Source organism: Ostrea edulis, chromosome 6 (genome assembly GCF_947568905.1).
Source record: "Ostrea edulis chromosome 6, xbOstEdul1.1, whole genome shotgun sequence".
Lineage (NCBI taxonomy): Eukaryota > Metazoa > Mollusca > Bivalvia > Ostreida > Ostreidae > Ostrea > Ostrea edulis.
The window spans coordinates 33453676-33525764 of record NC_079169.1 but is presented as its reverse complement, the minus strand read 5'-3'; the positions used below and the strand labels follow the sequence as shown (position 1 = coordinate 33525764).

The window sequence follows — 72089 nt, the reverse complement described above, 5'->3', positions numbered from 1 at the left end:
GTTAGGGGAGATGACATTTAAAAGCATGAAACTTGAAAGTTTCCTCCATACATGCAACGTCTAGTTTACTTTTCATTTGGAACTCTCCCGTCACTATAACCTAGAGACATGGGTTCGATTTCCTGTTCTGGCTCCTTGTCAAACCTAAAACGTTAAACATAAGTAGTCACTGTACCTTCGCTAAGCGCCAGGCATTAGAAGTGACGGTCACGGGTGTTTCGGTTAGGACCATAAAACGGAAAAAATATGGTCTTGAACACCGCACGCAGATGGCTCATATTTCTCTCTGAAATTAAGATGATGTCTATAGTATTCTTACTTAAAATTTCGGAGAGTTTCATTACTTTCTTTATTTTGCCATTACGAGGCCGTATCCACATGTAACTCCCCTGGATGTACCAGAATTGTCTCGGTTGAACTTCTGACCAAATATAGAACATGACCATTGATTTATATATAAGACCACTGTAGTTTCAGTTTTGGTTTCTTAAAAACAAAAACAAAACTTTATGATTCTGGAAAAGCAATCTTAAAATAAATTCTAATGCGACTGTAGATTTATCAATATATTTAAATACATAGGATCATTTTCAATTTTACCCTTTTGAGGTCAATGAATATGACTGTCTTGTTTCCCGCATTATGATTAAAGACAAATCCGTTTTCAATTAATTGATTCTGAAAAATCCGTTCCATATTGCAACTATCGCATGGGTACATATTTTGATACATACATCTTTGGGTAAAAAAAAAAATATTAGCAGCGCCTTAAAATAATCAACCAATGCGCGCTCGTTTAAAAGCCCAAATTTGATGTGACAATTCCCTGAAAAAAAGGTTGTTCCTCATTTTCCAAAACACCGTATTATTGGAGGAGTTACGCGCCACTTCCTCGTACAATGAAACTATCTTTAGAATCATCAACCACACTCAACCGTCGAGTTGTCTGTACATTGAAATCAAGAAAATGTGGTATTTAGCACTGTTTTACAGAATCCACAACCTTAATCTAATGGATAACACGTGTAGAGTTATAATCAGTAAAACATTCCAGTATAAATCTGATTCAAAATATCATTAAAGTACTGTAATGTGTTGCATGTAAGCACAAGCCGAGGATATATGAAATTCTATTTTTTCATTATGAACTATTCTCTATGTTGGCATACATCCGCCCCTAAAGAATTATTGTCTGTAGATTATGTCGACATACAAAATAGTAATGTTGGTATGCAACATAAGTATGTCAACATGCAACTTAATTACATTGTGTGTTGACATACAACTTTGTACATAATTAATTAAGTTGCATGTCGACTTTTTGGAAGTAAATGTATTGTTTATTTGTTAAAGATCTATGCAAGATAAAGGACCTTTTCATTTCCTCAAATATTCTTGTGCAATTTTCGAGATTTGAAAATCGTTTTATCAAGCTTATATTTTATTTAACCTGATCCCACCTCTGGTGTGTCCAGGGGTCCGTGTTTGCCCAACTATCTATTTTGTATTGCTTAAAGGAGTTATGAGATTGATCACTCTTCGTTATCTTCACCTTTCATTCGTGTGTTACAATACTATGTTATTAATTACGGGTGCCCCATGCACGATTAATTGTGCGCCTTTTTTATATACGTGGATTTGAATAGAGCTATTCAAGATTTTTTTTTTTTATAATTTCTCACTGAATAGCTACATCAAGATTTTTTCATTTTTGGTTTCTTGTCCTGAAAACGATCCTGCAAAAATGTAGAGTTTTGGAAAAACGACAAAGAAGTCCGTCTTGGATTAAAGAAAGATATATTACGCGGCTTCAAGCTTGTCAATAGATTTATATATTTGGATTGTTGGTAACAATTTGATATTTCATTGCACTTCAATGTTTGTTGTCTTAATGCTTGAACAACACCAACAAAATCAAGCATTCAACGAGACAACAAAATCAAGCTATCGACAAAACAACCAAATCAAGCAATTAAGGAAGTAATTTTTTTTCAATTAAGATTTTGACGAATTTTAGTATCAATGATATTATATTATGAGGCAATAGTCATCCCTTTCTGTAGAACATTATTGAAACTGATAAGGAACATATATTGTGCAACATATATGTTTAGTTATGTATTTTCATAATGACTGTTTTTATGATGAATTCATTATAAACGGTTCACAATCTCTCCTAAAACGATTAAAAGTAGGGATAATTGTAAAATTAATGCATGTGAACGTCCAAGGTCATTTTCAGAAAGCAATTATTCCCCATATCTCAAAGGCGGACGTCGTGTTAGTTCCTAGTACAGTGAATTTTGCTGATCCGAAACACGATCATTCAATGTTTTAGTCCTCCATGCAGAGATTATCTTAGAAATACATATATTACATTAATGATGAATCAGATAACATCTATACAGAGATTATCTTAGAAATACATATATTACATTAATGATGAATCAGATGACATCTATACAAATACGAATATTTGAGAACAAAAAGAAAGGAAAGAACATAATTACATGTGAATGAATAAATAAGAAACAAAATATTATGCACACTGTACTGTGAAAGAACTCAGTGTAGTTACTAATTTTTAGTTTCAATTACACATGCTTCTTATGTATATGACTTAGCTATCGTGCATCCAATTGGTAATTGGATTCTGGCCTTTGGTTGGTAGTTACCCACCCTTTTTAGGGTAGGCAGCAATTTTTGTGGCAGTTTTACATATTTTGATTCCTATTATCAATATTTTGTATCTTCCTGGAATAAGTCAGCTTGCATAATATGATGTAAAATTCATATGTTAAAAGTTTTCTAGTCTCCTGGTCCCTATTAAATATATATATATATATATATTACGAAATGAACATCACTTTTGAGCTGTTCATGGTCAATATGAACGGATTTGGATTTGAGGCAAATTCTGTGAATCGTTAGCGCGATTCACATAGAATTTGCCTCAAATCCACATTCGTTCATATTGACCATGAACAGCTCAAAAGTGATGTTCATTTCTTATATCTATAGAGGACGAAGCCCTCTCACGGCCCGAAGGGCCGTGAGAACGGAACTCTCCCTATAGGTAACACGTATATACATGTTTAAAAGGAAAATATAGGAAAATAATGAAAAATTAAACCATACCTATGGAACTTGAAAATTTTGGTACTAATGGCGTCGATTCGAATACTATCGCGTGGACATGTATTTCTCCATTTTGAATCTCGTCTACCCTAGTTCACGTCGTTCTGAGATGTAACATAATATTCGTAAAAGCATGTAAATCTTATTTTCTTAATCATATATAATCACTCCACCATTAACGACATGTTTGTTGTTGTGGTTCAAACACTATGTTCGTAAATTTGCTAAATAACGACGCTGAATATGACGTCACAATGTACTGTTTACATCAATTGCGTTATATTTCCCGCGTTCAATATATAGGTGGATCAAATATCCAAAATTAGGATGCTAGCTTTGATACAGCTCCGTCCTCGTGCTAACTTCGGGTTGTTTTTGTTCTGTTTTGGATATAGATACTAATGCCAAAATTTGTTTGCTTCGCCCTCAAACACGGTCACGCCGTAAAACATATTCATTTACTAAAATACCGTTTGTTTATATTGCTTAAAGTAGTATTGTGACGTACGTCAACACATAGACATGACGTCAAACTTCGTCGCACCCAGCCTTTTATCAACATTGCACGGTGCACTGTATTTTGGAGCTAGGAGACCGCAAGATTGGGATGATAATCCGCGCAAGTTCACAATCTTAATCCGAGGTGTGACTTGCGAGATCTTTGTAACACATGTTGTATTTTTTCAAATCATTACGCTCTCTCAGTCGCGTGCTTTAAGCTAGTTCATAATCCGTCCATAGTCAATATGAACGGATTGTGTCGCGTGCTGAAATTGGTTGGTTCATAGAGGAAAATGTGATTTGTAATATATATATATATATATATATATAAGCACTGAAAAGGCCACGACACTGTTGGTTATTTAAAACTCAAATTTTCGACGCAACCCGCGTCTTTATCAAGAGACATATATTACATAAACAAATATCACGAATAAAACGACAAGTATCAATAATCTACAGTGGTAACAAGAGTGATACACTGTTGTACTGAGTGATAAAAATGGTGGTTTCGTTGTAAAGCGTGTTTACTGACAATGGTGTAGAGAGTTTGCACCATGGTCGGGTCGGGATGAAAATAGAATTATTTTTGAAAATTACAGAAATCCGATAAATTTAGATGAAAACTTCCAAAACAATGTGATTATGGAATAAAATGGTGGGAAGATAATGCTATGGAGTGATTAAGTTCAAAACAATATTTGGTAGTCCGTACCATTGATGATTCGGATATGGTAAACAGTGCTGACAACGAAAATTCATGTGATTGCCAGAAGAACACGATTAAACATCAAACAATGTCAATCAAAAGACACAGATCTAGCATTAAAATCAACAATCCAAGAGGTGAATGGGAGAGAAGTCTAAGGAAAAAGATACAGTATTATATTTCAAGCTAATATATTTTTCAAGGTGAGACAAATTAAGGCCGCATTCTAGAAAATCTGATATCGCAACATAAAGATCTATGCGAATCCGAACTTATGTTAATTTAGAATAATGTTTTACCATAGTTTAGAGGTCTCAAGATGATATATTAATGATATGCTAGTCTTCAAGGTCAATACATATTTTCTTATTATCATCCCCCCCCCCCCTTATTTAAAAAAAAAGATAATAAAAGCCGCAATGTCAAGACTAGAATATGAGAGAGAGAGAGAGAGAGAGAGAGAGAGAGAGAGCTATATAAGTTCATAATTGTAATGATTTCTTATGATGTTCTAATATAATTAGGAAGTATTGAAGGTCAAACAATAATCACAATTGTGGGAATCCTCGTTGTGGCTACATTAAGGAACTCAAAGTCAGAGCCTTGAAACGAGGGAAGCGAATTGTATTTATATTAATCATACAAAATAAGATATATTATCGGATGAATTTTGGCGATTAGGCTGTGGAAACTGATTTTAACTAAGGATTTATCCTGGATTCATGAATGCGCGTGAAATCATTCAAATTATTCATTCCACCTGGACGGAATGATTTTAAACGATGCATCCAGGATTTTTCTGTGCTCTTTCTCTCTGCATCGGTCCATAATGGGTTATGATCAATAACAACCACTTGCATGTCTTGCCAAATGTGACCTTCTTTGTTGACGTGTTTCCCTACGGGTTCGGTCATGCGTTTGGTTTTGATGGTTGATCGGTGGTTGTTGGTCCTACATGTAAGTCTGATGTTTGTAGTTTCCCCAACATCTTGTTGTCCACATTGTCTACAATTGATGAGGTATATGCAGTTGTTGGTTTTACAGGAGAGTTGACCCAATATTTTATACGCTTTGCCTGTAGTGAAGCTTTCGAACGTTTCTGAATCATGGCTAAATTTGCAAAGCAAACAGCGCTTGTCAGAGCAAGTTGAAAAGCCTCCATTGGATAGGGGGTTGTCTAATCTGGCCCTTACCACCAAATCCTTGATATTCCTGGGTCGTCTGAAGGACACCATTGGTGGCTCACCATATTCTCTTGCCAATCTAGGATTATCCAAGAGTTTCGGGAAGTTATCCTTTAGGATTTTGTTTAGGTTCTTCAATGTAGGGTGGTAAGTGGTGACCAGATATATTCTACAGCATTTCGTTTTCTCCCTATACTGCAACAGTGAAGACCTGTCAATTGTTTTAACCTCATCAATGGCCTTGGTGACAGATAGCGGCTTGCATAGTATGATGTAAACTTCATATGTCCAAAGTTTGCTAGACTATTGACCATATATATATATATATATATATATATATATATATATATATATGCTGGTGGACTGGTAATCCCCGAGGTTCTCTACTGCCTAGTAGCCCTCGTGCATAACTCTGATCCTTGGACGTATTTGGCTTCAGTTTTTGGCACTCAAGTTTGTTACAAGTTTATTGTTATTTCGAATTTCCAAAATTTTGGCTTGAGCATCACTGAAGAGACATTATTTGTCGAAATGCGCCTTTGGTGCATAAAAATTGGTACCTCATAAGTTTTACATATATATGAATGATATATCTTACACATATATATATTTAATATGTTGTATATACAACTGCATATTTCTAATGCATCGTTTACATAATAAATGACAAGATTCAATTCAGTCGATGTTGAGTTTTGCCTGCCTCAAACAAAAATAATTAAATCAAAGTGTCCTTGGCAATGTTTCTAGCGTGGGAACATAAACACTTATATTAAATAATTTCCACATATTTTAGATAGTAGCTGTTTTTTCCTTCCGTTCTGATAGTAGATAGACTGGGGCTTTAGAAAGCACAAAATTACACATGTATATCAATCTTCATCAAGAGCCCAACTAGTTTGTTAACCTCTCTACATCTCTCTCTCTCTCTCTCTCTCTCTCTCTCTCTCTCTCTCTCTCTCTCGTTATTTCCTGTCAAACTGCGTTTTCACGCTATTCTGATTGAAAAATTTGATTATATGCATTTCGATTTCACGGATTGGTGTGAAACTAAAAAGGAAGTTAAACCAAATTTGCATGGAGGTCTTATAGATTAATGTTAGAATGTTCAGTACATATGATCACTGTTCGTTATCTTCATTATCTATATGAATATTCTTATTTAAGTTTTTGAAATCTGTTTTATTTTTTTCTATTTTCAAATTGTTTGTCATCATAGATATATATCTACGGTCACTATCTGCTAACCGATGCATCTATTGCTTATTGCTATATATATATATATATATATATATATATATATATATATAAGATAAGATCATTTACTGCTAGCGCTATATATATCTATTATATATATATATATATATATATATATATATATATATATATATATGTAATTGGATTATCCTAGTTGTAATTACTGTAGAACAAATTATGAAATATCAAATTCCCAAATATCAAGGAACTTGTAAAATATCTATCCTACTCAAAAATTGAAACGTATTACCCCTCCCTTTATAACTCCACCAAAATTTCACCCAATTTATTAAACAGAGTTGAGAGATGAAGGACAAAATTAAGATTGTAGGTAAAAGGTATTCATTTTGTCCATTTTCATCATTTCTGGAGAGAGAAAACCCTTTGTAGCAAGTGTCGTAAAACGCACTTACTTTATCATATTCACGTGAAAATTCAGGAAGTTATACATGTATACACAGCCCCTGCGATACTTTGTTGCGCACCTTTTGAATGACATACATGTGTGCAGTAGACTGGGCTTTTAGTGATTTCCAAAATTTTACTTTTGTTTGCTCTCTGTTTCTCTCGTTTATTTATTTTTTTAATTGCTCCTACGCCTCTATATTGGATATGTACTCACGCCTGACACTTTTCCAATACGGTTCTTGAGAAGATAAGGGCTAGATGGGTCACAATGAAGACGGGATAAAAATAAAACAAAACAAATCATTAAACCCATAAAAACGCATGACCAAGCAAAAAAATTCCCGACATGTTCGTATACTTAAACACTATCGACCAATAACTGACAATTCTGCTGCCTGATGGATTTTGAAAATCCTTCTGAACCAGATCTAGAATGAAGGCTAAATACACATTAAAATTTTATAGATTGCGACTTTACGTTCCCAGAAAATAAATTAGAGTGTTCTATTTGCAGAAACATTATAAAATGAGGACATTACGAATACTTAAACACAGTAGAAAATTCGACCTTTATACACAAACATCGAAAACACATGAATATCATTCATCTTATTTTGATATAATTTTTTAAAACTTAATCTCAATGAAGTGTTGAGCAAAGTAAGAAATCTGAGTTGATGTATAAAACTGGCAATAATGTAAAAATGAAAAGATATTCATCCATGTTCCTTGTAACCATTTAGAAAGCTATGTTTATGTTGCAGGTATCATTCTCTCTCTGTCTACCGTCAATCCTTTGTTACCAATGAGGAACAAGTTTTTTCTAAGAAAAACCGCGCGGAAGGAGTTATAAAGGATCTCTATTCTGTGGGTAAGAATGTTTATAAAATTTACAGTCGTAGGGGGCATTCCTTCTTTAAAAGTTTTATGTCGACGGTTAGTATCTAAGAAGACTGATGAAGAAGTTTATCCTTAGACAATTGAACTCAGGAAAAGCTTATATATGATTACAGATTTTACTTGCGTTAAACTAAAAACAGGGGATGCTTACTCCTCCTAGGCACATGATCCCACCTCTGGTGTGTCCAGGGGCCTGTGTTTGCCCAACTATCTATTTTGTATTGCTTGTAGGAGTTATGAGATTGATTACTGTTCGTTATCTTCACCTTTCTTTTATATCTTTATTACGTTCGGCTTCCAGGTTTCTTGCTGGTACTCATTTCCCCCAAAAGACTTTAAATTATACAAGTATAAAAAGATCATCAATGTTTTCTGAAAACTAGTAATTTTGTTTGTTAGTTTCATCACAAGTGTATATTTTTTAAGGGGGGTGGGGTGGTGGTAGTTGCAAACGTTATATAGCATAAATAAACATATTTTGATTTGAAATTAGACATGTTATATGGAATATTTCTTCCTCAAATGGGTTGTAAACTGAACTAAGTACATGTACCAATGACCAGTGGACAGTTTAAATAGAATAATTAAGGGTTTACTTTCTTGGAAAAAAAATCTCAAACTTAAGGTTGGGTTTCCTTTTATTTGAGCTGTCGAGATTTGAGTAAACTCTCATATTTTACTCCAAGATTCGAGAAATCCAGGCCGGGATTACTGGAAAAACTGACGCGTCATTCTGTCAACAATTCATTCAGTCTCTTGTCCTAATTCAGGCAAATTGCATGTTATATCGCTTAGGTTCAAAACTATTACAATATTCTTTAAACTTTTAAGAACAAAATTGAGAAGATAATTTTCTCCCTCTTATATCCGACACTCATACTGTATTTTGTGTGGGGGTGGGTGGGTTGGTGCGTGTGCGCGCGAAAGAATGTACCTATCCTATAGTTTTACATATAAAATATCACATCTTAAGGCGTCCAATGATAACGAGGAGAGTGTTCATGAACATGCGCAAACAGACAACTATTGCACGACTCAAGGACGTAAACTACTGTGACGATTCTGATAATCACAAAGAGGTCAATGCTTCTAACGACAGTGAACATGTGCGCGACACTTCTTTATTTCTACTTCACTTTATTTCCGTGATGCACAATTCCTAGTAATCAGTCAACTCCTAGTTTTCTATTTGTGAATGAAGTGACGTATGCGTAGAAAATCTAGACTCATTTCAAGATAAAAGCCCCCCAAAACAAACAAAATACGGATATCAGATCTAACGTGTGTCTTTCGGAAATTTTTATACGCGTACAAATGTACTATGAATGTAAACTCATGAGAGGTTTGGCGTTTTCTAGTAGTTGAGACCTGTGTAGAAATGCAAACATATACAAACATTTCTGCTGATATTTGAATAGTACTTATAAGGGATCAGGCATTGAACAAAATTTATCAGTACAGGTATATTAGGGCAACCACGACAACATGCACGATTGACTTATTTTTCTTAACATCATTAAATACGAATGTTTTTACGAATTAATTTTGGAGAAGGCTTATATAGGCTGCAAGCCTGCTGCCTAATCTATTTATGTTTCATACATAATAAAATATTGTTTAAATTAAATACGAATGGATGAAAATACTTTAGAATTAATTGATAATTGTTACTTTTATCAAGAAATTCCTTGGACGTCCCTAAACAAGATATGTCAATAGGTTCAAGGTTACAACAATATCAATAGGTTCAAGGTTATAAAGATATTTGAACAGGTTCTTAGATTTTAAATATATGTCAGTAGGTCCTAGATTACAAAGATATGTCAGTAGGTCCTAGATTACAAGGATATGTCAGTAGGTCCTAGATTACAAAGATATGTCAGCAGGTCCTAGATTACAAAGATATGTCAGCAGGTCCTAGATTACAAAGATATGTCAGTAGGTCCTAGATTACAAAGATATGTCAGTAGGTCCTAGATTACAAAGATATGTCAGTAGGTCCTAAATTACAAAGATTTGCCAGGAGGTCCTAGATTACAAAGATATGTCAGTAGGTCCTAGATTACAAAGATATGTCAGTAGGTCCTAGATTACAAAGATATGTAAGTAGGTCCTAGATTACAAAGATATGTAAGTAGGTCCTAGATTATAAAGATATGTCAGCAGGTCTTAGATTACAAGGATATGTCAGTAGGTCCTAGATTACAAAGATATGTCAGTAGGTCCTAGATTACAAAGATATGTCAGTAGGTCCTAAATTACAAAGATTTGTCAGTAGGTCCTAGATTACAAAGATATGTCAGTAGGTCCTAGATTACAAAGATATGTAAGTAGGTCCTAGATTACAAAGATATGTAAGTAGGTCCTAGATTATAAAGATATGTCAGCAGGTCTTAGATTACAAGGATATGTCAGTAGGTCCTAGATTACAAAGATACGTCAGTAGGTCTAAGATTACAAAGATATGTCAACAGGTCCTAAATTACAAAGATATGTCAGCAGATCCTAGATTATAAAGATATGTCAACAGCTCCTAAATTACAAAGATATGTCAGTAGGTCCTAGATTACAAAGATATGTCAGTAGGTCCTAAATTACAAAGATACGTCCGTTAATTCAAGGTTACAAGATGTAAGAATAGGCTCAGGGTTACAAAGATCTGTCAACAGGTTTTAGGTTACAATTAAAGATGTCAGTATGTATAAGGTTATAAATGTATGTCAGCACGACTCAACAAGTTCAAGATCACAAAGACATATCAGAGTTTCGCCCAAAAATGCGTGTTCATTCTTTGCAGGATAGCCAAGATTTGAGGCAATATATTTTCTTATTAACGTCAATTTGTGGTCGAAGTTGTCAAAGTTTTAGTTTGTGAATTCAATTTGGGAGCAATCATCGTTAGAGTTGCATGTATGTATACTAGCATAATTTGAGAGCAAGCATTATTAGAGTTAATTGTATACATACTAGTATAATTTGAGCATTCATTATACTAGTATAAAAGACTATTGTAAAACAAACCATGATACTTAAAATACAAACTATTTATTAATTTTTATTAATTGTTTAAACTATATATTTGTAGTTTGAAATCATTCCTGGTTTGTACTGAATTTATAAATCATTTGTCCTCAAAACGTCAATGTCACAAGAGGATCAATTTACGTTTATTGGCCAGTAACGGAAACAGAGACACAAATGCGTGAACCGCACATTTTGGATGACGATATACACATGTAGAATGGCCACCAATACACCCTAACCAGGAGTGAAGAATTGACCCATGTACCCTAAAATTTTACATGTATAGTGTATTTAGCACTATATCGTTCTTTCAAAGATCTCTGCGTCAAGGTTATTACAGTTTATTGTCATTCGGTAGTAATTTGAATTGTCATGCTATTTGCAAAAAATTTGCTTTCGTTGATTATCAATCCTCCTTCCCTCTGCAGTAGAGAGACGATACTCATATGTAGTAGTTTTAGATTTATTTCAACTGTACTCGGCAAATTGGTTATGAATTTGTCACAGCTATATGTTTTGTCTTACGTATATAAATTCATCTTTCATTTTGGTATCCCTGACGTCAGCCCAAGTTACATTCTCAAACGACCGTTAATTAGTAAGGTTTACACTATCCCAACTGTACACTACCTACCATTCAAATTGTGAATAAGATAATGTCGTACATAGTGGGGAAATATTTACAAATCTTTGAATTGTTTCCTTTTGATTAGTATGTTTTCATAAAATCTGCTTTGTCATCTGGCAATAATGATTTCCTGGAGAATTTGGGGGCATAGTCCCATCATTCTCTACCCATATAGACGTTCCTTGTCTAATCTGAGAATTCTCAACCTGCTATTCTCATTACAGCGAGGTTCCCGATCCTTGTCTAATCTGAGAATTCTCAAGCTGCTATTCTCATTACAGCGAGGTTCCCGATCCTTGTCTAATCTCAGAATTCTCAACACAACAAGACTCTGGATCCGTGTTGTAATGGACTCTGGATCCGTGTTGTAATGGACTCTGGATCCTTGTTGTAATGAGAATACCACGTCACAAATTCTGAGACTAGACGAGGAACGTCGATGAGTAAAAAAAATGCTGGGATTATCATTTCCCGTGTCCCCAAATTTTCTAAATTATCTACGTAGTATCCTAATCACAGCAATGTTCCGGATCTTTGTCTTCGCTCAGAATTCTCAAGATATCGAGATGTCGGATCTTCTTTCGTTTCGGTCTTGAGTTTTCCCATTATTGTATTGTTCTAGATTCTTTCATGTAAATTTGTCTTCCACAATAGTGTTTCTACGTGTAACTCAGTTTACTTCGTTTTGGCCTAAAGTATCGACCTTGTGTTTTAAATCGTACCATTGTTGAATCTTTTCACGTATTTCTGTCTTTTAAAACAGCAATTCAAGCACATACTCATCTAACTTCGTTTCGACCTTAAGTTTTCAAATCATATCATTATTGTATTATTACGGATTCTTGCATGTAATTTTTGTATTCCTGGGCAGTGATTCATTCCAATCTAAATTATTGGTAAATTTAATTAAAAGTACGACTTATCGGGCTCACGGCGGATGTGACCGGTCGGAAGGAATGCTTACTCCCCTTAGGCACCGGATCAACCTCTGGTGTATAAATCCAGAGGTTCGTATTTGCCCAACTCTTTATTTTGCATTCCTTATAGGAGTTATGAGATTGATCACTGTTCGTTATTTTCACCTTTCATCCCTGTCAAATCTCAGAATTCTCAAAGCAGCGAGGTTCCGAATCATTGTCGAATATCATAATTCTCAACACGACAAGGTTCTGGACCTTCATCCAATCTCAGAATTCTCATCATAGCAAGATTCCGGATCCTTTTCCAATCCCAGAATTTACAACACAGTGAGGTTCCGAACCCTTGTGTAATCCCAGAATTATCATCACAACGAGGTTCCAAATAATCCCAGACCTCTTAACACATCGTCCTACCTAACCTGGAATTGTAGGACTATTCCATATGTAGGATAGTAATATAGATTCCTTGTCTGGAGTATAAAAAATCCCAATCATGGATACACCTGTATAAATGGATTCGAGATTAGGCTGGCTGCAATAAAGGAAATAACTTTACCTAACACTGTACATTAAAGATATCCTAGATGATTTTAAAAATCTCAATATATGTCCGTTACATTTTTGCAACTGTAAAATCTGAAAAGGTCATAAAATCATTAGGGTTAGTATTCAGCAATTATTCTGCCAAGTGCCAAGCACCCCGGGCATTGTTATTCCTGTGTCTATTTTTCCTTCCTATCGCATTTAAAAAAAAAAAAAACTTGTCGCTCTGAATTTCATTTGATACAGACATTCTTTAGTCATTACTATTAGATTTATTATTTACTGTTAGGGTTACTAATTTCTATCAAAATTACTAATTACTATTGGAATTACAAATTACTCCTAGAATTACGAATTATAAGAATAACAGTGATCTACAAGAATAATGGTTTCTAATTACACTCACAACTACAAATTACAATTAGAATTACAAACTACTATTAGAATCACGGTGTTCTACTATAATTACTATTTACTTTAAAGGTTACTGATTACAATCACAATTACAAATTACTATTAGAATTACAGTGTATTACTACTTTTACTATTGCAGTAAGAAAAAATAATTGAAATACTTTTGTACTCTGGTAGTGGAAATACAAAGTCTTTTTCCATGTCTTAAATTGCGAATGGCGATCGATTGAAGTAATAATCGAAGATGAGTTTGTTTCCAAATTTTGTTATGATGATGCAATACTACAAAATGTGATGTTAGAATGGGAGTGTCACGTGATACCACTGCTAAAAAAAATAATGGAGGCAAAATCGATAATACAGACATTGATGTTAGAATAGCTGTGTTCAGACGTACGTACTAAATTGTTATTTCAATGATTAGATAGTTATCACATCATTTACATATTGATCAAGGAAGGTTTGCAAATATTTCTTGGTAACACATATTGTACATCTGTTTAAACTGATTTATAGGACTTTTAATTTTAAATGCCCCGTTTTTAATGGTCTACGTATACATGTAGTGATCAAAACGAAAACTTATGTATTCGAGCTCATCGAAATCGGAGTGTCATTATACTATAAATATCTCAAATACACAAAGGTCACGGGAGAAGAGTTTTAAAAGTAGAAAACTTGAAAGTTTCCTCCAAATATACAACGTCTAGTTTATCTCTTGTTAAGTTCTTCACTTTTCATTTGGAATTTTCCCGTCACTATAACCTTGTGGATAAGGCGTTTGCTTTGCAATCGGGAGACATAGGTTCGATTTCCTGTTCTGGCTCCTTGTCAAACCTAAAACGTTTAAGCACTTACTGTACCTTCGCCAAGCACCAGGCAGTAGAAATGAAAGTCACGGATGTTTTGGTAAGGACATAAAATAGGCCTTGAATGCCAAATTACAGGACCTAGCGGGTAGGAGAGTCGTTCAGAAAACCACGGCGATATTCATCTTTGTACCATTACAGAAAATGACGTTCGACTTAAACGAAGTCTCTCTCATTCTAACTGTGCGATGAAAGTCAAACTTTAATTCCAAATTATCGTTATTATTACGAGGCAGTGTCTATTTCCCCTATATATAACGGAATCGTTTCGATTGAACCTCTGACCAAATATAGAACATGACCTTTGATTTATATATAAAACCACTGTAGTTTCACTTTTGGTTTCTTGAAAACGAAAACAAAACATAAATCAAAGCAATCTTAAAACAAAATTATAATACAACTTTAGATTTATCAGTAGACTTATAGATGGAGGCAGGATCATTTTTACTGTTACCCTTTTAAGTTAAGTGAATATGACTGCCCTGTTTCCCGCATTATCATCAGAGGAAAGCCCGTTCCATATTGAAAATATCGCATGGATACACATTTGGATACATACATGTTTGGGTAAAGAATTGTGAAAATTTTAGCAGCTCCTTAAAATAATCAACCAATGCGCGTTTGTTTAGATGTCCAAGGTCGATGTGACAATTCCCTGAAAAAGCTTGTTCCTCATTTTCCAAAACACCGTATTATTGGAGGGGCTAAGTACCACTTCCTCGTACAAGGACACTCTCTCTAGAATAATCAAATACATCTAACTGTGTAGTTGTCTTTACACTGAAAGCAAGAAATTGTGGTATTTAGCACTGTTTTACAGATGCCACAACCCGAGAATGTGGCTTACACGTCACAAATTAATCTAATGAATGACGTGTATAACTATAATCAATCAAAAATTCCAATATAAATCTGATTCATAATTTCATTAAAGTACTGTAATATGTTGCATATATGCACAAGCCGGGGATATACGAATTATATTTATTTACTAGGATCTATTCTTTATATTGGCATACATCCGTCCCCTAAAAATATTTTCTGTAGATTATGTTGACATACAAAAGAATAACATGTATGTTGATATGCAACATATACATGTGAAATGCAACTTCATCATGTCAACATGCACCTTTCGACATAATAAAGTTGCATGTCGACTTTTTTGAAGTACCTGTACTATTGATTTGTTAAAGAGCTTAAATTTGAGTGTCACAATATTATATTATTAATTACGTTCGCCCAATATACGACTAATTATGCTCCTTTTCTATCTATTTGGATTTGAATGCAGCTATTTGAGAATTCTTTATAATTTCGCACTTAATGGCTGGACAAAAATTTTATTTTCATTTTTGGCTTCTTCTCCTGAAAACTGCGGGATCCGCAAAATAAATTGTAGAGTTCTGGAAAAGCAGCAAAGAAGTCCATCTTGGATTAAAAGGAGAATTTTCATGCGGCTTCAAGCCTGTCAATAGACTTAGAGTTTTGAATTTTGATTGTGGGTAAATTGTAACAAGATTGTTTAATAAGTTTTATGATATTTCATTGCACATCAATGTTTGTTGTCTTAGTGCTTGAACAACACCAAGCATTCAACAAGACAACGAAATCAAACAACGAAATCAAGCTACCTACAAAACAACGAAATCAAGTACATTGTAATTAAAAAAGTAAACGTTTTCAATTAAGATTTCGACGAATATGTTATAATAATGTTATATCATATGACATATTCATCCCTTTCTGTTGAACATTATAAAAACTGTTGACGGGCAAATATTTTGCAGCAGGAAATATGTTTAACAATTTATTTTCATAATGACTAATTTCATGATGAATTCATAATCAACGGTTTAAAATTCACCGTGGTCATTTTCAGAAAGCAATTGTTCCGGACGTCGTGTTAGTTCCTAGTACAGTGAATTTTTCTGATCCGAAACACGTTCATTCAATGTTTTATAACACCTATACAGAAAGTATCTTAGAAACACACACACACACACACATATATATATATATATACACATGTTAATAATGAATCAGATAACATCTATACAAATATCAGGGGCGGATCCAGAATTTGCGGTTACGGGGGGAGCACTTTAGCCCTGGTGTGGGCCCAGGGGGCGAAGCCCCCGAAAGTTCCTGGATTTTACAGGGCTTGAAATATGTCTCCTATTAAGTCATTTGTACTATTTTCTATCATTTTTTATGAGGTGAAATTAATAAAATGACGCAAATATTAGGGGTTTTTGGAAAAAATTAAGTTATCCCATCAAAGTAATTCAAGAAATCAAAAGATTTTGTCATTCATTTCTCCGGGAGTGGAAGAAATTATTGCTTCTTATATCGTTTGATACATTTTTCTAAACAAGATACCACGATTTACCTTAAATTTGAAAATTTTAGGGGGGCGCTGACTGCTGAACTACGTTACTGAACTCCGCACCATCGGACTTTGGCGTGGTCATCGCACTTTGGCGTCCGTAACGTTAACAAACCATCGCACTTAGGCGCAGATTATCGCACTTTGGTGTGACCATCGCACTTTAGAGTCTTACATATATATATATATATATATATATGATTGAATGAAAAAAAGCTGGAAAATATGCAGTTCCAAAATATATTCAAATCACTAGCGCTTTCTGGATTTTAACATCCATCCTCAAGTGAATACAAATATTGAATATATATATATATATATATATATATAAAGCACAAACAAACAATTATAACACCCAACCTTACGTTTACCCCTAGGATCTAAACGATACATGTGATAATCAATTAATTAATATATAAAGCACTAAATAATCACAACTAGGTACTGAAAATTTTCGCCCCAGCCCGGGGTCGAACCAGCGACCTGCGGCACCCACCGCCTAGCAAGACTGTCAAACCAGTGCGTAAGTCCACTCGGCCACAACGACTTCCCTAAAAAAGGAAGTTTTGTTATGCTCCTAAAGCGCTACTTATTTAGTGCTTTATATATTATTAGGACTGGTGTGCAACATAAAAGGAAATTAAACTACTGTATGCAGTACATTTGCATTAGTTTAAGTATTAGAACGATGAGTACGTATGACTACGTATATATGGATTTAAATTTTTGAATTGTTGCATTTTTTCATTGTTGAATTGATATCTATTTACGTTTACTTTCGACTAACAGATGGTTATTGATGATGGTTATATATATATATATATATATATATATATATATATATATATATATATATATATATATTTCTTGGGTTAATCTGGTTGTAATTATTGTAGTACAAATTATGAAATATCAAATTCCCAAAGATTAAGGGACTTGTAAAATATCTATCATACTCAAAAATTGAAACTATTACCCCTCCGTATATAACACCACCAAATTTTCACCCAGTTTATCAAACATAGTTGAGAGATGAAGGACAAAATTAGGATTGTATATGGTAAAATGCATTCATTTTACTTCTATAAGCATAAATACAGTGTCCATTTTCATCACTTCTGGAGAGAGAAAACCCTTCGTAGCAAGTGTTGTAAAACGCACTTAATTTATCATATTCACGTGAAAATTCAGGAAGTTATATACACAGCCCCTGCGATACTTTGTTGCGCACCTTTTGAATGACATACATGTGTGCAGTAGACTGGGCTTTTAGTGATTTCCAAAATCTTACTTAATATATATCTAGCTGCAATAATGTAGCCCTATCCAATTTTTTTTATTCTGACGTTTTCGGGATAGGGCTACAATTCCATAGGATCTCCGTAATGGTGCAAAATAATTTTATGAATAACCGATAATAAACTCTGTGTATTAGTCCCAAATGTTGTTTACACCAAAAGGAGTACCAACTTTGTGCTCGGGTATGTCTAATAAAGGTGTTTTTCATTAAATATAATGTACAGCATGCAAAATTCTTCGTCTGCTCCGCCATGCTTGTTATCGCGAGATCTCGTAGGTGGATCTAATGAAAGGCCTAAACATTGACAATCAGCGCGAAAATGTAGTTACTCGAGTCACTTCGACAAAGAAAGGAAAATCATATTGTTGCAGAAAGAATTTACACTCTGCTGTTCGGTTTTTAACTTGATATTAAATTCAAACCTTTTCAATACCGACGAAATAGCTTTCGCCTCCATACTTGTCCATTGATGTAAATACTACCTTATATGGCATATGCAAATGACTTGACAACCGGAAGTTGAAACTTCAGTACATCAAACATGGCGCACAAATATGAATCGAGAAATTGGAATTTATCGAAATTGTTGAAAACGGTAGAATAGAGCCTCACAAATCTAAAGTTGCAGGTTGTAAATTTATATATTGACTAAGAAATATAGAATATCATTTTATTTACGTAAAGAAAGTCAGGAAATGTTTAGAATGAGCGCAAATGTTGCGGGAGTGAATCACTCCCGCATTTGCACCATTACGGAGATCCTCTCCCAAAAAAAAAAAAAAAAAAAAAAATCAGAGAGGGCTACATTATTGCAGCTAAATATATATCTAGTGGTTTATTGAGCAGTATTCACGGAAAACTTCAGTATGACAGACTATCAAAAAATGTAAAAAGATTTCCGAATTTGAATATTAGGCCACGTCGAATAAAAGTAAATGCTACAGAGAAATACTTAAATTGTAAACATTTTATTGTATAGTATGAATATACGTTTGAATATCAGCTATATATATATACTTATTAATATACAGATGTTGTATTGTTTGATATACATGTACTTATAAATTGTATGGGCGTTGAAATAAAACAAGTGGAGGGGGGGGGGGAGGTAAGAGAAGGGTACGGAAGTGTTTAAAATCCATGACTAACAAATATAGATTGATTTTCCAAAAAAATGTAATTTATGAAAGGGTTGACATTTCCCAGTGAAGTTTTGTTTGCTCTCTGTTTCTCTCGTTTATTTATTTTTTTAATTGTTCCGACGCCTCTATATTGGATATGTACTCACGCCTGATAGTTTTCCAATACGGTTCTTGAGAAGATAAGGGCTAGATGGGTCACAATGAAGACGGGATAAAAATAAAACAAAACAAATCATTAAACCGTATCCCGTTCCATAAAAACGCATGACCAAACCAAAATTAAAAAAAAAAAATCCCGACATGTTCGTATACTTAAACACTATCGACCAATAACTGACAATTCTGCTGCCTGATGGATTTTGAAAATCCTTCTGAACCAGATCTAGAATGAAGGCTAAATACACATTTATAGATTGCGACTTTACGTTCCCAGAAAATAAATTAGAGTGTTCTATTTGCAGAAACATTATAAAATGAGGACATTACGAGTACTTAAACACAGTAGAAAATTCGACCTTTATACTCAAACATCGAAAACACATTAATATAATTCATCTTACTTTGATATAATTTTTTAAAACTTAATCTCAGTGAAGTGTTGAGCAAAGTAAGAAATCTGAGTTGATGTATAAAACTGGCAATAAATGTGAAAATGAAAAGATATTCATCCATGTTCCTTGTAACCATTTAGAAAACTGTGTTTATATTGCAGGTATCATTCTCTCTCTGTCTACCGTCAATCCTTTGTTGTCAATGAGGAACAAGCTCTTTCTAAGAAAAACCGCGCGGAAGGAGTTATAAAGGATCTTTATTCTGTGGGTAAGAGTGTTTATGAAATTTACAGTTGGTGAGGGCATTCCTTCTTTAAAAGTTTTATGTCGACGGTTAATATCCAATTATTGCACGAAATAAGACATTAATTTGAAGACGTTTATCCGTAGATTATTGACCTCGGGAAAGGGTTATATAAGGTTATATAAGTTTAAAGATTTTTGACTTGCGCACAACTTTTTAAAAAATTAAAAGTTTTAAAACAGTTTTAAAGAGAGGCTGAATTTTATGTCATTTCATAATAGATACAATTTTACATAATTTGTCTCTGCTAAATACTATCATTAGGGCTAACGAAAAGAGTCATTTGTGTCAAAATGACGAAAAATGCGTAAAATATGTAAACACACATTTCAATGTCTTAGTTTGAAGAGTATGATGATAGTAAAAGGAGATAACAGGTTTAAGGAAAAGAATATTTCTTAAAATCTATTGGACACAGTTTTCAGACAAAAAAAAGACCAATAGGGTATTTCCTTCTTCGTTCGACGAAATTGTACATGTATGTACAGAAAGCAGTATGTGTATGGTAATCATGTGTCACGTGGTTTCTTTGAGAAAACAACCTTATAGACCACATTGCTCACATAACCCCAAGTTTGGGCAAATTTGAACCCATATGTACACTATTCACCATTTCCGAATCATCTCTTGCATGGAAAAGGGGCTCTCTTTCGCTACAGGTATCAGTGTGCCATTTTTCAAAGTTTTTCATACTGTAGTGTTTGTTAAGAATGGGTTGTAATGTGTACTGTCGGTGGACAATCACACCATACTTAGAATGAAGTGAATCTTCCCAAGTTTGTGAATTTTTGTTCCTGGTATATTAGTTCTCACCTTTGTCCTGTAGGTTTACAAGATTTAATTAGTATTTACGTATTCATTATTGCTTGTATATGTACTACAGTTCAAATACCAGCGTACCCTTTGCGTGATCGAGCATACAAATTTCGTTCACACGTTGGCAATATGGTTTCAGTGAAAGTGAGATTGGATGGCCATGCTATGCCATTCTTTTAATGTCATTGGTCATTGAGAACAAAAGTAAAACATGTATCAATGAAATCACATGATCGAGTATTAATTAATACTTGTCTTCCAATAATTGTACAAAGGATATTAGACACTGCCGAACAAGATGATTGTCCAACTAATTTATTTAGGTACTTGGTGGATAATTATGATCTTCAATATCATTTGGCTAAAATTTTAGAGCGAAACTTCTAAAATAAGAATGTCTTCACATATGTTAGAAGTTGAAAGGGGGAGATATTTTAAGATTCCTTAATGTAAAAGAGTGTGTAGATTATGTAAAACATACATTGAGGATGAATTTCATTTTATATGTTTATCAATCTAATTAAAATTAGATGTTAGATCCGCTCACATACTCGCTACACTAGCGAGTATGTGAGCGGATCTAACATCTAATTTTAATTAGATTGTATGTTTATGTCCTTTATACTGTGAGTTAAGAAAAAATCACAAAGCCATATTACTGGGGGGAAAAACAAGTGCATTCAAATTTGTACAGTTACTTAGTACTAATAACCTAAGGGTTTTGTGCAACCTAGGTACATTTCTATATAAAGCATTCCTATAGCGTGATAATCTTTTAATAACCATAGACATGGCAATTCTTTAGTAATGTGTTATACTCAAATATAGACATCTGTAAAGGCATCACAATACGTTATTCTAATGAAGTTACTTTATCTATGTTGTTCATAGAGACCTTATCTCTTAATATACATTGTATAATGACACCTATATTTACACCTGCTGAGTGTTACATGTACATATATAACCCATGAAAGCTTGAAAGATTATTTTCAATGGGATCCTTTGATGCACGGATGTTGGTGCTAGGGGTCATTATGTGGGAAGATTGGAAGCCGGACTTCCTCGGGGAAAACCCCACGTGTCCGAGCAAGCGACCACCATACTCTCTCACACATACAACTATTGCCGGGGTCGAACTCTTTGATTCGTCCATCTCTATGTCTAATGTTATTCGTATCTGAAGATAAACACGAACCAGATATTTATTCGGTGATAGACATTCATACACAATGTTGCTTCATATCATCGGACAAATCGAGGGTATATCGTGAGATAATGATTTATATTCACGTGGAAAACCTTAGGAGAGCGGACAGGTTAAAGATAGGAGAGGAGGATTTTCGTGTTTACAAAATCAGTTTAGAAATTGACATGAAATCAAAAAGCTTCACTTGGTTTAAAAATAAAGAACAGTGATCAATTCTATAACTCCTATAAGCAATACAAAATAGAGAGTTAAAAAAACAAGTAACACCAAAAAAAAAGAAAGGAGATTTACGTGTTTCATTGAGCTTGACGTATCACAAAAGTAAGTAAAGATTACACAATGATATTAATTATTTCATTCCACTGTATCAGGAAGTTGTGATTGGTCGTCCGCGATACATAAATATTCATTTCATTGTGTCAATGAATTGCGATTGGTCGTCAGCGATACATAAGTATTTCATTCCATTGTGTGAATAGGTTGTGATTGGTCGTCAGCGATATATAGATATTTCATTCCATTGTGTGAATAGGTTGTGATTGGTCGTCAGCGATACATAAATATTTCATTCCATTGTGTGAATAGGTTGTGATTGGTCGTCAACGATACATAAATATTTCATTCCATTGTGTGAATGAATTGTGATTGGTCGTCAGCGATACATAGATATTTCATTCCATTGTGTGAATGGGTTGTGATTGGTCGTCAGCGATACATAAATATTTCATTCCATTGTGTGAATAGGTTGTGATTGGTCGTCAGCGATATATAGATATTTCATTCCATTGTGTGAATAGGTTGTGATTGGTCGTCAGCAATACATAAATATTTCATTCAATTGTGTGAATGGTTGTTGTTGGTCGTCACCGAGGAGTGCAGGTTTCGTTGGGTGGCATCACTCGGTAAATCTAAAATTTACAATATAAGATGTCTCTGTTTATAGATCTAGTACATATCTAATACTTTACATCATCAAAAACATTGTTAGTCCGCTGTATTCATGGTCTTTGTTTACTTGGAAAGGGTGTAATTAATCAAAACTTAATTGATGCTTAGTACTTCACATCAAAAGTATATGTAAGTTTGGTATTTATTCCGCTCTATATGTAGATTGCAGAACCTTGCGAAATATCCAATCTGGTGAATATATCTAGCTTTTATCTCAAGTTCCGCGAAATAATAAACTTTTCATCAAATCTATTAGGACGGACATACGTACTTCCACATATTTACAGTAGGAAAACAATGTTGTTGTAACATTTGTTTCTGTACATTATCTGCAGGAAGGACACATGTACTCTAGCTACAAGCTAAATCATAAATTAGTGTATTTCGCAACATAAGAGAGATTTCGAAATATTTACAGTGGTTACTGATCCCCTCAGCTGAGAGTCCTCGTGATGAGCCATCCTCCATATCTAGAATTCATATTCCCGATATTTCTGCCTTCGATATATCTTTATCTTATGTATGATCGATAGTCATTTCCTCATGAATACGATGCAAACATGAACCGTGCGTATGAATCCGAGTGAGTCCTCCGTCATATTTAGAATTTATATTCCCGATATTTTTGCATTCGATATATCTTTATGAAATGCATTGATCGATAGTGATTTCCTATTGAATGTGATGAAAATGTGCATATGAATTTTGATAACTGTAGTAATTCTATTTTAACGGCTGGGAATTCCGACCGAAATGAAAGTAGAATGTAGATATAAAAAAGAATTTTCAATTTTGGAAATATGCATGGATATGAACTGCGACGCTTCATGCGTTGTATACAGCCAACTGTTCGATAAAAATCATTCAAAGTGTACAATATTATATGATTGTCCCATAAACAACATAAAAATATTAACGATTTGTCACTTTCTAGAAAAAACAACAACATTGTTCTGTTTTCTGAATACATTGGCTTGGTTTTTTTTAAAAATATTAACACTTTAATAAGTCCATAAGATGTACAGTTGGATTTTCAACATCATACCGAATGGAAATTTGTATTTTCCGAATTGATATGATTGTTTATGATAATCTGGTCTTTCAAGAAAAACTTGCACTTCAAATCACTTTCGACAAGGCGAATTGCGAATCAATAAATTATTCAATTATGAAATAAAACAATCTTTTTTTAAGGTCCAGTTAAGTTGATTAACCCGTGCTCCCAGAAAATTACAATATTCTCCTCGTCCGATACGGTAGTTTAATCATCGTATAGACCCAAAACCTTGTAAAAAGTTGTATAATATAAAAACTTTAGACACAACAAATTATGCCCTTTGTTAATACACTTTTTGCTTTGATGATTTCTTCTATTAACTCTTTTTCCAATTTATACATAGTAATATAAAAAAAATGTTGTAAATGCAGTATTTTGTATTTTCCACCCTCCTCTCTGTAATGTAGTGTAACGTGTAGCGGTCACCCAGCCAAGTGCTGATATCACGTTCGCTGTTGCTTAACTTGTGTGATCAAGAGAGACTCTACCACATCACTAGCTTAGCGTGAGTCCTCTCTGAGTGTTTAGCACCTGCTCAGTAACGGCATCCACCGTTCCCGACGACAACCACCGTCGTCCCCAGACGAATCCACGTCCGTACTCTATCTGAAGCAGGCCTTCCGCCAAACACCAGTCACTACGCTGTCACCAATTTGTAACGTGTAGCGTCACCCAGCCAAGTGCTGATCACACTCGCCGTTGCTCAACTTGCGTGATCAAGAGAGACTCTACCACATCACTAGAAAAGCTAGCTCACTAGCGAGGCAGCATAAGTTGTCACAGATTTCACTTATACTGTCCGCTACAGTATGATTGTACATTCATGAGAATAAAGTTAAGCATAGATTAATAGATTGATCTAAGAACTTTTAGGGTAATATATATATATATATATATATATATATATATATATATATATATATATCAAATAATTGTTATCGGAACACCCAGCGCATTGTTCACAACTGTAGCACACTCATGAGGAAACGTCTATCGTTACAATGTGTAAAACACACTGAAAATTCAATATTCTGATATGCTTCTGATTTGATGAATTAATTATGCATATTATGAGGATTTCTACTCTGTGAAGTTTTGTAAAGGTATTGAGTTCGCACATTGTTGCGATTGGATTTACCATCTTCGTATTTCATAATCATAATCTTCGTGTCGTATGACTAGCACATGTCTATGAATTTTATGATAACGTCCATCCCCTATATAAGAATCACTAGAACGTGACATTTTGCAATATTTTGATTTTTGTGTAATGTCCCGGGTGATGATTCTGTCGTAAGAACTTGTTATCTATTCATCATTCACGTTGACACACACGCGTGTTTAAATGCTCAAGTCATTGGCTCGGATCACATGTCAACCAGAAATTCCACCCGCTTTTAATAAACGACTTCCATCAAAGTCGCCGAGTCAGAATTTATATGTCACGAGAGAACGTTGCCTTTTAGCAATCTTCTCTTCACAGAATATTTGTTTACTGAATCGAATTGTTATATTGTGAGAGTGGTGCCGGGGATTTTTTAGGGTCTAAAGGAGGTCGAAATAAGGCCCCGTTCCTAATGATAAAAAGCAGGTATTATCCCCACGTTTTCATTTCAAATTCCCAAACAATAAAAAAGAAATCAAAGCAGGGTAGCCTTACTGTTCAAATATCTCCTTCACAGGCCCACGTACAGGTTACAAAGTTTGCTTCATTTGTTAAGTAAACCCAATTTTCTTGGCCTCAACTTGAGCCTATCTAAATGAGGGAAGCTTTCACCAAATTGAAAGTCAGAAGGAATCCAGTTATACCTTAATGCACTGGCTTAGTTATTTTTTTTTTTACCTACTTCTTAGTATGAAATGTTTCACCTATATCAACCAAATGTCGCTATTTTTCCAAATAGAAAAGGCCTAGGCCCTTGAAATCAAAAACTTTTATCCTGGGCGCATTTCCTAGGATCGCCATATCCTTGCAAGAAATTAACGGATGATTCTAAACTTGCTCCGTTGTTAGTAACTTCCCTGCTTTATTTGTCAGCTTTCAATCTCTCACCAGAGTGCAAGCTCAGCTTACACCCCTGTCAACGCTTAGAATCATGTGACAATAGAATTACATGATATAAACAGTTCTGGCAACAAGTGATACATCAGGCTCTTTTCATAGCCCACTGGCACTTTGTTAAGTACCTTTTTACCTTTTAGCTGTATATGTGTTGTCTCTTATTTTACAAGTTATATCGTGTCTTTTATTATTATTATTATTTTTTTTTTTTTTTTTTTTTTACATTTCCACCACGTGGATGTCCTACTGCATTCATACGCATATTACGAAGTAGTTCCAAAGTTAGGATCAGAAAATGGCGATTTTAAACAGTTTACAGCAAGCATCAATTTAATTGCACCAACGCATATTATAGAGTACTAAATATCTAGACCAAAACATAAATGTTGCATATTAGAAACTTTTACAAGATTTCTGTAAAATGCCGTTGACAGAGGTGTAGTGCTCGTAGCGCACGAACTCTGAGTAGAGAATGGTCCGCATTATGTTTAAGCATCCTCTGTCGACCGGTCACACCCGCCGTGGGCCCTATATCTTGATCAAGTAAACGCATGAGAGTACCAAACCCTCGCATGCGTAACCCGGACGCAGTTTACCCCAAGATTGAGCGGAGGTATAAATGTCTACGTGTTGCGTGATTGGCTAATATCAAGAGTGAAATTATTTGGAATTGAAAGAAATAGTATAGAGGTTCAAATCAATTGTCAGGATGAAAATTTATCGCACAAAATCGAGAAATGACTGAGGAAATTACCATGGTAGGGGTGTGCTTAAAATGAAGGGTGTAATTTACTGCAGGTTGGTATGTGTTGTAAAAAAGTACAAATACGGCCTATAAATATATATTTTTTGTCGTTTTCTATTAACACTTGGAATGAACTTTGAAATATTTGCGGTCATTTGTTTAAAATTAATATAGTTAATTAGTGAGAGGACCAAAGATTAGTATTGAGGTCTATGGGAAATGAATTGGTACTCTTTTCCCTATAGAGGCCGCATCGCATGTTTCTGAACTTTTTAATTTTTTAAGCAAAATTAATTCATATCATGCCTAAAACTACTTTACATATGTTTTAAATGAAACAGTTTGCGTAGTTTTCGAGTTTGAAAGCGATGGAATTCAAATCTTGCGATATGCATATTTTCTTCGATATTTTACGCGCCATTATCTGTGACGTCATATGCGACCTTGAGCGAGAAGATTTGTAATTTCATAAACATAGTAGATTTATTTGACAAAACAAAACAATTATCACATTAACAGCTTGTAAATAACACTGCATTCGGGTGTTTTGTGCCGTTTAGAACTAGTAGTAATGGCGATAACGTTTGTAACGTCAGAACGAGGCTTATCAAATTATCGATATTTGATTTGATTGGTTGATTCTATACACCTCCAAAATAACATGGAAATCCTGGTTAGAATAGGTCTTCAGTACCCCTTGCTTGTTGTAAGAAACGACTGAATGGGACAGTCCTTCGGATGAAACCGCAAAAACCGAGGTCGCGTGTCACAGTAGTTGTGGCACAATAAAGATCCCTCCCTGCTCAAAGGCCGTTAGCGCCGAGCATAAGCCTATATTCTGCAGCCTTTCACCGGCAATGGTGACGTCTCCATATGAGTGAAAAATTTTCGGGAGGGATGTTAAACAATAGAAAATCAAACCAAAATAATAACTATCGAAGAAATTTGTATTAATATGAATTTTCCGTCAAAGCTTAAGGATTTACAACTAGAGTGTTTAAAACCTGCTGTACGGTAAAAGAAAAGGAACTATTTGCTATTCTAACTACGCGATATGGTAAAACGTCAATCGTTTTGTGTTCAAATTTGCAAAAATTGACAACTGAGCGTCTGGTTGAACGAGACTATATAGGCAGTGGACGGTACAACGGCTAAAATGGGACTTGCGCAAAGAGGAGCTGCAACTAGGGGGGTTGGAAGATTGATCTCATTGAAAAGTATATATCGATACGAAATACCTGACAGCTCTGTTTTCATTCAAAAAGGTAATAGAATAATCCATAATCAAACCGTCGATGATCACATTATATACACAACGAAAATCAAGCGCGAGAGATCGTTTTTCTGTATTTACTAAGGTTGGTTTTAAAAATATTAGCATGTCTTTACTCTTTCATATCTATGCCATGTGGGTAATAAAAGGTGAAGATAACGAACAGTGATCAACCCCATAAATCCTACAAGGAATGCAAAATAGAGAACTAGGCAAACACGGTCCCCTATACAGGCTATATCCACAACTTTTAACATGAATGTGTGTAGATGTATCTGTCACAATATTTACTCGTTTTTCATCTATTTTAATTCACATGTTCTCTGTCCACAGTTTGAATTATGTGTTAATCTCTAATGGCGGTAGACAGAAAATCGAAAATCCAAAATTGGAATTGGTTCTTAGGAAGCTTTTTGACATTTTAATTTTATTCAAACATGTTTTTCTATTGAGGATTCAGATTTCACATTCTTTATTTCCTTAAGCTATACAGCTCATCGGTTATAAATACAAAATATTTACAAATATATACAAATAAGATATAAACAAGAATAATTTTTTTGACTATTAGGAAGTGCTTTTCTGTTCCGTAAATCGGATAATCCAAGCATATTAGAGTCGAAACATCGGTCGAGGATTCCGCCATTTGCAAGTGTTCCAGAAGGTTTGTGGAGAAAAGTCGATGGTTATGTCTGTCCACACCTCTACAGAGAATATCCCGATGTGTTCTTATGTCACTTATTGCCACGTTACGAGAGATTATCTCGCTCTTATTTCGGTTCTTCATTGTAATTATGTCAATATCCCAGGATTATCATAGATATGATACATGCTTGTATTAGCTCTTAAAACTTAGAACTCTTTCTCTCCCAAATGATACTTATAATTATGAAATGCATTAACAAAAAGGAGGGGGAAAAACCCTTAACTTGGCTACTTAAGAACTGCATATGCACAGATCCAGGTTTTTTCCGCGGAGTGAGTTTGGTCGATCCCGAGTATTTTATTTTTTCACGGGAGTCCAACATATGCAAGGAAATTTATATTTATAACCATATAAAGATAGGTATTACTAATCTCGGGGTGGGGGTGGGAGGTTGGGGTTCAGGCCTTCTCTTATCCACACCGGGCATTTATTAGATGTACTGACGAAGAGAAAGGGTTACGCAACCAGACACATTTTATTTGAGCATTACAAGAACTGTGGAAGGTCGACTTATATATTTCTCTGTTTAGAATAGATCACAGAACTAAGATTGAATGGGTTATTAATTTGATTACTGAACTTTGCTTTGCGACGCTCATTACTGATATATTTGCAGAGCTTTGTAGATGTGACCTACTATTCAATATAGATAGATTAGTTGTGTTGTAATCAAACGCGAGTCGCCAACCCCAAATTTATCAATTAATTAAATGTCAGAAATAAGTTATAGAATTTTTAAATGCATTGATTGTCTTATTCTAGTCAGCTATTCACAGTGTTTGAAAGTTATCGGTATCCTACTGCATAAATATGTAAACATAAATTATTTTGAAAGAAAGGGGATTTCCATTCGGGAAATTTTTTTGGGCTTTACCTCAACATATTTATAAATCTCATACAGAATGGATATACATCTAGTATACAAACATGTAAGTCTTTTTAGATTTTTATGTCTTCCATATCTACAAGTAGACAGAAAGCAATCGTGCAAAGTAACAGTTATTACGTAATTATCGTCTCACGTGCATTAAAACGCATCATTTAATGTCAGGGATGTACTGTGTTTGTAGTGAAATAGACAAGTCGTCAACACAAATGTCTGTAGTCTTCCTGGTGTTTAATATCTGTACCGACCTCGACCAACCCGCATAGATTTACTCGAGCGTGAAAATGGGTTTTCTTAAAACAAAAGTTACGTTCATATATACATTTGTACATTTACAAAAACAACAACACATTTTCAATAAGATCTCGCTTGATAACATAGCAAACCCTATTGTAATGTAGGCTCTGACCATATTTGCTTTTGTAAAATTTATGCACTTGATAAGCTATTTTATTGATTTAATTAAATCTAACTCTACATATATTTAATCAATTAAAAAGACCTTGTTATGAGGGATCTCTGGTTTTGATATTAATGATATTTGCCTGCACGGCAATTTTTCAATCAGCACATCTTAAACATTACGTACAAGTGCTTTTACAAGGTTAAAATCAAGCACTATATTGATTCTTCAGACATTCTACTGTGTCCATTGTTTCACAAATCCAATCAACAGAACAGCAGCATACATTGTGATGTAGTAGACAAATGGACAACAAACTTGAATCAAAAAAGGAGTTTTCCATTAAAATTTGGACCAAGTGTACAAAGTGGATTGTGTAGAATTACAAATTTATATTTTGGGAGGATTTTGGGCCTAGATTTAGGAGGGTAGGAGGGGGAGGCATCAGCCATGTTTACGCTGTCGGTGATTTCAGATCTTGTTATCAAACTAGGTCAGTTTATCAGCAGACACATTGAATAGGTTTTTTAACGTACGCAAATATCTTGGTATAATTTATTAATGTCTGGTCTGTACAGGGGCGGATCCAGGAATTGCGATAAGAGGGAGGGGCGCAACTTTTTGAGGCAGGGGATCTGAGGCCGCTTTGAGACATAGAGCTAGAAATATGTGCCCTATGCATTCATTTTTACTATTTTCTGTTCATTTTTGATAAGGTGAAATAATGAATTGACGCAAATTTTAAGGTTTTTTTTGGAAACAAATTAAGTAATTCAATAAAAAGATTTTGTCATTTATTTCTCCGGGAGTGGAAGAAATTATTGCTTCTTCTATTGTTTACATTCTTCCAAACAAGAGACCACGATTTACCTTAAATTTGAAAATTTTAACGGAGTGTGTGTGTGGGGGGGGGGGGGGGCAGCGGGGCGCCTCCCCCCTTAAATCCACCACTGCTGTAACAAACCCATGCCGCGAATGATGTATCGTGGGTTTTCTTCCCCTTAAAGCACTGACCTTTCAAAGACGTAAAACCTTACATTGCAAAATATACATAGAAATTTTAAGACATTATGGTTAATAGTATATTTGTATTCTATATATAGGAAAGATATTGCTTCGCCTATCGTACAATCTAACTAAAATTACTGCATCATTCCAATGTTATATTCCCATAATACAAACTTAGATTTTTATTTAACAATATGAATAAACCCCAATTTAGTGCTAATTACAAAATCTCACACCAACTGGTAATTAAAAAATTACACACCTACTGGTACCTGTAGTTAACATCACATACCTATTAGTAATTAAAATCAAATACCTCCTGGTAATTAGCATCACATACTTACTAGTGATTAAAATCAAACACCTACTAGTAATTACGATCATATACACTTACTGGTAATTAACAAATCACACACCTACTGGTAATTACGATCATATACACTTACTGGTAATTACAAAATCACACATCTACTGGTAATTACGATCATATACACTTACTGGTAATTAACAAATCACACACCTACTGGTAATTACGATCATATACGCTTACTGGTAATTAAAATCACACACCTACTGGTAATTACAATCATATACGCTTACTGATAATTAAAATCACACACCTATTGGTAATTACGATCATATACGCTTACTGGTAATTAAAATCACACACCTACTGGTAATCATTTGTTTTTGCACCCTGCACGACTTCGTGAACATACCACGTGACCAAATGAGAGTTGGTTGGTTGGTTTTCGTCCGGTCGAGAATTTTTCACTCATATTATTCATCAATGGTCCTGTAACTGCTTAAGGTGCATATGTCATTAAACTGTGGATTTATATTTCTATTGGGAGTCAATCGGACCACATCGATCATCCGGTTTTCGTCTTCTTTTTTGTGAACATACCGGTACATCGTCTTTTTTAGCATGCGATGGAAAAGGGCGATGTGATTTTTTTTATAGGACTGGACAATGGACGAGGTAATCCGTTTGTATTGGAAATAATTTCCAATCGGAACATCGCTCAGCCTATTCTCTTTAGAGAAGTCGAGAGACATAGCCTTCATCGACTTCTCTTCGCAAGCATTCATATTTTGATTCTGGAAAACGTGTAAATCCCGGAGTCGGTGACGGTTTATGCTTCGACCGACTTTTCGACTCAGATGTGCCTGGATTTACGCAATAGACAACTTGTTTTCAAATATTTAACAGCAATGCACAAAACCGTCACAAGGAAATCAAAATTTTCTTGCTTTTAATCCATTTTCAACATGCCCCTGTCCCGGGTTTAAATTACAACTCTGATTACGTCAGCCTGCTTCCCCTATTGTGACAGCTCCCAAGACCAATTAATGTAAACCCGGGACAGGGGACATGTTGAAAATGGATTAAAAGCAAGTAAATTTTGATTTCCTTGTGACAGTTTTGTTCATTACTGTTAAATGTTTGAAAACAAGTTGTCAACTGCGTAAATCCAGACATATATATCTGAGTCGAAACGTCGGTCGAAGCATAAACCGTCACCGACTCCGGCATTTATACATTTTCCATAATCAAAATATGAATGCTTGCGAAGAGAACTGGATGAAGGCTATGGTGGCAGGGGACAGTTTCTTTGGTTTTGAAACATGTGGATAGGGGGTACACACCAAAGTCAGATTATGACAGACTAATGAAAAATCACATTTCCCTTTTATGTCAATACTTGTATTTCATATTAGTGTAGTTAATAAATTATGACCCTAAATTACATGTCATCTATAAGTGCTGGTGCACAAAACATGCTCTGAGCAGGTTCCCCTTTTTTGCTTTGATTTTCCCTCATTTGGGCTAATCCGCACCACCCCCACACCATCACAGTACCAAACATGGGGATTTAGACACTGTGCACAATCAAGAACCCTATCTGCCCTTCTCAAAAATCTACCTCTCATATGGGGCCATCCACCTTCCCTCACAGCTACAGACCCTGCGTGTTTTCACCGTAATTTCTTCAGCAACTGACCACGTGTCTTAGTTTCGTATTTGCACCCATCTATATGCTAGGAATCATGGTGACACCTACATGTTGTATATCAACATTTTTATTAAGCACTCGGCTACATTAGACATGCATCCTAAAATTATTGTATACATTTTTACACATGTAATATCACTTCAAATATGGGGTATTTCCATTTTTTTTTAAAAAGTTGACCGGGCCTATAGTGCCTGCTACCTATGCCTCTCGACTTCTCTAAAGAGAATACGCTCAGCCTTTTCTCGGTCGTCAACTTGACTTGATGGAAAATGCTTAGCATTACAGCGACCTCATCGGGATGCCTAGCTCGTTCTAAAGCAACTTCCGTTGTTATTGACATACATGTTTAAAGCACCTTAAAGCAATGTTGTGTGATAATTCTCGGAAAAAGCTTCCAAAAGAACAGGGCTGTTGTGTGATAATTCTCAAAAGAACAGGGCTTTTAAGATCGAGGTTCATCACCCTATCTAGCAAAACAGATCGTAAATTCAGGCAATAGGGATCAGGGTACATTTCGAATCATTTTAGCTCATCTGAGCTGAAAGCTCAAGTGAGATTTTGTCCGACGTCCGTCTGTCTGTACATTATGGAAATATATCATTTAGGGAATTTTATTTACAGGGTATAAACAATTTGGTAAACAATGCTAAAAAAGTTTATATTTTCTAGGCCTATAGATATTCAATTTTCAATATTAAAAAATCATAGTGGTATTTTCGCTATATATACACTGTACATGTATGTCTAGATATACAGCAATTTCCCTAATATCAACGATTAATTTACATATATTTTTACAGTAGCAGTTTTTGTTAATTTCTTGTGATTTCAACCAGTTTTAGATGTATGTATTTCTATCATATACTGTTTATTGCAAATGTGCGATTATTTTTTTTCTATGTTGACATATACTTCTGTTTAAAGGTGTGTCTGACAGCTTTAAAAAGTGGTAACGTGTAATTTCTTTGATCATTGATTAAATCAAACTATATTAAGTGGAAATCAATACACTTTTTCTACTTTGAACCATTGATATTGATAAGTCTCATGAGGGTGGAGCTACCTTAATATCTAAGCACCTTCAGGTAGTACAGTCTCGAGGTTTTAGCTTACTACAGAGGGAAGCTCAGGTAGACTTTCCTGATGAAAGCTTTCTGACAGCGAAGATTCTAAATTGTTCAAATCGTGACATTCAAGGTAGGGATGGCACCACAATAGGGGATTGAAGTTTTATATGACTATAGACAGTGAAAGATATTGTTAGAATGTTAGTGCTCTAGCGCTTGTAATGACAGCTTGCACTGTATGCTTCCTAGGAGGCTGAGAAAGTTCTAGATTGATATAAGGTCTGCCGGGGTAATAATGTACATTGATTATTGTAAAGCGTTTTGAGCAGCATACGCTGGAAAAGGCGCTATATAAAACCAATCATTATTATGATTATATAGGTGAAAATCTTTACAAACCTTCTGAAAAACAACAGAGTCATGAATAGTCATATTAATTGATCAGATATCCTTAGAATCATCAGACAATGCAGATTCAACTGTGTTTGAATCAATGTCAAAGGACTTGGTTGAGGACACAGTTGGAGATCTAAGTAATACATGTGAATACAGAGAAAAAAAATCTTCTCTAGAACCACTGTGTCAATAGAATCGTTCATTTGCAAAAATTACCAGGGCGGTTGGATTCAATTTATTTTTCAAATTATGGGCTCAGGTGGGGATAAACTAGCAGACATTAAACTACAGGACCTGAATTTCCCTTTTTTTCTTTTACAAAGATGTTTATTTTGCCCAGTTCATACTCGGTAAAATATGTACCATCGAAAAATATTTCGTTTGTTTATGCATTTATACATCGAAGGTCAAACACGTACACTGAGAAAAAAGTCAAATGTGTACCATCGAGAAATATTCCGTTTGGTTGTAAAATGTACCGGTGTTAATCATATTGATTTTGAACCATCCGCATGATGCTTGGATTCAAGGACTAGAGTTAGGATGAGGACCGAAATATGAGGTCACAATTTGTCATGGGAATAAAGAGGGAGAATCTGTTTAAAATATTCAGAAGAACAGCAGCGCCAATATTACTCAGGCGAGCGTTGTGGCTTATGGGCCTCTATTTTTATCGCATCTGATTTATTATGTAGAGATGGTCATGAGAGTTTTTAGACTGATAAAGCCAAAAAAGTGTAAATATTGCTGTTCACGACCCTGGGACGGGGCCCCCTAAATATAAAATTCCTTGATGATGTTTACTTTGTGCGTATACATTAGCAACCACCACCCATTTTTTAAAAATTACCCAAAACATAAAAATCAGGTGCAATTACCAATTTTGAGTATGCTGATTTCAAATCTGGATTCCTTTTACTCCAATTTCTTATAGAAAATGAGGTATAGTGTCTTAAACACCCCTACCGTCAGGTTGCCAAAAACGGAAAATGATTCATTTCGCATCAAAAAGTGACCCAACTTTATTTCTTGAAACACCATTACCCAAAACAATAAAAAGCAGGTGTAATTACCAATTTTGAGTATGCTGAATCCAGTTCTGAATTCCTTTTACTCCACTTCCTTACAGAAAATGAGGTATAGTGTCTTAAACACCCCTACCGTCAGGTTGTCAAAAATTGAAAATGTTCCATTTCACATTAAAAAGTGACCTGAAAGTTATTTCTTGAAATAAGGCATACAACATAAAAGGAAAACAATTAATACTAATTGTTCCATGAACATTCTTAGTTGTTTTGGAAAGAATATATCTCACCTCTGGACTTCACAGATACAGGAAAGGAAGAGGAATACGGAGCGGATCAACGATCTTAAATTTAATCAGATTGGGCCATAGCCTAATGAACTGATGAACAGGAGCAAAAGTAAAATTAATAGGAAAACTGATTTATTAAACATCAGCAAGTCTTTTCCGAACTTCTGGTAGAGCTGTCGGGGGAGGGGGGGGGGGGGGGGAGTTGCATCATTATCAGAATTTACCGAAACAGTGGACTCTCTGGCCAGTCTGGGGGCTGAGCTAGTTGCATCAGAATTGACAGAAGCAGAATTCTCTGGCCAGTCGGGGGGCTGAGTGGTATCAGAATCTATTATTTATTTATTTTTACTTTTTTTAAAATTCAGAAATTTAAAAACTGCATGATCAGATTTTTTTGTAACACTAATAATTAATGTCACTTTATTGCGATGACTCTTCAAGTACAAACCATGATATTTTAAAAAAAAAATGGAATGAAATGATAGATAAATAAATAAATAAAATATTTGTAAGTTACTTTATTGATCCAGGGACCTATATACTAACTAGTATATAGGTCCCTGATTTATCTGTAAGTAAGTCACTAATTAAGAAAATTGCATCATCTGTAGCTTATGACCCCTTTTGCCTTGCCTTGTAATTAATATTGTTGAAAATTTGGCAAAGAGCATTTTTAACCCCCCAATCCATACCCCACTTTTCTTTAAACGCTAAAAATCCAGCTAATTCAATGGGGAAGAAATGTCACTACCATATTTCGAATTTCCTCTAGACTATATCAAATTAAATACCGCACTGCTATCAGTCACAGATTGACACTGGTAGGGGTATGGGGACCTGGTCTGTGAGTGTGATGGAAAAGATTCTGATGAAAATAAAGATTCACTTATCATTCAGAAATGTATAAACATTGCATTAATGTATACCACCGGTACGTTGTGAGTACGTTAATAATGGGAGTTATCTTTCCCTGGATATCTAAATCAATCAAATACTATATGAACACGGGCAATTATCGTCCATGTTTGACCTCAGTATAATTTATTCATGCATAAAATGTATTAATATGTCACTCTTTGTTGCGTATTTCACCGTTAAGTAAATGTTTACATATACTCGCTCTGCTTAATCGCTTCAATCTCAAAGGGATTTTCTGGAATGTGCCTAATCACGTGAGATACGCTAAATATAGCTATTTTAGATCCGAACGATCAACTTCGCATCATTCGTAGGCTCTAGGTTTATCCATACTAGCCCGTAAAAAATAGGGTGGAACCTCGTCCCACTTTTCCTGTAGAAATAAAAATAGAACATGACGCGCCACCTAGCGAGCGTGGTTGTTGCTATATACATGTATACTGCGAGTCACAACCGAGTCGCCCAGTAACACACTAGCTGACATTGTGACAGTAACTTTTGCCAATTCTATCTGATATTTTCAGTGTAACCAACCCTTACTTTTTTATGTTATTCTACACCTTACCATATACCTGTGATGTGTGAAAAAGCCTCCCAAAAATAATTAAATCTGTAACAACGACAATGTGAAGAAATCTAGAACTATCAGTGAAATGGTCTGCCACATATCTTACTGGGTTTACTAGTGTTTACTAGTTCTGTTCTATGTTTACATACAGAGTGCAATATGAAGAAGATTTAGACATCGAAATAGATCACTGGTATTTCGAGGTCATTTGGTATGAAATGATTGTGACCTTGAACTAGCGCTACAGCCATAGATACAGGACATCCACTTGCATACATTCTATTGCTCATATCAACGTGTCGATCTGATAAGTATGAGAATAGCTTAGAAAGGAACTGGCCAGAACTGGATTAATCTAATATATATATATATATATATATATATATATATATATATATATATGAGATCATCCGGCATGAAATTTCGTTATAAATACGATGGGACACAAGATTACAATATAAAATGTAAATACATGTAGTATATTACATAGCGACTATAAGCAGTGTTGCATTCCTAATTTTCCTCTGAAACATCGCCGTGCATGAGTAATATACTTGTAAACGCAATGTCCTTTGTTTCCGCCTCCTTCAGAAGTACAGTGAACATGTACTCTGTTTTTCTTCCAAAATTATTGAGGAACTTCTTTGCTCGTTCAGGAATACATAAATGACGGTTGTGAATGTGGAACCTCATCGCATGCGCAACTTCTCGGATGAAATTCTACAATAGGGTACTCAGGAAATTTTCAGAGTTGGAGGGCGGGGGTGGGGGTACCCATGTTTGTAACACAACACCACCACCACCCCCCCCCCCCCCTCTTCAGGGAGGAGGGTAAAGACCCTATAATGGCAAAATATGAACATTTTTGTGAAGAATATTCAACCAAAGGGGGGTACAACCTCCATAACCCCACTCTAGATTCGCCACTGTTACGTGCCATAATTGGACTTCAAAGTCCATCTGTTACGTCTGTAATTATTCTATACCTTCAAATCATGGTCGAAAAACATTTTAACCCAAATGTGACAAAACCATGGGAACCAGCCGATTCCACAGAACAACATAAGTTTGTGCTTTCAAATGGCCATTGATTTTTGTGCAAAAGAAAAATGACCTAATCCAAAAATCCAGAGGCGAGCTCCCACCCCGCACCCCACTCTATTTAGAAAAGAACTAACCTCAGCTAGGTTCTTGATTGACAAAACCCATTGATTTGATCTTATGTATCAGGCGAGATTGGTTTTTCTACATAGTGTTGAGGCTTTAATCTGTCCACACATTCCAAATATTTTATTCAAAGAGTGAAAGATACCTGATCTTTGAAAAGTTTTTGATTTTTTCTTCATGGATATACAAGAACCTATATAAATACCACCCGTTACCTGTCAGCTGACAAGGTTCTTTAAACCTAGTGACATCGAAAATTAAATATATATATAAGAAAAAATTAACTGATTAAAGGTAGTCAGAATATTCAATAATTTCAGGGATAATGATGTAGATTATAACTTCATAACATAAAGTCAACAGTTCTCTCTCTCTCTCTCTCTCTCTCTCTCTCTCTCTCTCTCTCTCTCTCTCTCTCTCTCTCTCTCTGGTATAAATTTTTTTAAAGGGGGTTCTACCATTGATTTTGGTATTCATTGGGGGGGGGGTGGCTTAAAATGCGTTACTTCTTTCTTTTTAGCAAATAATTCTGACGAAGAGGGGAGGAGTCGGATCCCCGGACCACCACCCCTCTGGATCCCCCACTGCATTTTAATTTGTAACACTTTTTTTTATCGGGCACGGAGTGTAAAAATCCATAAACCCATGGTCATCCGCCATTGGACGTGTAAACATTTTCAATTATTTGGAAAGAAGAAAAAGTCCCGACCCCATATAATATAATACTTCTCTCCTCATAACAAGAAACTTGGAGCGAATTTACGCGGACAGACATTTTCTTCCACTTACTTGTGAGCCTTTATTTAGGTCAAGCAGTCGCTCGGTGATGTAATAGACTGCTCGTATATCAGAGTGGGGGTATGTTTCAAGTTTAATTCCTAAATTAATGCGTTTGGGGGAACTGGCGACTTTGAAATCTGGGTGTGGTTATTTCTTTTTAACTGGTTTAAACCTGAGTACTATCCCTCACCCACGTGTGCGTCACTAGCTCGGCTCATCCTAATTGTGAATTTGTTTACATATGTTGTCATAATGCTGATGTCATTTAAATTCCTTCACGCCTCAGCTTTTAAACTCTATTTGTAATGTTTATGAATGAATTTGTATGATTACTGCATTTTGGAATTGATATATTCTGACAAGGATATTATTAACTGTTAACAGGTAGATTTTCTCAGATACAATACATTGAAACTTGGTTACATTTTAAGTGAAACAAAAGTTACTAATCTATCTGTCTATCTATCTATCTATCTATCTATCTATCTATCTATCTATATATATATATATATATATTAAATTCTCAAAGAATGTGTGTGCTATTCAACTTCCTGAACTATAAGATGAATGGATATTATCAATGACAATAGAAATCCCCTACTATAACTAGGTCAGCATATACTGAGAAATTTTATTATCAGGAGACTGTATCCCCATTGGTGGTTAAAACTGTACACTTGGGAATTAGGCCAGTAGTAAATATATAGAAATAACACCCCTGGTTTAGTACAGTTGGTGATTTTTGAAAATGATTTGGCATCAGGATATTTATACATGTAGATATATAATATATTGCCCTGTTTCACTTCCTACTTACATTAGGGAATGTTATATAAATGCGTGTGTACTGTGTTGTGTACTTTAACTTGTACATTTATAGTAGTGTTGTTCATATTAAGCCTACTGTGACACAGGACCTCCATTTTTAAGTTTACATCCAAACTGCCTTTGACTTCACCTCATATGTTGGTTGTTTAGGAGCTGTCACTACCTGTGTTAGATGACTGTTGTTTGAGGATGTGGTGCTGGCATGTATTTGTATACTTTAAAAGATTAAAGGAGCATTCGATGTCATTTTGTCACCAAAAATTAAATTCAATGAGAAATATTCTGGATTATGTAATTCAATAATAACACAATAACTCGATTATTTAAAGCATTTTAAACTTCAAATCAGGTGTACATGAGTGTGTAATTTTGGTGAATAAAAAATTATTGTCTTGCAAGACAATAATTCTTCCTTAAATATTTTTTTACTCTAAAAGCAGTTGTCTAACATAATTTTATTAGGTTCTCTTGATTTTGTACAAAATAAATGTTTTTATTAGTCATTAATATATATTCCTATGACACTGAGAGATTTTCAGGAAAAAAATGGTTGCCATCACTTTCACAGCTAATGCCCCTATAACAATACTCACTGACACGATTTCTTTATTAGACTCTTACCTTTTTCAAATGTTTTCGCACAATATCAAATTTGATGTTACTTTTCAATTGTAATACTCATTGTGATGTCTTAGTACTTTTACATATGCAGTCTTACATCACATTGCTATGATAAATAAACATGACTGAAGATGATTGGTAACATGGTCGAAATACTTCAAGAAAGTGTTTACAGTTTTTTTTTTTTTTTTTTTTGTTTTTTTATAGATTTTACTCAGATAAAAGAGGCTTTTTATTTTATGATGTATATTTATATGTGTGTATTTAGAATGTCTTATTTTTCATTTTACCTGCATTTTGTTTTCAGGACTTTGAAGAATATCTTGGAAGTTCAGTTGTCTAATTCTTCAAAGAAGTTCCAGTTCAAACATTTTAACAGAAAAAGGTAAGTTTAATGTTAAAGATGTACCCATTCCCATGAAGAACTTTTACAATCTTGAATAGAAAAACTTGATATTAACAGTTCATCAATATTTACCTGTTTACAAAGTGTCCCATCAGGATTCTTGAAACTGCTTGTTTATGATTTTTATGTAAATATCAAGAAGGCCAGGAAAACGTAAGATATTTCGGACTAATGGTTTCCTGGACTTTTTATCATCGTAGATAGATATTGCACCGACATTTTGTCATAACCTCACTCTCGGAGAAATAGATAATCAGTTCACATGTCAGATGGATTGGTGCACCATAACCCACTTTAAGGATTTTCTATTCAGAATGTGTGTTGTATGATTTCAGAGTTCACAATATGTTTTCACTGTCCGACGGGCATATATTGTACCGTTTGCGGTACTCTTGTTTATATGATACCTCCATCAAGAAAAGAATTATAAGATTCATTTCTTATCATTTAATCATCATTTAAATATTTTAAAACATTGAGTTTAAAGGAGAAGGCAATCCCAAAAATATTTACATGATAAATGATAGGATTAATTATATGATAAAGATTTGTCATACTATTCTTTTGATATACGGTCTAAATAAGCTTCCAGGGCTCGAAGTTAACATATGCCCGTCAGTCTGTGACTGGTTAAAAGTCTGGCGGACTGGACCCAGTTGCTCAAAACCTTGGTTAAATTTGACATTTGTTTTAGTCAGTCCGATGGAACTGGTCAATTTTCTAAATTGTCATTTTGGAACACATACTAATGGAATCTTTTAAAATGCACATTTGGCATTCCTCTGTAGATATCAGACAAACCAGATTAGTACTGAATATAAATCTCACATAAGTGTTACAATATTGTCTGAGGCATATTGAGTTAAATTCCGTTATTTTATTTCATTAACATGAACAAAATACATTTACGAGTGGAAAAACTCAGGTGGACTGGTAAATTTTTCTGCGGACTGATTGAAATTATACCCTATCAGTCCGACTGGACTGGTGACATAAAAAGTTAGTTTCAAGCCCTGGCTTCAGTACTAATTTTAAAACGTTTAAATTTGAAATTCCCGCCATCTATTGAGGCTGCTATGATGCGAAACTCGTTTGTATTCAAGACCACAAAAATGAATAATTTTGACGTCACACAGTCTATTCCAGTTTTGATGAGATTCTAAGATCATCAAAAGATGTGCTTGTGGTAGATTTTATGAATACATTGTAAATAGGTGGATGCCTTCCTGTTAAGCAGTTAATTACACTAATATGAAGGGGAGATGTGAAAAAAAGTCCCCCCCCCCCCCCCCCCCCCCCCCCCCCGAAATTCCTGACCCAACAAAGTTATTCGAAAAAAGAAAATACTATGTAAACTGTGGATCCATCATTTGTGTAATGACAAGTTGAGGTTTGAGACATTTACATGTATGAAGAAATGAGTACCATCTGTGTGGTCTGTGACTCGACTGAATGTCATCTTTTCTTAAATTCTTCTTGTGAAAGAATGGGCTCAAATCTATATGTCTCCAAACGTAACTGTTCATGACTTGTCATGTTTACAGTGCTGCTGATGAAATAAACCGGAACCGATGGTGTGCAGGGTTGGCAAATAAGTGGTCAATATGAGTATTGACCGGGTCGGTGGTCAATACTGGTTAAAACCGGTTAATACTAGTCAATACTGGTTAATATTGGTCGGTTGAAGATTATTTGGTCATTATAGTCTGTATTATTTATTTTAAATGTTTAAGTGACCATTATGGTAAATACTGTAATTCATAACATGCACTATCAGTTTATAATGTACTTATAAGTCATAATATTAAATAATGTACAAATGACTCTGTTGAATTGGGGAAGATGTAAAAGTTTCTGTTCAAATTCCTTAGTTTAACAAGAGAACTACCTATATAAGTATTGTTTCATCAATCTGTTGAATAAACATTTGAAGGGGTGTGTTAGTGATGTTTTCATAACAATAACAGGCAGACTGGTCATCTCTGGTCCCAGCTTATGCTTATTAACACCTGTCAACTCTGCTTCCTGTGCTCAGGTAATGTCCAGCTACCTTTTATTCTTAATCTGTCCAGGTACATGTATTAAGAGGTCTGTTCCCAATCCTCAAGCTATGCTATAGAACTGTGACCCCCTGGTAGGTACTGAAGATATTTTGGTCAGTTTCAGCAAACCAAATATATTAAACTTATGAAATTACATTTGATTATCTAATGAAAAATATTAATCAACAATTGATCCATAAATGAAAAGACTTAATTTATCTTTATCTTTGCAAGAAATGTACAAAGATAGGAAAATGGACAGTTTAAATCACAATTGACCATTATTGACCACTTGGGGAGTATTGACCAGGACGGTTAAAACCGGGGTCAGTTTTGACTGCCCAACCCTGATGGTGTGACATTATACATTTATTGCATGATAGTGAGGGAGATATGAATATTTATTCACCCAAGAAAAATCATATCCCGAGGGGAATATGATTTTTCTTGGTGAATAAATATTCATATCCTCGAACATTCATGCAATAAATTGTTTATTATACCGAAACAAAGCAAGACTACACAGCTATACATTGTATGTAGCTGAGATTGCCTTAACAGTAACACCGCACTGTCAACGTATTAGAATGTAAAAACAACGAGTTACAGTGATATGATAACCAGTTTTTGTATTTCCATTCTCCATGAATGCTGATTTACTTGCTTGTTTTTTCTATCAACCAAAACCAAGCAATTTAATTGTATATCAGAGACCCGCATGTTTTGTGCCTTACGAACTATCAAAGTACAATGACTCGGACTCATTGTGACATCACAATAAAATTCATTTACCTTGACGTTAAATTTATGGAAATGCACGAGGCTGCATGCATATTGTTGTCTGCGTCATTCGGAACACTCGGGTTTGTTCATTTAACTGGACACGAAAGGGAAACACGAGATATCCGAAGGGGTGGAACACGAAGTTTTTTTGCAGGGCAAACACGACGGTCACGTGACCTTCTCGGCCAATCAGATTTTGTTTTACTAGTGAATCTTTATATGAGGTATAATAAAATAAACTTCAATGGCCACTCTCTTAGCAGCAGATAATTTGAAATATAAGATAGATTAATATTGATTTAATTGTTAAGCAAGGATTTTTGTTGTTATAGACTGTCATTTACTATATCAGTAAGTAATACTTTATTCATAAAAGCAACAATGTGGTTAGGGTTGCCTTTCCCTTTAAATAGTAAAACATGATTTTGTTTTCATATTGATACGGCATATCATATTAAAACACAACCTGAAGTCAAAATCAGGTTTTCTTTGATGCAGAAATGAAACAAACTTTTCAGCCAATCAAAATTGTTATAATTTTATCAAGACAGTGAATATTGAATGATTTAGATTTCTTCCTATTATCAATATTTAACCCCAAACTGTGATCTTGGAAAAAAAGAGAAGAAATATTGTTTTGAATGACATTTCTTCCTGTGCTGATATCTGTGACTTGGGGAATGTCATGGAGAGATACTGCTTATTACGGCACAAAGAGGTATTGTGGGATTAAACAACAACTGAGAGGGCTTCTGTTTTATCTATCATCTTTTCAAATAATTATTGGTGTCGGGGATGAGTGGAATTACTTTATGATGTAGTTAAGTACTTTTAATTACAATTCAAATCCTTGAATTCATTTCAAGTACAATATTGCACATTTTATCACAAATGTATACCCTTGATTGCATCAGTTACTTTTTGTGAAGTGATTAATGTGGAATTCATTTTTAGATGTGATGATTATGACGTAATATACTTGCACATGTAAACAATATTTTAGTGTACAAAAACAACCAGCTTATCACTAATGTTTTACTAACTAAAATTTTTCATATCAGTCATAAGATTGTTAATTGTTCCACTAATTAGATGGCTTGAAATTTTAAGGAACATGAAAATCTTCCCACTATACTTGAATATATGCTTACCTAAAATTTGTCAAATTAAATCCCTTCATGTGTTTTCATAGATCAAAAAGTTGGGTAGAAATTTCACACTTAGACTATATAGCCATGGCTATATCCATAAATACTGGACATTTCAAAACAAACCCCTTGTTTAACTGTTAAAGTGTAGGTAATTAAAGTATAATTATGATTATCAGCAAACCATAGACAGAGTTTCAGGAGTAAATATTATCTTCTGAAGAAAGTCTACTATGTGGAAGTTTTTGAAAATATTCTGTATTGACTATCAAAATTTCTTTTCCCGTTTCATACATCAACCTTTGAAAATTGAAAGTAAACTAAACCAAACAAAAGTTGTTGAAAATAATTTGCATGAAGCATGAAAATGAATAATCACAGTAAGTTAGTTTGTCTAAAGTATGAAAAAATAGACATTTTATCAACTATTGTTAAAGGAAATGTTTGAATTATTTGCTAAAGAAATATTCTAATAAGTGGTGTGTAGATTAGACAATTTCATCTCTTACTGTATGATGTGAAGATGTTTGAATTCATAATTATCATATCTCTAGAATGAATTCCTGTTTTTTCTCAATATATCAGTGAGATAAAGGGAATATCATAAAATGTAATAGAAAAGTCATTGCAGTTATGCACATGTTTTGGCATGTATATAGATATATATAATTACTTGTAATTGAAAGTAAATTCCATTACAAATGTGGAATTTTTAGTGAGACACAAATTAAGCGATTTTTCCATAAAAATAGGTATATAAATTTTAGTGACAGCTAATTTTGGTGACTTCTTAATTCTAGGAAAGATAACTAATACCTCCGACATGGAATAAATTGTAAGTCAGTTAAATTAGCAATCTCATCACTCGTGCTAATAATGCCAAAATCAAATCTTTGCCAAAAATTCTGCGTATACGGTAACTTTGAAGACAGTAATTAATTACAGCTAACTACAGTCAGATTTCAAGTTTCCCACCCTTGATTGGTGTAGAGCAAGAACTATTTTCATATGAGAGTGCGGGGACATTTATGACTTGGTGAAATTTGTGAATTATATTTGCTCGAGTGAGAAAAGAAGCATAACTCTAACCTCTTCCACACTTCACCATCGCTGGCCAAGTAAGATTGCGTATTGTAGCAAAAATCCTTTTTATATATTCTTTTGTCATTTTCTGTTCTTATCCATTATAAATAATTATCAGTCATTTATGCCCTTGCTTTGAGATTAATTCCCAGGATAGATTGAAGAAGGTTCCCCTCCTCCTACCCCCAAATGGGAGCTGATGTCTGCATTCTCAAAAATTCCCTTCTATTACCAAATGGGTAGTAACATTTAAAAGCTTGACCCCGTTGCTATACAGTAGTGGTGACAGAAAATATGTATTAGATGAGCTGTCACTTAATGGTATTACAACCGGACATCTGTGTTAAACATGCATGTGTGTATGTTTATGTACGAATACATTGGTATGCAGTGACTAGCTTAACAAGTACTTGATATAAAATGATGGTGGTTTCAATCTCACTTCCTCATGAAAAGGAATGTTTTAAAACAGCTGAATTATACCTACATGAAATCAGCAAATCAATAACAAAAGAAAGTTTGATATTTTAATTTTTGATTTTTTTTTATCAGACTGAATTTCTCCAATGTTTATGCACAACTTTTGTATTATATCTATTCTAATTGAGTGATCAACAGTAACAGTATCATAATGTAGTGGACTGGAAGAACATGTATTTGGTGTATCTGAATAAATTTTTATTTAAAATGTGATCACTAAGTCCTCCATTGCCAAAGTAGTGGAAATGTGTGTAATTTCAATGTTCAAATGAATCCCAGGGCTTGTAACTGCTTTGATTAATCCTGAGACTGGTAATTGCTCTGATAAATCCCAGGGCTAGTAACTGCTCTGACATTCCCATGGCTAATTATATTACTCTGATAAATCCTAGGGCTTGTTATTGGTCTGATAAATCCTTGGGTTAGTTATTACTCTGATAAATCCTAGGGCTCATTATTACTCTGATAAATCCTAGGGCTAGTTATTACTCTGATAAATCCTGGGGTTAGTTATTGGTCTGATAAATCCTGGGGTTAGTTATTGGTCTGATAAATCCTAGGGCTAGTTATTACTCTGATAAATCCTAGGGTTAGTTATTACTCTGATAAATCCTAGGGTTAGTTATTGGTCTGATAAATCCTAGGGTTAGTTATTACTCTGATAAATCCTAGGGTTAGTTATTACTCTGATAAATCCTAGGGCTTGTTATTACTCTGATAAATCCTAGGGTTAGTTATTGGTCTGATAAATCCTAGGGTTAGTTATTACTCTGATAAATCCTAGGGTTAGTTATTACTCTGATAAATCCTAGGGCTTGTTATTGGTCTGATAAATCCTGGGGTTAGTTATTGGTCTGATAAATCCTAGGGCTTGTTATTGGTCTGATAAATCCTACGGCTAGTTATTACTCTGATAAATCCTAGGGCTAGTTATTACTCTGATAAATCCTAGGGTTAGTTATTACTCTGATAAATCCTAGGATTAGTTATTGGTCTGATAAATCCTAGGGTTAGTTATTGGTCTGATAAATCCTAGGGTTAGTTATTACTCTGATAAATCCTAGGGTTAGTTATTGGTCTGATAAATCCTAGGGTTAGTTATTACTCTGATAAATCCTAGGGCTTGTTATTGGTCTGATAACTCCTAGGGCTAGTTTCTGCTCTGATAAATCCTACGGCTAGTAACAGCTCTGATAAATCCTGAGACTAGTAACTACTCTGATAAAACCGAACTTGGGTATATGCATGAATTTTATACTCTGATGTGAACAATTGATCGAAGTAACTCTTGTGAATCATATTACAATGAATTAAATAGTTTGTGATCAAAGGACTTTAAAAGTACACTTACATTTTTTAAAGGAGATATTAGGAAATATTTTGTACCAGCTAACATATTGCGTACAACAAAGGGATGTTAAATCGTTTATTTCTGAAGCTATTATATTTCAAACTTATGATAAATAGCTATACAGTCTGTCCTGCCCACTCATTTAAAAAAAATGGATTTTCCAAAGTGTTTGGTAATTGGAGTGTAAGTGGAGTCAACGCACCCAGGTTATATGCATAGGTAATATTTAATTCGATGCCATTTTTTCCACAATATTAGTTGTCTCAGGCTAAATAGGTTCTGACCACCATCAACATTTAATAGTTTTGATGGTCAATGCAGTCTATGCGAAAGACATCGGACCGTCGGACCTGACCGATGTGCAGTGCCTCAGGTCCGATGTGTCATTTTTTACACCGGACCGGAATGTCCGATGTCTCAGTATTCGGTTTTAAGCTTTATTATTTTGACGCGGAGTCAATTAAATGTTTGTCATAAGTAAAAAATATCACACAAATCCAAATACGTAAATGAATGTGATTAAAGCGCATGGACCGTCTAAAGTATTATGCAGGAGGGATCCCTGGTATAGTATTGCTAGTATAATAAATAAGATTTCCTTGGTTTTGCATTTTCACGTGTTTCTCTTTTTTACATTAGGTTTTTCGGTCTGACAAAATTTGGTTCGGTCCGGTGTGTTCATTGATTACACAGGACCGAATGTCCTGTGTGGTCCAAAAAACTTTCGTATAGACTGTCAATGTTGTTACAATAAATTTTTCACACTTTTGATGAAGAACCAAGAGGCCAATTTCTGCTTTCAACCAAACTTGGCACCAACTATCATTACGATGGTATAATAAGTAGAGGGAATTCAGTTATGGAAGACGAAGGAAGAATAATAAAAACTGGGCAGAGTGTAATCTTTTAGAACTATTTAACCAGACGAGCCAAATTTTAACCCGACACCTTCCTTTTGTGTGATATAGATTCAAACCTGTTCACACCATGATCTCTTCTGACCAGAGCTGTTAAAGGTGCAATGTCACTACAGGGACTGGAAGATTTTTGTAGAAACGAGGAAAGAAATTTTTTTTTCTTAGAACTAAATGGGATGGTATTTGTAGTTTAGATTCAAGTTTATTCAAACTATGGGATCTCGAAGTAAAAATGAGAAATTTTTTTTTTTAAATTTCACATTGATAAACATGCAAGACTCCTTGACTAAGTTTCCGAATTACCATAAAGGATGAACATAACTTTCCGAATTACCATAAAGGGTGCACATAACTTTCTGAATTACCACAAGGGATGCACATTTCTATGTCTATAAGATGAGTGATTGCCTTCAACTTCACGTATGAAGGGGTTAGCAATTATTAAATTTTTAAAAAGCTAAATGATTTGAGGGTTAAAACTATTTACACTGTAAGACATAAATTAGTTTTGATGAGATGAAACTGAAACAACTGCTTAGAAAGATTCAACAGTCGAGTCACACGTTATGTAAAGGGTTAGAGGGAGAGAACTCCAGTCGAGTCGCACATTATGTAAGTTTCTAAGGGGAGATAAATCCAGTCGACTCACACATTACAGTGTTTGGGGGAGATAATTCCAGCTGAGTCAAACATCATAGTATCTAGAGGGAGATAATTCTAGTTGAGTCACACACTACAGTGTTTAGGGGGAGATAACTCCAGTCGAGTTACGCATTATAGTATCAAGAGGGAGATAGTTGTAGTCGATTCACACACTACACTGTATGTTTTATGTATGGGAGGAGCAAGTCTCTGTTTTATGTATGGGAGGAGCGAGTCTCTGTTTTATGTATGGGAGGAGCGAATCTCTGTTTTATGTATGGGAGGAGTGAGTCTGTCTGTTTTATGTATGGGAGGAGTGAATCTGTCTGTTTTATGTATGGGGGGAGTGAGTCTGTCTGTTTTATGTATGGGAGGAGTGAGTCTGTCTGTTTTATGTATGGGGGGAGTGAGTCTGATTTATGTATGGAGGAGTCAGTCTGTCTGTTTTATGTATGGGAGGAGCGATTCTGTCTGTTTTATGTATGGGAGAAGGGAGTCTGTCTGTTTTGTGTATGGGAGGAGTGAGTCTGTCTGTTTCATATATGGGAGGAACGAGTCTGTCTGTTTTATGTATGGGAGGAGGGAGTCTGTCTGTTTTATGTATGGGGGGAGTGAGTCTGTCTGTTTTATGTATGGGGGGAGTGAGTCTGTATGTTTTATGTATGGGGGGAGTGAGTCTGATTTATGTATGGAGGAGTCAGTCTGTCTGTTTTATGTATGGGAGGAGTGAGTCTGTCTGTTTTATGTATAGGAGGAGTGAGTCTGTCTGTTTTATGTTTGGGAGGAGTGAGTCTGTCTGTTTTATGTATGGAGGAGTGAATCTGCCTGTTTTATGTATGGGGGAGTGAGTCTGTCTGTTTTGTGAATGGGAGAAGTGAGTCTCTGTTTTATGAATGGGAGGAGTGAGTCTGTCTGTTTTATGTATGGAAGGAGTGAGTCTGTCTGTTGTATGTATTAGAGGAGTGAGTGAGTCTTTCTGTTTTATGTATGGAAGGAGTGAATGTGTCTGTTTTAGCTCACTTGAGCTGAAAACTTAAGTGTGCTTTTCTGATCACCTGTCCTTTGTCAATCCGTTTGTCTGTAAACTTTTCACATTTTTATCTTCTCCAGAACCACTAGGCAAGTGTGATCCCAACTTGGCACAAAGCATTCTTGGATAAAGGGCTTCCAAGTTTGCTCATTTCCAGATTCATACCATCTTGCATGGGGAGACAATTAGCAATTTGTTAATTGTTCAAATTATGGCTCCCCCAGGGTATGGTAGGGTTACAATAGCTTATCAGTTTTGCTTAAGGATATATATGAAAAAAATCTTTTAAATTAAATCTATTGCAGATTCAAGTTTGCTCAAATCTTGACAGGGTTGGGTACGATGGGGCCACAATATGGAATAAAAAGTTTTATTTTGCAATATATTTAGATGTTTAAAGATGGATTCAGGATGTATTGCAGTGGGTTGTGATGTAAAAGTGAGGATTCAGGATGTATTGTAGTGGATTGGGATGTAAAAGTGAGAATTCAGGTTGTATTGCAGAGGGTTGTGATGTGTAAAGTGAGAATTCAGGATGTATTGCAGTGAGTTGTGATGTAAAAGTGAGAATTCAGGATGTATTGCAGTGGGTTGTGATGTGTAAAGTGAGAATTCAGGATGTATTGTAGTGGGTTGTGATGTAAAAGTGAGAATTCAGGATGTATTGCAGTGGGTTGGGATATAAAAGTGAGGATTCAGGATGTATTGTAGTGGATTGGGATGTAAAAGTGAGAATTCAGGATGTATTGCAGTGGGTTGTGATGTGTAAAGTGAGAATTCAGGATGTATTGCAGTGAGTTGTGATGTAAAAGTGAGAATTCAAGATGTATTGCAGTGGGTTGTGATGTGTAAAGTGAGAATTCAGGATGTATTGTAGTGGGTTGTGATGTAAAAGTGAGAATTCAGGATGTATTGCAGTGGGTTGGGATGTAAAAGTGAGGATTCAGGATGTATTGCAGCGGATTGTGATGTAAAAGTGAGAATTCAGGATGTATTGTAGTGGGTTGTGATGTAAAAGTGAGAATTCAGGATGTATTGTAGTGGGTTGTGATGTAAAAGTGAGAATTCAGGATGTATTGCAGTGGGTTGGGATGTAAAAGTGAGGATTCAGGATGGATAGGTTGATTTAGGGTTTTTAGGGGTGTACAGATTCAGAGTCTGCATTAAGCTTTATCATGGTGGGGTGTTGCATCACATTTATAATTGTTACTTTGTTTTTGTTGTTTTTTTTTAAGTATATGTTTTAGTTTGAGTTTTCCAGTCTAGGATTCAATGATACACAAAACTTGTACAACATTTCAACTTTTATTTTCCGAATCACAAAATGTTAAATTATAAATTCAATCTAATAAAGATTAGCCACATGAAGTCATACAATATAACTGATGCACTTGAATTGCAATAATTTGATGATACTTACTACATGGCTTCTTGGGAACAGTTAAACTGTTGTCACGAGGTAGGGAGAAGGCCTAGGAAAACTGTTGCTGAAGGCTAAGGACAACAGTTTGCTCTAGGTCTTCTCCCCTAACGAGGGACAAAAGTTGATTGGTTCCAAAGAAGCCATACAATAAGTGTGTTATTACCTACCCTGCTGTATAATTCTGCAGTAAGAACAAATATGTGCAAATAATCGTTGTTTCTTTATATCTAATTTTGTTACAATATGAAGAGTATGTTGTTATTTCTAAAACTTCCAGCAAGCCCTCTTCTGTGATGTTACTAAACTTAGCCATATTGATAGAAACTGTCGTTTGGTAAGCAACGTCTTGATCACTTGAATGCTTGATGAACATCATAGTCTAGAGATGCTTGAATTATATAACAGTATATTTGACCAGGAAATAGTTCAACTGTTTAATGATGTGCAAAATCATAAACAAAGCTAAGGAAACAGTTAGAAATGACTAATTATAAATATTCATATAGTAGGATAAGTACTTCTAAAAGTTTTTTTTTTATCATTACTATTTTCATTGATTATCAGTCATGTGAGATAATTGTTTCTTTCCTGAAATGAAGGAGATGAACTTGATCAAAGTCAGCAGAATGTGCGTAATATTTACGGTCAAGTGCGTGGAATTTCACGCCACTGTGTAAAACATGCTTTTGATGTCATTGAGTCATTGATAAGATATAAAGTCATAAGTACTAATCCCCTACACATAGTCGTGGTCCCGTACAATCACTGAATCAGGAAAATTGTTCCACACATTCATTTACTAGAACTTACAAGGTCATTTTAAGATAATTTGTTACTAATGTTGAAGGGTCTACATCAGACGTGTGTCGAAAATGTAATAAGTTTTTTTTCAATTTTCAATTTGTTTGGATGATTACTTGTATTTGAAAAATGTATAAAAGTGTGATCTCTTTTTTTTTTCTCTTGTAGAATTTTTCACTCAGCGGACAGAACAGGATGGACTGAAATTGTAGAATGGTAAAACATTTTAATTCACTGTAAATGTACAGACAGACAGACTACTACATTTTACTACACTGTAAACCTACAGACAAACAAACAGACAGACCACTACATTTTACTTCACTGTAAATCTACAGACAAACAGACAAATCACTACATTTTACTTCACTGTAAATCTACAGACAAACAGACAGACCACTACATTTTACTTCACTGTAAATCTACAGACTACTACTACATTTTACTTCACTGTAAATCTACAGACAAACAGACAGACCACTACATTTTACTTCACTGTAAATCTACAGACAGACTACTACTATTAGTTACGTAACGTGGTGTTGTTTATGATTAAGCTAGTGTCATAGTAATATACATTTTGTACTATAAACACAGGTGAGAGATAATCTCTGTAAAATCCATGGAATAAATTTCCTGGTCTTGTGTTAGTATATATCTCTCAGGTTGTCATAAAGGTGTTCTATGTCTCTTGTTTTACACATAAGGGATTTCTATGGTGCATTTTCCAATTTTTAAAGAAAGGATGAAATTTTTATCTAAAGAAAACAAACCTTTTTAATGTGAATTTAAAACTTCTGCACAAAATGTTTTAAACAAACCATAGAGAAAATGAACATGTTTCACTCCAGTAGCGGTCAAGAGGATTGATAATATTTTGTTATTATTAGGCTGCTGGTCAGGCCATGCTAGAGAATGGAAGAAGATATAGATATTTTAGCTAACCAGGGGGAGGAAACCATCACAGAAAGCACAACAGGAGGTGGCCACTTCAACAACCTTCAGCTTAGCTTCACTAGCCATGAGAAAGACGGCTCGATCCATGCGTTACAGACAGCGTATGGAGAGCTGAAAAAACGTTTACAGGAACAAGTCAGTAAAAATGTGGTATTGCAGACTTCAATCCGCGAAATGGAGATGCAGCGCATTTCTAGTGGACGTCCAAACTCAGGAGTATTTGGTGCGGCTGGTCCCCCAAGTGAACCGGAGCAGGACTTGCAGGCTCAGTACAGGGCTGAATTCGGATTTGCACAAAGTCTAGAACGACAAGTTATTCGGGCCAAAAGTACATTATCAAAACTTGAAAGTGAAAATAAACATCTGATTAAAAAACTTTCTCAAGTGGAAGATGAGCTGAAACAGTGTAAAATTAGAGATCATGAGAAAGTGAAAGAAATCGATAAACTTCGAGCAGAATTACAGGACAAAGGAACCATGGCATTAACAAAGGAGGTGGAAAACTTAAAAATTCTGTTACAAAAACGTGATGAAGATGTTTTACGTCTTCAGAATCTTGTTCAGAAACAGGACCAAGGTGTGTTTCAAGCTCAGCTCCAGGAGAAAGACAGAATGAAGGGTCTGGAGATGGGGCAGTACTCCCAGAATTCCATCTCGATGGAGGAGGAGAAACGGATACTAGACCAGGTGGAGCGATACAGCGAAATAATAAAAACTCTGAAAGCACAGGTTCAGGATCAAGGCAAGATGTTGCTCAAACAGCAGGAAGCCATAAGAAAGCTAATAGGTAAGAACATTGTAAATTGTGGGAAAATAAAGAAACATGAATGTTACCTACAGATAAATAGGTAAATATAAATGTTACCTACAGATAAATAGGTAAATATAAATGTTACCTACAGATAAATAGGTAAGAATAAATGTTACCTACAGATAAACAGGTAAAACAGATAAATAGGTAAATATAAATGTTACCTTAGTACAGACAAATAGGTAAATATAAATTCATCATTAGTGCGAGTGTGGGATAGAGAAATTCCACCAAGGGGACAAGATTTGCAGTCTAGGACGAGGCTTTGCCGAGTCCTAGACAGCGAAGCTTGTTCCAGAGTTGGAATTTCCCTATCCCACATGAGTAAATAATGAAGGATTATTTTTCTCACATTTTACTTTACAGTTTAGTGCATAAATTTAGGAGCTTTCAGAAAATTCTAAATTATCAAAATCCTCATTTGAACTTCGATGCAAAAACTAATTAGATAGGCAAAAAGAGCATACCCGAAAATGGTTTACCCAAGGTTGTCCACCAGAAAGCTATATACATTAAAATATTTAAATATAACAATACAAAGTATTTTTACTTCACTGTGTAATGTAAATCTTCACCGTGTGACGTAAATCATAGAAAATACAACACATCACAATCAAATGACATCACAGCAATGTGAGACAGAAATATCTCACATGGCTTTCTCACATGGGTAAAGTCGATCTCACACTAGTGATAATGTGAGAAAGATATGTCACAGGAATACATAGGCCCAACTTTGTTTCCAGCAGGGGTATTTTCAACACATATAGTTTTGTTTAACAATGCCAAGATTTGATCCTAATGAATTGTTTTGCACTTACTCATGTTCTCATATATTGAACAGTACATAATTTCCTTATCATATGAGTTTGAAACATGGATTCTATTAGCACACACACACACACATACATGTGCACATGCACGTACGTGCACGCACACACAGATACTCATTTTGCGAATTTGTCAATACAGTATAGCAATTAAAAGTATTTTTTGTAAGCATAACAACCACTGACTGTGAAACAAGACTGTTATTTTCAATTTACCATCAGAAAAAAAATTAATTTAAAATCATTGTCACATTAGAATCCTACAGAATGGGATTTATGTCGATGACTCAGCAGGTGGTGCAGTAGGTAGTGAAATTAGAATCCTACAGAATGGGATTTATGTCGATGACTCAGCAGGTGGTGCATTAGGTAGTGAAATTAGAATCCTACAGAATGGAATTTATGTCGATGACTCAGCATGTGGTACAGTAGGTAGTGAAATTAGTAGTACAATGTACCAAGGAAAACTAGTAAAGGTCAAGGAATAGATACTGGGTTTTTTATAATGAGGTATGCCTATATTTCTTTCCTGAATACATATTTCAGATAAAGTAACAGGAAATATACACACGTTCTCATTGTGTGTGGGTTTCCTGGGCACTTTCAGTATCATATCTATAGCATAGTCGTCCTTTACAAATATGTCCATAAATGATTACCCCATAAATTGTTGACATGGGTAAAATGGCTTTGGTAAATATTTTTGTATTAAACATCCATTGCAATAAAAGATCTCTTATATAAATGAATAGCAGAAAATCTACACATTGATATTTAAAAATAGCAGCACTCAAGATCGTGAAGAAATGAATAAAATTTGATATTTCCAGTAGTAATTGCACAGAACTATTTATAGAGGTACCGGTAAGCAACTTCATCTGTCTGTGAAACTATTTATACAATCTTATACATGACTGTGTCCATCTTATACACGACTGTCCATCTTATACATGACTGTCCATCTTATACATGACTGTGTCCATCTTATACATGACTGTCCATCTTATACACGACTGTGTCCATCTTATACATGACTGTCCATCTTATACATGACTGTGTCCATCTTGTACATGACTGTCCATCTTATACATGAGAGTGTCGATCCTATACATGATTGTGTCTGATACTCGTGTTACTGGGTCCAGTTGCACGAGAATCAGTTAAGTTTAACTGACAATTAGCGTTTAGTTAACATTAGAAATGTTCAAGTTGATGGTAAGTTAACTGTCAGTGAAAGTTAACTAACCTTCTTGCAACTGGGTCCAACTAAATGTGTTATAGGTACATAACTACGAATTGTTGTATTTTATATTACCAACTAAATGTGTTATAGGTACATAACTACAAATTGTTGTTTTTATATTACAGAAAAATCCAGCTCCTCCAGCCTCGGTTCCTCTACTTCACGTTATGCTGCAGAAGGCGCTTCTCTTGTACAACCTCACTCCGAGGGTCAGCATCCTCCGAATATCCTCAACCTTCAAAGCCATAATGTGGACGTGTACGCCCAGAAAAAACAACAACCCTTAGTCTCTAATTTCCCCACATTACCCACAATGCCTCCTGAGGAAAGCTCCCAGGAACTGGGTGAACAATTTCAACAGCTAAATTTCGGAAAACTGATGATGGAGACCACATCCACAAGGGGCGCTAAAGAAAGTGAATGTTTTGAATCTGGATATTCAAATAAATATTCACCATTCATACAAGGATCAACAAACAGAGACAGTAAGAAAATAAAGCATGTGTCGCCTGCTAGTCAATCACAGAGACTGGATTTAGAAGAAACATATCCCCACGCTACGAAAGCCTCCAACGTGGTCATATCTCCCAAACAGGATTTAAGTGTGTACGAAAATTATGACAATTTGACAGAAGTAGGAAACTCTGATAGGGGCAAAATGACTGACAATCGAAAATCATACAATATTCCTGGTTCTCAAAGCCGCCCTTATAATCCTGAAGTTGGTGATTATGTAAATTTAAAAGATATACACCCAAGTCGTGCTGGAGGAGATATTCCTGTGATATCGCCACGCGTGATGGTCCTTCCACCGGATGAGCAAATGAATAAATCTCCGGCATATAGGCAGCCTCAAGAACACAACAGCGGGGGGATATCTCCTCCACAGTCTGTAGTTCGATCTCCCTCATTTCAAGGAAGGAGTGAGGGACGAGAGGGCAGAAACAAACCTTATATCCAGCCTTCTGTAGGGCGAGTCCCACAGGAAAACGCAATGAAGCAAGAAATAAGTGTTGTGCCAAGTTACGTGGCTCCATCTAGTGGTGGAACTCGACCAAAACAGGTTGTTCAAAAAAATGTATCAGGAAATTCCCAAATATGTCCTGTCTGTGGACAGAACTTTGTCAATATTAGTATGGAAAATTTCCAAATGCACGTGTTTCACTGTATGGATGATAATTCGGAAGAATGCATGACTCTAAGAAATACTTCCCCACCCCAAACTTCAGACAAGGATGTCCGTATATGTCCGATGTGTGATGCAAGTTATCCCTCAGAATTGCAATCCGAGTTTGAAAAACATGTGCAAGAACACTTCGGAGAAGACCCCATTGGTGATCGATTTGAAGTTTTACGTCCTTGATTTATAATTACAATTAAATGTTACAATTTAATGTTTTATTTACAGGTAAATGTTAAGATATTCTAGGTAATAAATTATCATATTTTTATTAATATTACAGCAGCTGTTAGATTTGGTTTTTGTCAAGAACAAGTTGCTTTCTATGTCTTGTTACAATGTACATGTATTTTGAATCCTGGTGATCAAATTCAGTACAGCGAGTAATTATTTGTTAATGCTGAAATAATTAAACCTGCATTGGTATTCAGAATGAATAAGATGAAAATCATTTCATTTTTGGGTCAAAGGTTAGACCAACAGGACATTGAGAAAAGAAGGCAGTATGGGGGCTTTCACTGATTTTCCTTTTAACATAAGATTAATGATATTTCAGACACAGACTTCTGATGGTATGAAAGTGATCGCTATTGATGTTGGGGTCAAAGGGTCAAGTAATCTGGACAAGAACTAGTTAAGAAGTTTTAAAAGTTATACTTAGTACATTCTGTTTATGTTTAAACTGAAATTATTTTGTACAGATAGGACAATGGCATAAAAAAATAAATTATTTGTCGTAGAAGTTTTCTTATGCATAGTAAAATTGTAGTGATGGGACCCTCAATACAAATGTGTCCATTCTTGTCATTGTAGGGAGTTATAAGCATGGAAGAATTACACCTCTCCTGGAAATAGTGAAAGTGTACTAGCCCTATTAAACATCCCTGAATTTAATATTTGTCTGGAATTCACATACACTATAAGGGAGTGAATACCCTTTCCATATATTTTTTTTTCATATTTTGTGGTTTCGACAAAAATTCAGTTTGTGATACATGTAAATTTACTTCGTAAAACCTCAACTTATTATCATTACAGAGACATTTATCCAATTTTAGTAAAAATGTGTTTATGATTTTTTTTTTCCAAAATGAATTTGATTAATATTTTGTGCACTTAAAGGGACATGGACACAGTTTGAGATGAAAATTTTCAAATTTTATTTTTCCATTTTTAATGTATAGAATGCTTAACTAAGGTATTTTTAATGGTCAGCAAAAATTTGAATGTCATTTGTCAAGGTACATGAGAGATATAGAGCTCACAATTCTTTGTTATGTAAACAAGGATCGTGCCATATGTTTGTTTACATAGGTTAAATATCCTTGTAAAAATTTCGTTTAAAGCAAATGTTTCAAATTACAAGTTAATCATGAACACAATTAAACAGTATCTAATGTTTGACACATCTTATTTTGTTTTAAACACGATATTTTCTATTGAGCAATCTATATGTAAACAAAAACGTGGCACGAGCCTTGTTTACATACATGTAACTAGGAATTATGAGGTCTGTATCTCACTTGTAACTCAACAATTGGTATTCAAATTTTGGTTAACGATTAGAAATACTTTAGTTAAGCATTGTAAATGATAAAAATGGAAAAATAAAATTTGAAAATTTTCAGCTCAAATCGTGTCCATGCCCCTTTAATACATCATGGTAATATGAAATACTCAGGCTGAGCTCAATGTTGAACTACTCCTGGGCAACATTGACCTTTGAGCATTCTCACTGCTATGTCTGCTTTTCATATCATATATGAAAATTCATAAATTTCATTTTTGAGAGTACAAGAGGACATGAATTGTGATGATGTACACCAGCCACGATGTACACCAGCATACTTCCTGAAACGTGTTAATGCTTTATTAAATGTATGCTGGCGTGAAGCATTGCTGTTCACACTCTCTTGTATTTTCAAAAATGAAATATATTTACATTTTAGTTTCATTTCTATTAGAAAACTCAGCCATGAAAATAGTCATGCTATATTTGTCAAGATTCATACGCACGTTGTTCACATTCATAAGGAAATGCTATCATTTCAATTGGTAAATATATCGAAGGCAAAGAATTGGAAATATAAATTTAAATACTGAAATTTTAGGTAATGAAAGTATCCAAAATTACATCTCGGCTCAGTTTGAGAGATTTATCGCTACATGCATGCTATCACAATGTTACGTACCCAAAAGCTAAGACACCACAGCTACTAAACAACATTATATAGTAAGTTATGATGCCATAGCTACATGTAGTAGCTTAAAGACTCCCGCTATCATGATGGGGTGTCTCTGCCTTTTTATACGCTCGTCATTAGATGCATGTACAACTTTGAAATTTGGTCACAATTTCTCCCTCAATAATTGTAAGAGTGAGGTTGCATTTCAGCTGGATTGGTCCATCCTTGACCTACTTTAGGGCTATAAGTAGGTCAAACAGTTTTCTAGACTTTTTTTTCGTTACAGATATTGACCTGAAATTTACACATAAGCTTTCTTTAAGTGGAATACAAGTTCATTTTGCATTTCAACTGGATTGGCCCATCCTTCTGTGACCTACATTAGGACTAAAAGTAGGTCAAAAAGTTTTCCTGGCTTTTTTTCATTATGGGTACAGATATTGCCCTCAAATTTAGTCACAGGCGTCATCTTGGAGGAATACAAGTTCAGTTTGCGTTACATCTGGATTTGCTCATACTTGACCTACTTTTGGGCTAAAAATAGGCAGTATTCCGGGGTTTTTTCTTTCATTATGGATACAGATATTGTCCTGAAATTTAGTCACATGCTTCCTCTTGGAGGAATACAAGTTCCAGTTTGCATTTCAGCTGGATTGTTCCGCCCTTGACCTACTTTTGGGTTAAAAATAGGTTAAACATTTTTCTGGGCTTTTTTTCATTATGGATACAGATATTGCCCTGGACCCAGTTGCAGGAAGATGAGTTAAGTTTAACTGATAGTTAATGTCTAGTTAACGCTATGTAAATGTAAGAGTTAATGGGGAGTTAACTGTCTGTTAAACTTAACTCATCTTCGTGCAACTGGGTCCTGATATTTAGTCAAAGGCTTCCTCTCGGAGGAAGACAAGTGCAGTTAGCATTTCAGCTGTATTGGCACATTATGAACTACAGTACTTTAGGGGTAGAAGTGGGTCAAACAGTTTTTTTTTGGTATGGTCACAGGTATTGCTTTGAAATTTAGTCACAACCTCCCTCTCAAATAAATACATAATCTGTTAACATTTCAACTTAATTGGTGCACCATGACCTTCTTAAGGGCTAAAAGTAGATCAAATGGTTTCCTGGACTTTTTATCATCATAGATATTGCACCGACATTTTGTCATAACTTCACTCTCAGAGAAATACATAATCAGTTCACATGTCAGATGGATTGGTGCACCATGACCCTCTTTATGGCTTGTCTATTCAGAATGTGTGTTGTATCAATTCAGAGCGCACACTATGCTTCCAGGTTGAATTTCACTCTCCGACGGGCGTATATTGTACACGTTTGTGGTACTCCTCTTTAATATATCAATAACGTGATCAATGGCTTGACTATCCTTTGACTTGCATCAGTAGTGACTGACCACGCCTGCTAATCGATCAATTGCATAACAAGAGGTTATGTATAGAAAACAAAAGAGATCGATTTCCGGTTATGCAATCGATACCCAAATTTCACATGCATTGATGGTAAATTGTCTCGATGCAAGCAATTGTTGAGATTTTAATTAAAATGTAAGAATGTGATTCGATGAATAATTCTATTTTCTATTGTTTTACACTCATAAAATGCAAGGGTCATCGATTAGCGACGATTTTTGTTCTGAAGCGAGGCTCGATAGAGCGAAAACGCTGTCAGAAAATCGTATTTACCGACAGGAATTTGTGTTCATTTCATTTTAAACATAATTGTCAATACTCACCATTAGTTCACATTATTTGCGACCTTTGCAGCAAAATTTGGACTTTGATTTGTATATTATTTAGCAAATATACGAGGTAAATGATGTTGCCTATGCAAGTGATCCAAACGTTGTGAAGGAGAATTTAGGTTATGCATGAGAGTAAGAAAAAAAAAGTTATGCCATATACATAAATCGTTTCTGAGACTATCTAACTCTTGGCAATCACTTTTTCTTTTCTTTTTTGGCAATCTAATTAAAATCAGACCTTCTCTAACCGTTACACTGGAGTGTAATTTTCTCGTTCGCACGACTTATTTTCTCGTTCGCACGACTTAGTATCTCGTGCGAACGACATAATTTCCTCTTTTTTAAACTTTTATTTTGTGTAGTCACTTTTAAATACTACGGTGGTATATTTAGGACATGCAAATATTTTTTTCCTTCTTATGTTGGAAAATATTATCTCGTTCGCACGAGATATTATCTCGTTCGAACGACTTATTTTCTCGTTCGCACGACTTAGTATCTCGTGCGAACGACATAATTTCCTCTTTTTTAAACTTTTATTTTGTGTAGTCACTTTTAAATACCAATCAGGACTGTATATTTCTTTAATATGAAATTCCACTGTGTCATCATGAAAACTCAAACTTAAATGATAATAAAGAGGGTTTAATTCATTCAACAGCTATAGCAACATTCAACTTTCCATAATTGTGTTTTGAATTAAATATTTACATATGTTTTGCAGTAGGTGCTATATGCTTTCTGGATAACTGATACCTTTTTTTATATTATCATTGGTTTAAAGTCTTCAATACCCAATGCCTCTACCAATACGTAGAAAGCCCTAACTTAGGGAATTTTATATTGCAGGGTGGGGGAGACGAATAATGTCATATTCAAACAAGGTTACGTTTAACCATGAGTGAGGGGTGCGAAAACTAAGCGAGGCTCATTTTAAATTAGTTACCAAGGTGTATATTCCTGTTTTGTTGGCTTCCAAAATACATGTATGAAATACAGAAAATATGTTGTTTTGTGTGAAATAATCTTATAAGGGACATAAACTATAACCAATCAATTGGTCAATCATGATGTTCACCACGAAAGTGCAAATGAATTCATGAACATCTTTTATGCAGAGAATGAATAATTTTAAGGATAATTCAAGTTGCAGAATTTACACTCTCATGACATTTGTTTGGGGTTTTTTTAACTTTGACGCCACCACCCTCGCTCAAAGAAATCAAAGAACGTATTTTTGATAGATGCCTAAATGTGTACACGTAGTTCAGTTCTTTTATTTTGCAACAGTCCTTTTGTTTTTCGAAGAAATAACTAGTTAATTCCATTTACACAAAGAGTGCTATTAGAGGCACATGATTAAAATTTCCAACTTTTCCCTCATCCATATTAAATACTGAGTCAACTTCTGAATACCATAGACTTTGGTCAGTTAATTATATAGTAAGTGTAAAGTAAAAAAAAAGAATACAAAAATTTATCTCAGCGAACAACATAATAAATCGTGCGACCGAGATATTATGTCGTGGGAACGAGATATTATCTCGTGCGAACGAGATATTATGTCGTGGGAACGAGATATTATCTCGTGCGAACGAGATATTATGTCGTGAGAACGAGATATTATGTCGTGCGAACGAGATAATAAGTCGTGCGAACGAGATAATAAGTCGTTCGAACGAGATAATATCTCGTGCGAACGAGATAATATCTCGTGCGAACGAGATAATATTTTCCAACATAAGAAGGAAAACAATATTTGCATGTCCTAAATATACCACCGTACTAATACTACCTGGGCCCTTAATGATGATCAGAGAGGTTAAAGGCTAAGACTATCTGTATATCATGCCCAAGTCTCTAGAATACACATTAAATTACATAGGGTTCTTTATCAAAAATAAATAGTTTATGAAGTAAAAAGTAAATGAATAAAGTATGTTGCTTTCATTGTACACAGTATACTTTGAACCGATGGACTGAAAAAGTACACACATTAAAAGTGGAATTACTTCAATAATGGATTAATCTTTTTCTTTCAAGTTTTCACAAGTTCAACTCGCATATCAATTTCTTGTACTTTTATTCAAAACATTTCTGAAGGTTAGTTCATAAAAACATTAACATCTACTTTTAAATAACTTAAATCATGACTTCTGAAACTTTTTTCTTACTCTTAGTAATAACCTAAACTCTCCTTCATAACTTTTGGATCGCTTGCATAGGCGACGTCATTTTCATCGTATATTTGCTAAATGATACACAAATCAAAGTCCAAATTTTGCTGCAAAGGTCGCAAATGTTGTGAACTAATGGTGAGTATTGATAATTATGCTTAAAAGGAAATGAACACAAATTCCTGTCGGTAAATACGATTTTCTGACAGCGTTTTCGCTCTATCGAGCCTCGCTTCAGAACAAAAATCGTCGCTAATCGATGACCCTTGCATTTTATGAGTGTAAAACAATAGAAAATAGAATTACTCATCGAATCACATTCTTACATTTTAATTAAAATCTCAACAATTGCTTGCATCGAGACAATTTACCATCAATGCATGTGAAATTTGGGTATCGATTTTCATAACCGGAAATCGATCTCTTGATTTCTATACATAACCTCTTGTTATGCAATTAATCGATTAGCAGGCGTGGTGACTGACTATATGGATCAAGGATCATCACAAGTGATTTGGGGGTCAAAAGGTCAAATTTGACCGATATAAAGTGTTTGAATAACTTGCTGAAGTTGACCAAGTTACACCAAGGGTGAATACATTCTTTAGTCATTTTTAAAGAGCAGGCACACCTTACCGGATAGCATAAACGGATGTCGCATGGATAAAAATGATTGTGGCATAATTATGGTATCCGTCGGTGAAAGTCATTCCCGCATAAGAACCGTACGATTACCGGACTGACAAAATGAGTATAATCGAAAGTGGATATATCTTTTCAGACTCATCACTCTCACTGATATCTTTCCATGATGCCTACAAAACGAGGGTCTACAAATGTCGGGAAGGGTAAAAGCAGGGCAATGGGAAAGATTACAAAAAGACCCCCATCTCAGTGGCGTAGCTTCCATTGAGGCAACCGAGGCAGCTGCCTCGGTAAAAAAAAAAAACAACAACACCTTTTACGTTGTTAAAATGTCGATAGCTTCTGGGGGGCGCAGCCTCGGTAATATTCGAACTCAAGCTACGCCTATGCATCTCCTCCCTTTGTTAATGCTGGGGAAGAACAGACCACCCAAGATTTATAGGCAGAAATCCTGTCTGAATCTTGAGAGATTCCCGAAGGCATTACCGTCTGAATAACGGACAATTAACCGTAACCCTGCACAGTATTCACATGAATTTTGTTTGATTTGGGGATGTAATTTAGGTTATCTTAAATTGTACAGCACCTATGCTATTTCTAAGATTAATTTACGAATATCTACGATTTCTATGCAATTCCTTCACATGGCACATACAATGTATGGATAAGTCGTAAGGGTATCTTAAATACGATATATAAATAAACTGAAGGGGTTTCCTGCATATGGTGTATATTGAATATTGTAGCTGTATCTCGGGCCTCCCGCCCAACTTTAGTCAAACGGGACAGCAAGGAAGTGATTTGGTATCTACAGGATTATCCTACAAGGAAGTGATGTGGTGTCAACAGGATTATCCTACAAGGAAGTGATGTGGTGTCTACAGGATTATCCTACAAGAAAGTGATGTGGTGTCAATAGGATTATCCTACAAGGAAGTGATGTGGTGTCTACAGGATTATCCTACAAGGAAGTGATGTGGTGTCAATAGGATTATCCTACAAGGAAGTGATGTGGTGTCTACAGGATTATCCTACAAAGAAGTTATGTGGTGTCTACAGGATTGTCCTAAAAGGAAGTCATAGTGCTTGTAGGATTATCCTCAAGGACATCTGGATTAACCTACAATGATAGCATGTGATGTCTGCAAGATTTTTCTCCAAGAAAGACATACAGCGTGTGCAAGATTATCATACAATTAAGTAATGAACTGTGTGGTTATCCTACAAGGATGTGTGCGGCATTAGAGTTATCCTACAGGGAAGTCATGAGGCATCTGAATTATCCTACAAGGAAGTCATGCAGCGTTCGCATGATTATGTTGCGGTACCTTTGTGGGACATTATACGGTTAGTGGTTAGTCCGTCAGACTCTCGACTGAAAGGTCGTGGGTTCGAGTCCTGGCCACGGCAGGGCTGACGTTGTGTCCTTGGGAAAGGCACTTTACATGAATTTCCTCACTCCACCCAAGTGTAAAAGGGGTACCTGGCTATAGACAGAGAAATATATTGTTAGAATGTTAGTGTTCTAGCGCTTGTAATGGCAGCTTGCACTGTATGCTTCCTAGGAGGCTGAGGAAGTTCTAGATTGATATAAGGTCTGCCGGGGTAATAATGTACATTGATTATTGTAAAGCGCTTTGAGCAGCATACGCTGGAAAAGGCGCTATATAAAACCAATCATTATTATTATTATTACATTAATAAGCACATGGCAGATACATTATATATGAAGTCAAGAACTTTAAAAGCAAACACCCATGCAATACCCTCAGTCCTCAGTTTTCAATACCTGTCTAAATCTATCGTAGGTATGCAAGTCCTTATGTGTCTGATCTTAGATACACATGTACCAGTATAAATGTTTAAAATATGCAAATTTGTCCCTCATATCAGCGAGAGCAGGGGACTCCTGTTTAGGCTGGTTGACTGGCAGGTCGTCTTTTTCTAGACGATATCTTCATCTCCACAAACATTGTAATTTATGGAACGTAACTTCACAAGAATAGGAGATGATAAATCATCTCGTATGCTTTGTGATTCAAAGGTCACCATTTCACATCAGTCATAATGCAATTTGAGGGATTTAGTAAATTTTTAATTAAGAACACCAATTCTTGGTACAAACATAAAAATGGATGCATGGGTTGATATCTATTTTTTTGAAAGGCTCATTTTTGAAAAGTGATAAAAAAAATCTTACTCGTTATGACGAATTAGTATCACGTTATAACGAGATAATAAATCGTTATAACGAGTTAAGATATTTTATTACTTTTTCAAAATCAGCCTAGCCGGCTTTCGTAGGTAGTAATTAGTGCATACATATATACATTTCCTAAAAAGAAACTTGTAAATTGTCTATGATGTTCAAAAGTGGAAATATATGACCCCCTCCCTATATAACTCTATATACCCCCCCCCCCCCTGTTTTGGACTTAATTGAGAAATCTTGGGAATAAATTACATTCCATACAGTAATTTGTATTCATCTTACTAATAAAAACATAGATTGAGTTATTTCTGTAAAAGGTTTGTTTGTAACAAGTGTCGTCAAAGACCTATGATTTATATGGTCATGAAAAGTCAATTTCATTTAGATTTATCCATGCAGAAAATGAAATACAATGTTGACAATGCTACCATTAAGCGATCGCAACTCAATACCAACACCCACATACAATTATATCATGTTCCTGTTTATCTGATGTCTTATACTTCTATTTATCTGATATGTCAACATTGCAATTTTCAGAGCATACAGGTTGAGAACACATTGCAGTGGAAATGGGGGCAAACATTGTATTCATTTATTTTGTACATGTATGACATTGGACATACTATAATACCTGACATTGGCCTGGTCTCAAACTTTCACACACAAAAAAATAAGGCTAGGCCAAAATTTGGTTTGGAGCTAATTTAGAGATCAAAATTCGGACCAGGCCAACTTTGAAATTAGGTCAGGCCAATGGGACCAGGTCAGATTTTATAGTATGCCCTAATACGGACCGAATCAATTATCGATATCACTTTTCAGATATTTGATTGTATGCAAACATACTGGTTAAAAAAAAAAACCTCGCGTAATCGATTAATTGAGGTTAAAAATCCATTTCGTCTTTAAACAATTACAAACACTAAATAAACAGTTCGTGAATTTCAAATGAATTATTTGTATTTTGAAATTGATAATATGAAATTACTAATTCACAATTACAAATAGTATGTTTTGAATTGAAAATTATCAGCATATGCAAAATGGTGTGTTTCCTGTAATGGGGAAAGAAAGAAATACAACCGACCAGATCCGGATTCAAACATGGGACCCCATGTATTTAATTCTGGTTCTACTAGCAATCTAATTAAAATCAGACCGTAAGATACGCTCACAAATGCTACAATACAAATTATGAAGTCCAGCAATGCTACGTTTTTGTAATCAGAACTTACTTGGATTTCTCGGAAAAAAGTTTGAATTTTCATTTATTTACCAGGTAAGCAGTCAAAATTTGAGTACAATCTCAGTCTTAAGTCCAAAGTTTCAACTTTTTGTTTTTTCGAGAAATCCAGGCCTGGTATCATTCAATTTAGCTGCAGAACTGTAGCTCTCTGAAAAAATATTATGACGGAACAGAGAGCTACAGATCCACCCCTTATAAAAACCTTCGATTTACGGCGCACAAAAAGCTGCGCACGGTTGAGGCCTGATATCGTTGTATTCTTGTGTTGCTGTCTCATAAATTCAATATCAAAAAATTCTTAACATATTTTCCTACTTTAAACATACCTTCAAATATTAATTAAAGCCCCAAACCCGAAAACTCACAGCTTTGAAATGATTTCTTTTGCTGACGTAGCAAATTTTTTCCGAGATCTACAGTTCTGCAGCTACATTCAATTCAGAAACCTGTCTTTTCCAAGGTGTTGTGACAAGTGATATGTCGGTTTAGACAGTTTTGCGGGTTACTCTACATTTTCTCCTAAGCTGGCATAAGTAATTGATAATAGTGAAAACCTTGACCTTAGAGTTTGACTTAATGCCCATGATTAAGACTGTGAAGTTCCCAAGACTGATGGAGACAGCAGGGGCTCGTTTTACAAACTGTCTTACGACTAGTATTCTAATACGTCTAGCATGCACATTTTGTAAAAAGATATGGTTTTATGTACTTATCGTCTGTTGTTCTTTAGAGATGACATGAATTTACACTTTTAAAAAAAGTGCAGCATCGAATGAATTGTAAAACACGCCAGAGAAATTTGAAGGAGATGGAAAGTGGAGGATATGTACAATAATTTGAAATTGAAAACTTTCAATTTTTTTTTTCAGTAGAAAGTAATCTGAATTTTTATTTTTAAATCTCTCCTGGACTCGGACCCGCGATCTACAGATCGGCAGTTGACACGTTAACCTACTGAGTTCGAACAATCGAACGCGATTTTACAATAGTAAATCAAAATAGTTTTTTAACCTTTCAGCTATTCATCCGTTAACAAAAATCAGTGATATTTTTGTTGGAGTTATCGGCTCTTTGTATGAGCTGCTGGAGAATCACAGGTCTGTGGTATCAATTCTTATTGTGTAAATACAAAAAAAGTTCTGAACATCTGAATGAGCGACTGATATTGACCTCTTGTTCCTGTTAAAAACACAACTGTCTTATTATGAAAACTTAACTTTGACCATACACTGTTTAGTTACTACCACCAATGGCGAAGTTCGCACAGGATTGTTCAAAAGAAGTGTAACGTGTTTAGGTTCGATGATTTGGACCAGTCTGGGGAAAGTATGATTATTGATGAATGAATATGTATTTAAAACAAATGAACAACTAAGATAACGAACGAGTCAATATATACAAATAGTTTTCAGGATTACCTATCCTAATCACACATAGCAATGAAACCTATAAGGTATGGGTAAACAAGGCTGGGACCTATGCTAGTCTGTATCCACTACCGGACAGATACTTGTGTAGTATGTACGTCCTACTACAACTGGACAAATCTCGACACCAATAAGGCAATAACAGAGGAAATACTTTATTATTATCCTCTAGACCAGTATACTCGCCACCGTATACTTAATTACATTAATACACACCGTATTAAATATTGTCGCACCTTCTCTCCTGTCGAGCTCCGAAAAATGAACTGCGATCTATTGCCAGAACGCCCGTATTTATACTACTGAGCACCCGAACTACCCTCGGATGCTATCGCAATGCCCTACGATAAAGCCCGGTTGACGTAAGCGTTATAGTTAGCCTCCAACAGGTTATGATACATCCCGAACCCGATCTCAATTTGTCACATTACCCACGCCTCGATGCCTCATGTGTCCTCACATGATACAATATACATGATAATCTTTATTTAAAATAGATGAGTAAACAAACATGAAGAATGTACAAGATGAGTGATGAATTTTTCGCACCTTCCTGGTGATTGAAATTTGAACAAGCATAGCATTGGATATGTCACAACAATGAAACAACTGTCTTTTAATGTTACAGTACGGCTGCCGATAATCCTTTACATATTAAAAAAAACCACTTCACTCTTTCTTATTCGCTTGACTTTTTGTCCGTTTTCATGATACTTAGTGATGACAACTTCTTTGACCCGTCGATGATATCCATCTGTCTGAGTACCCTGTTCTTTCATATCTGCTGGCTTATTCACTCGGATGGGTTCATACGAGACTGTCTGAATACCAGTATCAACACTCTTCCTCTGTACTACTTCCTCTTCCCGACTAGTGACTTTTCTGGAGGTAAGGACTGGACTTGGAGATGTTCTTTTGCGAATAACACGGCCAGTAATCAGTTCTTCATTACCAGACAAGGACGGTCCAGCTTCCATCTCCTCTGTGGCTTCGACTCTCTCTTCTCCAACCTGAACCTCAGGGTCTACATCCCAGTTACTGTCTTCATCCTCAGCTATTCTCTTTGATGATGTGGAAGAAGCACCGGGGTGTTTGTGTCGCATGTGTTTCTGTAAGTACTCTTTTTTCTTAAAGGATACATGACAAGCTTTACATACCAGAACACTGCTGGCACAACTAAGTACATGCTTTGACCAAGCTTCTTTGTCATCTAGCTCTGCAAAACACACAGGGCATATCTCGTTAGCCTTTCGGGGTGTTGTCTTAGTGTAAAGCTCTTGCAGATATGATGACAGATCACTGTTTTCATCCAGACCCTGGTGTTTTCCTGGCACTAAACACAAAACTTCATCAATCGAAGTTAATTTTCCAACAACCGTACCTGGGTATATGGTTTTACTATCCTCTGAGATATTCATGATACGAAGCGGCACGGTGTTCTGTCTACGGACAAGTGTTTTGGCCAGCAAACAAGAACCTGACTTCTGAAAATTTTCTGAGGGCTCTATCAGTCCAGCTTGGGTTGGCAGTCCTCCATCCGAACCGGTACATATCTGTCCTTCTACCATCAGTTCTGATCTAGGTGGCACTGTGACTCTATGTACGATGGCTACTTTATATGAGCTTGCGGACCCTTCCAGTTTGATAGGGTGTTCTGTACCAGAGATTGATATCTGATGCAAGCACATGTCAATGACCGCCTTATGCCTAACCAGGAAATCTAATCCAAGAATTCCATCTACTGTTATATCAGCTATGATCATTTCATGTTGTAACGCAGTTCCATCCAGGTTAAAATCTACTGCAACCTTTCCCAGCACCTTCAGTGCTGATCCACTAGCTGATAATACATCTCTGTCAACTTTAGTCAAAGATTGGCCTGTAGCTCTTGCAATGTTCCCATAACAAATAGTAGATAGCAAGGACACTGTAGCACCTGTGTCAACTAACAGGTATGTATCCATTCCATGGATACGAACTGTGACATAAAACCCCTTTTCGTTTATTGAATGTACAACTCTAGAATATTGGTCACATGCGTAATTATCTTTCCCTAGACCTGCATCAGTCCTCTTGTGTTCAGTCTCTCTTGAATTACTACTGTGCTCCAGCTCTTTACTTAATTGCGGACAGTTTCTTTTAAGATGCTTATCGGATCCGCAGTTGTAACATTTTCTTGCTTGATCTTTAATGGATGTATGCGGCATACGTTTTTGACCTTGTGACTGAAACTTCCATTGTTTCAAATCCCTAATATCACGCTGTAATGATAGCATGTTCTTTTCTACTGTCTCCATGAATTGATCAAGTTTGGACTCCTTGGACAAG

At 35.2% G+C, this 72089-nt stretch overlaps 1 protein-coding gene and 1 long non-coding RNA gene across 10 annotated transcripts; one reads left to right on the top strand and one right to left on the bottom strand.

The window, feature by feature from the left end:
• The first annotated feature begins 20064 nt into the window (after nt 1-20064).
• Nucleotides 20065-58848, top strand: LOC125646436 (uncharacterized). Of its 9 annotated transcripts, none has more exons than XM_048872720.2 (5): nt 20065-20148; nt 41287-41364; nt 53254-53301; nt 53976-54829; nt 57052-58848. In XM_048872720.2, exons 4-5 carry the CDS (start codon nt 54001-54003, stop codon nt 58287-58289), a joined length of 2067 nt encoding a protein of 688 aa, XP_048728677.1. In that variant the 5' UTR covers nt 20065-20148; nt 41287-41364; nt 53254-53301; nt 53976-54000; the 3' UTR covers nt 58290-58848. The 9 variants fall into 9 exon arrangements, with proteins under 9 accessions (XP_048728677.1, XP_048728675.1, XP_055995341.1 ...); XM_048872718.2 differs by lacking the exon at nt 20065-20148 and adding an exon at nt 29855-29930; XM_056139366.1 differs by lacking the exon at nt 20065-20148 and adding an exon at nt 33660-33826.
• LOC130046724 (uncharacterized) lies at nt 21653-39651 on the bottom strand. The gene is made up of 2 exons (XR_008795713.1): nt 39540-39651; nt 21653-23118 (listed from the first exon to the last, which is right to left on the bottom strand). It is a non-coding gene; the product is annotated as an uncharacterized LOC130046724 (long non-coding RNA).
• Nucleotides 58849-72089: the final 13241 nt, after the last annotated feature.

Coding starts and splice junctions, on each gene's coding strand:
- LOC125646436 (XM_048872720.2), top strand. CDS start 54,001: ATGGAAGAAGATATAGATATTTTAGCTAACCAGGGGGAGGAAACCATC. Junction 54,830..57,051: donor AGCCATAAGAAAGCTAATAG/GTAAGAACATTG, acceptor TTTATATTACAG/AAAAATCCAGCTCCTCCAGC.